The sequence below is a fragment of the Pseudophryne corroboree genome, chromosome 10 (assembly GCF_028390025.1).
Source record: "Pseudophryne corroboree isolate aPseCor3 chromosome 10, aPseCor3.hap2, whole genome shotgun sequence".
Taxonomy (NCBI): Eukaryota; Metazoa; Chordata; class Amphibia; order Anura; family Myobatrachidae; genus Pseudophryne; species Pseudophryne corroboree.
Genome location: NC_086453.1, coordinates 40,080,713 through 40,152,801, shown reverse-complemented (window position 1 = coordinate 40,152,801; position 72,089 = coordinate 40,080,713). Strand labels below are relative to the sequence as shown.

Below are 72,089 nucleotides of genomic sequence, written 5' to 3'. Positions count from 1 at the left end.
TGCATGTGCAGATGAGACCCCGACCATTTGTCCAGGAGATCCAGTTGGAAGGGTCGAGCATGGAATCTTCCGTACTGTAGAGCCTCATATGAGGCCACCATCTTCCCCAGAAGGCGGATGCACTGATGAACCAACACCCGGGCAGGCTTCAAGACATCCCGGACTATAGACTGTATCACCAACGCTTTCTCCCTTGGAAGAAACACCCTCTGCACTTCCGTGTCAAGGACCATCCCCAGGAAAGACAATCTCCTTGTCGGCTCCAAATGTGATTTCGGAAGGTTCAGGATCCAACCGTGATTCCTGAGCAGTTGAGTCGTAAGAGTAATCGACTGTAACAACCTCTCCCTGGATACTGCCTTTATCAGCAGATCGTCCTGGTATGGAATTATGTTTACTCCCTGCCTGTGGAGGAGAACCATCACCTCCGCCATCACCTTGGTTAACACCCTCGGCGCTGAGGAGAGGCCGAATGGCAGAGCCTGAAACTGATAGTGACTGTCTAACAGTGCAAATCTGAGATAAGCCTGGTGCGGCGACCAAATTGGAATGTGGAGGTATGCATCCTTGATATCCAGGGATACCAGAAACTCCCCCTCCTCCAGACCTGAGATCACCGCTCTCAGAGATTCCATTTTGAATTTGAACTCCCTCAGATAGGGGTTTAACGATTTCAAATTCAAAATTGGTCTGACCGAACCATCCGGTTTTGGTACCCGAATAGAAAACCTTGTTGTGCATATGAGGTGGAACTGGGACAATGACCTGTGACCCTGCTAATTTTTGGATGGCTTCCTGTAGGATAGCCCTGTCTGGCAGCAAAGCTGGCAAGCCTGATTTGAAGAATCGGTGAGGCGGGAGCTCATGAAATTCCAGCCTGTACCCCTGGGACACAATATCTTGCACCCAGGGGTCCAGGCCCGACGTCACCCAAACGTGACTGAACCTTCTGAGCCTCGCCCCCACCGGTCCTTCCTCCAGGCCGTGCGGTCCACCATCATGCTGAGGATTTTAATATACCAGAAGCAGGCTTCTGGTCCTGGGAGCCTGCAGCAGCAGGTTTTTTGGATTTTGCCCGCCTTCCTCTAAAGAAGGTGTTATGCGGCTTTTTTGTTCTTGATTTAGGAGTCCGGAAGGACTGTGACATAGCTGAAGAAAAGGGTTTCTTTGTGGCAGGCGCAGCTTAAGGAAGAAAAGGTGACTTACCGGCCGTTGCTGTGGAGATCCACGCATCTAGCGCTTCCCCAAATAGGGCCTGACCTGTGTAGGGTAGGTTCTCCACGCCTTTCCTGGATGCCGTGTCAGCAGACCATTGGCGCAGCCAGAGTCCTCTACGAGCTGAGACCGACATGGAAGATATCCCAGCAGCCATCGAACCCATGTCCTTCATGGATTCCACTGTAAATCCCGCAGAATCCTGTATGTTATGTAAGAACAATTCAACGTCACATTTATCCATTGTATCCGATTCCCCAAGTAACGTGCCAGACCACTTTACTATAGCTTTAAAAATCCATGCACAGGCAATAGTAGGCCGTAATATCACCCCTGAAGCCGTGTATATGGATTTGAGCGTAGTGTCAATTTTGCGATCAGCCGGTTCTTTCAACACAGCAGATCCCGGGACAGGTAAAACCACCTTTTTTGACAGTCTGGATACTGATGCGTCAACTATGGGTGGGGTTTCCCATTTCTTTCTATCCTCCTGAGGGAAGGGACCAGAACTTTTCTTGGGATCTGGAATTATTTCTCTGGGTTTTCCCAGGATTTTTCGAATATAGCATTTAATTCTTTAGATGCTGGAAAGGTTAGCGAGGCTTTCTTAGTATCGGTGAAGTAAGCCTCCTCAACCTGCTCAGGTATTGTGTCAACAACAATATTTAACACATCTCTAATGGCTTCAATCATTAACTGCACCCCTTTTGCAAGAGATGCCGCCCCCCTCAGCACTTCCCCATCACCGCCTACCGTGTCAGAGTCAGTGTCTTTGTCGTCTTGCATAATCTGGGCAAGAGCACGTTTTTGAGTGTGAGTGCCAGGGGGCCCTGAAGGTGCCGACCCGGACCAAACAGCCATAGAGGTCTGTAAAACCTGAGTTGCATTTTCAGTTTGTGCTACTCTAGTAGAAATCTGAGATATCATACTCTTGATAGAGGTTAACCACTCCGGTTCTCTTAATGGAATCTGTGCTAAACCAGAGCAATCCTGCTTACATGGAATGGGATCATCCTGAGATGAAATATCTTCCACAGCATATGACACAGAATCCCTAGGCATGGCTTATGTGAGACAGCAAGCATCCCCACACACACAAGGAAATGGCAGACAGAGTTTCCCCACTAAGAATGCCAAGGGAGACACAGAGTTTGGAGCCAACCCACACACAGCACCTTGGGAGATAAGGACACCCCTTACCAGCGCTAACTGTGTACCTTAATAGGTTACACAGTCTAAATCACAGCCTCCCCCCCTCCTCTACAACCCCCTGGTACCGTAACAAGGCAGCTGGAGTCGATGTGGAGGGACAGCTCTCCCCTGTCAGCGTCTGCATGCAGGAAAGATGGCGCTGAACGCTGCTGGGTCTCTCTGAGGAGAAGCTCCACCCCCTTCCATGACGCTGGCTCCCGCTCATATTTATATTTTTATACTGGCCTGAGGTGAATTGCTGGCTGTGATCCAGGGTCCCCGACAGGCTGTGTGACCAGTTTAGGGTGTAGGCGCTGGCTCAGGGCGCCCCTCACACCATGTACCGCTGAGCCCCGGAGCGCAGTTAGTACTGCGCTCCCTACCCTGTTGCCGCCATCTCCACACCGGCTACCTGCTTGTCAGGGGGCTAACTTGCCACCAACGTCTTCTGGCTCTGTAAGGGGGTTGATGGCATGCTGCTGGAGTGAGCGATCCCCTGTGGCGGCGATCGATCTGTCCCCTCAGGAGCTCAGTGTCCTGTCAGCGGAGATAGTAGCTCGCACCCCTCAGGGCAGACACTACTCCCCCCCCTTAGTCCCACGAAGCAGGGAGGCTGTTGCCAGCAGCCTCCCTGTGCCTAAACTCTATTCAAAAAAATAAAACTAAATAAACTCCTATGGAGCTCCCCTAGCTGTGACTGGCTCCTCAGGGCACATTTTCTAAAACTGAGTCTGGTAGGAGGGGCATAGAGGGAGGAGCCAGCCCACACTCTCAAACTCTTAAAGTGCCAATGGCTCCTGGTGGACACGTCTATACCCCATGGTACTAATGTGGACCCCAGCATCCTCTAGGACGTAAGAGAAAAATGGTTTCCACACAGTGCACTACTGTTTATTTGAGAGGTGAGAATGTTAGTCAGCATAAGCCTCGGGTTCCAGCCATCACATCAACAATGATATTCCCACGACTGACACTAACTAGACACCATTGTCACCTCTCTAGTCACCAGCCAACTAACTCGGAGTTGGTCCCCGTGTCCCCAAAACAAACCAACTACTTATGCCTCCTCCCAAGTATTGATTAGCTGTGCTAAAGCGAGGGGCAGCAGGTTCTTAAATATGTTTAGGGATCACTACTTGTCTCAATTAGTTGAGGACCCAACTAGGGGTAAAACTAACATGGATCTAGTAATTACTAATAATGTGGACATTATATCAAACACTAAAGTTGGGGAGACTTTGGGTAACAGTGATCACTATATGATCACATTCGACATCAGTTTCAGGAAACATAGCTACAGGGGCTCCACCAAAACTTTTAACTTTAGAAAGGCTAATTTCAGTATGCTTAGATGTGCACTTAACGACATAGAGTGGGAGGTTCTGTTTAATAAAAAGAACACTTCGGAAATGTGGGATGTTTTAAAAGGGTTGCTGGATAGCAATATTCATAATTTTATTCCCATGGACAGGAAACGCAGGAGTATTAAACTCAAACCGATGTGGCTTAACAAGAAGGTTAAGGCAGAAATGGATAAAAAAAAGTGGGCTTTCATAGCATTTAAATCTAATGGAAAGGAGGAGTCTTTCAAGTATTACAAGGAGTGTAATAAGAAATGCAAAAAAGCAATAAGAGCAGCTAAAATGGAAAATGAAAAGCAAATCGCTATAGAGAGTAAAACCAATCCTAAAAAGTTTTTTTAAATACATAAATGGTAAAAGGTTAAAAAAGGAGAATATAGGTCCATTAAAAGATGAATTAGGAGAATTGATAAATGATGACGAAATAAAAGCGGAAATACTGAACAAATTCTTTTCATCAGTATTCACCAGTGAAGAACTGATGGTGGGAGTAGAGCACAACAATTGTGACAGTAATGATTCATGGTTAGATACTTGTTTAAGCGAAGAAGCAGTCCGGTAGAGACTAAGCAAAATTAAGATTAATAAATCACCTGGTACCGATGGACTTCACCCGAGGGTTCTTATGGAGCTTAGTTCACAACTAGCACGACCCCTATACTTGATTTTCAAAAGTTCAATTAGATCAGGCATGGTACCGAAGGATTGGCGTATAGCTGAGGTAGTGCCATTATTTAAAAAGGGATCCAAAAATCTTCCGGGAAACTACAGACCAGTTAGTTTAACATCTATAGTGGGGAAAATATTGGAAGGAATTCTAAGGGACGTCATACAGGAGTATCTAAAGTCCGCTAGGATTATTAGCAAGACCCAGCATTGGTTTGTGAGGGACAGGTCATGTCAGACTAACTTAATTAGCTTCTACGAGGAAGTGAGCAATAATCTTGATCAAGGAAAAGCAGTGGATGTGGTCTTCCTAGATTTTGCAAAAGCCTTTGATACAGTTCCTCACAGGAGACTGATGATCAAATTAAAGGAGATTGGCCTAGGAAAAACTATTTGCACATGGATAAGCAGCTGGTTGGATAGCGGGGTACAGCGAGTAGTGGTCAACGGGAAGTCCTCAACCTGGTCCCCATTAGTCAGCGGAATACCACAAGGGTCCGTACTCGGACCACTACTGTTCAACATATTTATCAATTACCTAGAAATAGGCCTGGAAAGCACAGTGTCAATCTTTGCAGATGATACTAAACTGTGTAAGGTTATTAATTCAGAATTGGATGTGGAGTCCTTGCAGAATGATCTATCTAAACTTGAACTCTGGGCGTCTAAATGGAAAATGAGGTTCAATACAAATGCAAGGTTATGCATTTTGGGACTAAAAACAAACTTGCATCCTACATATTAAATGGGGAACACCTAGGGGAAACAGAGTTGGAAAAAGATTTGGGGGTATTCATTGATAATAGGCTTAATAACCGTACACAATGTAAAAACGCAGTAAAGAAGGCAAGTAAGGTGCTAGCGTGCATAAAAAAAGGGAATTGAGACAAGGGACTCGGATGTAATCATGCCGCTGTATAAGGCATTGGTACGTCCACACCTGGAATATTGTGTTCAGTTTTGGGCAACATTGTATAAAAAAGACATCGGTGAACTCGAAAGTGTTCAAAGGCGTGCTACTAAATTGATTAAAGGCCTAGAAGGACTGGACTATAAGGAAAGACTTACTAGGCTGAATATGTATACACTAGAAAAGAGGCGCCTAAGAGGAGATATTATTAATATCTTCAAATATGTAAAGGGACATCGCAAAGAGTTATCAGAGGAATTATTTATTAAAATAACACAGTTTAGGACACGTGGGCACTCGCTGCGACTGGAGGAGAGAAGTTCCGAACACAACGGAGGAAAGGGTTCTTCACTGTTAGGGCAATCAGGATGTGGAATTCCCTGCCAGGGAAGGTGGTAATGGCGGACTCTGTAAACAGGATTTTGATACCTACTGGTAAATCCTTTTCTCCTAGTCCGTAGAGGATGCTGGGGTCCACTTCATGACCATGGGGTATAGACGGTTCCGCAGGAGCCATGGGCACTCTTAAGACTTTTCAATGGGTGTGAACTGGCTCCTCCCTCTATGCCCCTCCTCCAGACCTCAGTTATAGGAACTGTGCCCAGGGAGACGGACATTTCGAGGAAAGGATTTACTTTAATACTAGTGGTGAGATTCATACCAGCTCACACCGCAACCATGCCGCACAACATGGCATTCAACATAACACACGCCAACAGGCATGAACTAATTGCAGCAACATGCTAAACTAAGATAACACAACTTGTGTAATACTAATAACTAAACTGCAGGTAAAGTACGCACTGGGACGGGCTCCCAGCATACTCTACGGACTAGGAGAAAAGGATTTACCGGTAGGTATCAAAATTCTGTTTTCTCATACGTCCTAGAGGATGCTGGGGTCCACTTCATGACCATGGGGTTTATACCAAAGCTCCAGTACGGGCGGGAGAGTGCGGATGACCCTGCAGCACCGATTGACCGAACTTGAGGTCTTCATCGGCCAAGGTGTCAAACTTGTAGAATTTTGCAAATCTGTTTGACCCCGACCAAGTAGCTGCTCGGCAAAGTTGCAATGCCGAGACCCCCCGAGCAGCCGCCCAGGATGAGCCCACCTTTCTAGTGGAATGGGTCTTCACCGACGTTGGTAACGGCAATCCAGCCGTAGTATGAGCGTGCTGAATCGTACTTCTGATCCAACGCGCAAGTCTGCTTGGAAGCAGGACATCCAATTTTATTGGGAGCATACAGGACAAACAACGACTCTGTTTTCCGTATACGAGCTGTTCTAGCGACATAAATTTTCAAAGCCCTAACTACATCTAGAGACTTTGACTCTGTGAACGTGTCAGTAACTACTGGCACCACAATAGGCTGGTTTATGTGGAAAGAAGAAACCACCTTTGGAAGAAAATGTTGACGAGTTCGCAACTCTGCCCTATCTTCATGGAAGTTTAGGTAAGGGCTCTTGCGAGACAAGGCCTCCAATTCAGACACCCGCCGTGCGGATGCCAATGCCAAAAGCATCACCACTTTCCAAGTGAGAAACTTCAACTCTATCTCTTGTAGAGGCTCAAACCAGTCCGATTGGAGGAACTGCAACACCACATTAAGGTCCCATGGTGCCACCGGAGGCACGAATGGAGGCTGGATGTGCAGAACCCCTTTCACGAAGGTCTGAACCTCTGGAAGAGAGGCCAATTGTTTCTGGAAGAACACCGACAAGGCCGAAATCTGGACCTTGATTGATCCCAATCTGAGGCCCGCCTCCACCCAAGCCTGTAGAAAATGGAGAAAACGTCCCAAGTGAAACTCTTCCGTAGGAGCCTTCTTGGATTCACACCAAGATACATACTTTCTCCAAATATGGTGGCAATGTTTCGACGTTACTCCCTTCCTGGCCTGAATAAGAGTGGGGATGACTTCCTTGGGAATACCCTTTCGGGCTAGGATCGGCGCTCAACAGCCATGCCGTCAAACGTAGCCGCGGTAAGTCTTGATACACGCACGGCCCCTGCTGTAGCAGGACCTCGCGAAGAGGAAGAGGCCGAGGATTTTCTATGAGCAACTCCTGAAGATCTGGGTACCAAGCCCTCCTTGGCCAGTCTGGGGCAATGAAGATTGCTTGAACTCTTGTTCTTCTTATGATCCTGAGCACTTTTGGGATCAGCGGAAGTGGAGAGAAGACATACACTGACGGGAAAACCCACTGGGCATCCACCGCTATCGCTTGAGGGTCTCTCGACCTGGAACAGTATCTCTGAAGCTTCTTGTTGAGACGAGATGCCATCATGTCTACTTGAGGAACTCCCCAAAGTCTTGTCACCTCTGTGAAGACTTCTTGGTGGAGGCCCCACTCTCCTGGATGGAGATCGTGTCTGCTGAGGAAGTCTGCTTCCCAGTTGTCTACTCCCGGAATGAATATTGCCGACAGAGCTTTAAGATGTCTTTCTGTCCAGAGGAGGATCTTCGTCACCTCTGCCATTGCCTCACTGCTTTTCATTCCGCCCTGCCTGTTTATGTACACGACTGCTGTTACATTGTCCGACTGGATCTGCACGGGATGATCTTGAAGAAGATGTACCGCTTGTTGAAGGCCGTTGTAAATGGCTCTCAGTTCCAGCACGTTTATGTGAAGGCAGGCTTCCTGACTTGACCATCATCCTTGGAAGCTTTCTCATTGCGTGACAGCTCCTCAGCCACGGAGACTTGCATCCGTGGTTACCAGGAGCAAGTCCTGAATCCCGAACCTGCGTCCCTCTAGTAGGTGAGAGCTGTGTAGCCACCGCAGGATTGAAATCCTGGTTTTTGTCGACAGGATTATCTTTCGGTGCATGTGTAGGTGGGAACCCGACCACTTGTCCAACAGGTCCCACTGGAACACTCTGGCATGGAACCTGCCAAACTGTATGGCCTCGTAGGCCGCCACCATCTTCCCCAACAACCAAATGCACTGATGGATCGACACCCTGGATGGTTTCAATATCTGTTTTACCAGATTCTGTATTTCCAGAGCCTTTTCCACCGGAAGAAATACTCTCTGAACTTCTGTGTCCAGGATCATCCCGAGAAAAGACAACCTTGTCGTCGGTTCCAACTGTGACTTTGGATTATTTATGATCCAACCGTGTTGCTGGAGTATCGACAGGGAGAGTGTGATGTTTTGTAACAACTGCTCCCTGGATCTCGCCTTTATCAGGAGATTGTCCAGATAAGTAATTATATTGACTCCTTTCTGACACAGGAGAACCATCATCTCCGCCATCACCTTGGTGAATACCCTCGGCGCTGTGGAGAGACCAAAAGGTAACATCTGGAATTGGTAGTGGCAATCCTGAACCGCGAATCTCAGATAGGCCTGGTGAGGAGGGTAAATGGGAACATGCAGGTAAGCATCCTTTATGTCTACAGACACCATGTAGTCCCCCTCCTCCAGACTGGAAATCACTGCTCTCAGTGATTCCATTTTGAACTTGAAACGTTTCAAGTAGAAATTCAGATTTTTCAGGTTTAGGATCAGTCTGACCGAGCCGTCCGGCTTCGAAACTACAAAAGGCTTGAATAAAACCCCTCCCCTTGTTGTGACACAGGTACCAGGACTATGACCTGATCCTGACATAATTTTTGGATTGCCGCTGTTACTGCTTCTCTGTCTGGAGGAGAAGCTGGCAAGATCCATTTGAAAAATCGGCATGGGGGAACGTCTTGAAACTCCAGCTTGTATCCCTGGGATACGATTTGCAACACCCAGGGATCCAGGCCAGACAGAATCCAACCTTGGCTGAACAGTTTGAGACGTGCCACCACCCGAGCGGCCTCCCGCAAGGGAGCACCAGCGTCATGCTGAAGATTTGGCAGAAGTAGACTACTGCTCCTGGGAACGTGAAGCCGCTGTGGACTTCTTTCCCATTCCCCTACCAGCAAAGAAGGGGGAACCTCTCGCTTTTTTGTATTTATTGGGCCGAAAGGACTGCATGTGTGGGTGATAGGTCTTTTTTGCCGGTGCAGGCGCAGAGGGCAAAAATGCCGCTGAGACTAACGCATCCAGTCCATCGCCAAATAAGGCCTCACCTTTATATGGGAGAGCCTCCATGTTTCTTTTGGAATCTCCATCCGCGTTCCACTGGCGAATCCACAATGCCCGCCGAGCCGATACTGCCATGGTAGCGGCTTGTGAACTCAAGAGTCCAATATCTTTCATTGCTTCTAGCATGTATGCGGCAGCGTCTTTGATATTCCCTAACTTAAGGAGTATCTCATCTTTATCAATCGTGTCAATTTCTGATGACACACTTTCCGACCATTTTTCAATAGCGCGACTCACCCACGCGCAGGCAATAGTGGGCCTGAGCAGCGTACCATTGGCAACATAAATGGATTTCAATGTAGTTTTCATCTTTCAGTCTGCCGGCTCTTTTAACGAAGCCGTACCAGGTGCAGGGAGAATTACCTTCTTTGTCAACCTGGACAGTGCACTGACTAACACAGGGGGTGACTCCCATTTTTTCCTGTCCTCTGCTGGGAAAGGGTAAGCTATTTGAATCCTCTTTGGAATACGAAATTTCTTTTCAGGATTCACCCACATCCCTTCAAAGAGAGTATTTAGCTCGTGGGAAGGAGGGAACGTGACTTTGGGTTTCTTTTCTTTATAGAAATAGTACAGGAGTGGCTTCCGTGACTTCCAAAACTTCCCTTATAGCTATAATCATATATTGTATATTTTTTGCCAATTTATGATCTATTTCTCTGGAGTCACTGTCGTCGACACAAGAATCAGTGTCCATGTCGGTATCAGTATTCACACTATTTGCAAATGGTCTCTTATGTGACCCAGAGGGGTCGCCTGCAGATGGAAGAACAGAGCCCTGAAAAATCACATCTTCCACAGTATTCTCCAGCACTCAGCATGAGATTCAGACTTATCTAATCTCCTATTGATATGATGCATACTATCACGTATTTCTTTCACCCATGCAGGCTCTTGGTGTGTCGGCAGCGCCACCACTTTACAACTCTGTGTCTCTAAAATGGCTTCCTCCGGGGAGGAACTCCCTGCCTCAGACATGTCACACACGTGTACAACACCCACACAGACACACTGAGACTTATAGGGGACAGACCCGCAGTAAAATCTGTCAGAGGGACATAGTTTAGGAGCAGCCAGTTCACAACCCCAGCGCCAGTATCTAATGCCTGTGAACACAGAATGCCCAGACAAGCACCGCTTTTTACACAGTAATTCACACTTGTAATGCACCAAAAATGCTTTGTGCCCGCCCTTATTTTCACCCTGATACTTGTAGTCAGAAGTGGAGGAAAGGACCAGCGTTGTCTCTGTAGCCTGAGGAGAGAGGAAATGGCGCTGAGCAGTGTGCTGGCTGCCTGAGGAAGAAGCTCCGCCCCCGCAATGGCACGTTTTTCACTCAGTAATCTTTTATAATATGTCAAAGTCAGAAAAATATCCCTATACACGCTGCCATATTTGCACCTCACGCTGGTCCGCGCTGCGCATGCGTGCGCTTTCCCGTGATAGCGCATACCCGCTGATGCGTGCACCCGCTCGCATCGGTATGCGTATTTACGGTAAAGAGTATGTAGTCGTAGCGTGCGACCCAATCGTTACATATTTTCACAATTAATGTAGTTTGTAGACCATGATCCCTTTGATAGATTCTGAAAGTTTGGTTAATATGGAATGTCCCTGAACGGAGGAATCCCTCTTTGTATTGTGCTAAGGGTCTAACAGGAATCATACAGCAGTGTTTGGTACCCATCGGAAGAGTATTTAAATAGCAATATTCCGGTGTTGGTTTGGAGCGTATTAATCGCTCGTACGGATAGTTATGGACATAAGAAGTTTATGTCCATTTCTATTATTTACTCATACTCAGGTATGCGGCGGGAAAACTAGTTTCCCACCCACCTGAGCCGTTTAAATCGTCACAGCCCACCTGTATGAATCACCCTATGACCTTTTGTTATAATGTGAAGCCGAATTCCTGCGTCCAATGGACAATGAGGTTGTAGGGACCATTAGATTGCATTGTGTGAGTAGCATAAAAGACGGGCCTGTGGCATCCAGTTTTGACTTCTCATCAAACAGTTCTCATTGCTGATAATCGGGAAGCTGGATGTCCAGAGGCGCATGCGATCATACCCTTTGTGCGTAAGTTTTTCTCCGTAATCATATTGTCTTACTGTGAGACAATCTCTCTCTCTCTCCGTCTCTCTCTCTCTCTCTCTCCCTTCTCTTTCTCTCGTATCTCCCATTGACTAATATTGTATTGTATTAGATCAGCATAGTATTGTATTGTATTTCTTGTATAGTTATTCGGTTAGGAAATCTCTGTTATATTGTAGTGTATCATTTGTACTGTGATTCTTTTTGCAAGTATAATAGTTATAATACAGATAATAGGCTTTGGACCCTAAACCAGTATCTGTGTATTTCCTATAGTTTTAAGTGTTCACTTGAGCGTCGGTGACGCTCAAGCAGCTTTGTAGTTAGTCAGGTTACACAAGGTTGCACTTACACCCTGTATTCACATTAAGGTATTCTGTGTATTTCATTGATAAAAGGTTTAGACATAAAGGTATAGCGTTGTGAGCGTCTGCGCCGCTGGTGATCTCCTCGTGGTCTCGAGCGTCCGCTACGCCATAGCGAATCATTACTCTAGTCATCACCAATAACTTGCTGTCCTGTGATCACTGGGCCGTGAGCGAACGTGACGCTTGAGCGTCTCGCCTACGGCTAAGCGATCGTTACGCAACTAGCGTACCCTTACGGTACTTCTTAAGTAAACAGCGTACTGTGTTCTTAGACTTCAATAAGGGTTGTTTATACGACAAAGGAATTTAACATTGTCAAATATTTGTACTGGCAGGGGTAGGGCTGTGCCAAAGGCATCTTATGCCCCCCTTTTGCCAGTTTATAGGTATTTTTGCTGCACAGGGCACCCCGCAGCGCCTGTGTATGGGCAGCAATGGCGCGCTGCGCTTCCGCCAGCTGCGCTGTACCTCAGCCTTCACTTTTCTTGATAGATCTTTCTTCTTCTACTCACCTGTCTTCTGGCTCAGCGAGGGGGGTGACGGCGTGCTGTGGGAGTGAGCATCTAGACACGGCTAGCGCTCAGTACCCTTCAGCAGCTAATGGTGTCCTGTCAGCCAGAAGCAGAGCCATGAAACTCTTCAGGAAGTTGGTTCCTACTTCTGCCCCCTCAGTCCCACGAAGCAGGGAGTCTGTTGCCAGCAGTTCTCCCTGAAAATGAAAAACCTAACATAAGTCTTTTCAGAGAAACTCAGTAGAGCTCCTCAGAGTGCATCCAGTCTCCCTAGGCACATTTCTAAACCTGAGGTCTGGAGGAGGGGCATAGAGGGATGAACCAGTTCACACCCATTGAAAAGTCTTATGAGTGCCCATGGCTCCTGCGGAACCGTCTATACCCCATGGTCATGAAGTGGACCCCAGCATCCTCTAGGGCATATGAGAAATTGGATTTAAAAAAGGAATGGATACATTTCTGAATGAAAAAGCTATCCAAGGTTATAATACTTAAAATATCAACGTGGTTAATCCGGAGGTAACATGAGTTATAGTAGCTAACTAGTCATAAAACATTATTTAGCAAGTATGTAGAATCATCACAACTTATAACAGGTTGAACAGGATGGGCAATTTGCCTCTATTCAACCTCAAATACTATGTTACTATGTGGTCCACCTGTGACGCTGTGTTGTGTGGGCAGAAAAATGTGGAGGATTAACCCTGTCTGCAGCATAAGCCTGCAGACTCTCAGAGAAAGCCTTATAGGCCCTACACACTGGCCGATTTGTTTGAAAGATATGAACGATCTCATTCATAAATGAACGAGAACTCGTTCATATATTTCAGTGTGGAGGCTCCAGCGATGAACGATGCGCGGCACCACGCTCGTTCATCGCTGGTCCCCCGTCGGCTGTGCATGCAGTCCAATATGGACGATCTCGTCCATATTTTCCTGCACTTCAATGGAGCCGCGTGACAGGGGGAGTGAAGAAACTTCACTCCCCCCGTCACTGCTCCCCCGCCGCCGGGTCGCCCGTCGGGCACCTCGGTGGCGGATCGGCATGTCTGTAGGTCCCTTTAGTCTCTCCCATAACAGCCTGTGGCAAACAACTACCCTTTTTTGCCACAACATACATACATACATACTGTATTTCATTTAAATTCAGGGAATGTTAGACACTGAAGAAGGTTGAGTCGGTCTAGAACGCACCCACTGCTCCAGTTAGTCTCAGAGGTTCTCAGTGGGGTTAAGATCTGGGCTGGCTAGCATAACCGAGTTACATTTTCTGTATACCAGTCCAGCATCGTCCTGGAAACATGACATCATGCAGTGTACGGTGATCCCCTTTTCAAACTCGGTTAGCTCCTTCCAGCAAGCCATGTGCCCGTCTACCCGTTTTATTCCTTCACAAACACGTGTCTGCTGCAGGAGCAAACCATTTCACTTACACAATGGGGGAGGGCAGGGGCGTCCAATCACTTTTGTCTACACAGTGTGTGTGTGTGTATGTATATATATATATATATAGAGAGCAGTGTTTTTCAACCACTGTGCCCCGTGGCACACTAGTGTGCCCTGAGCAGTCTCCGAGTGTGCCGCCATAGAGGCAGAGCCAGGCCCGTCAGTGTTTTGCCGCTACTGAGGCCTTGCAACGATCAATACTGGTGGGTTTAGTGGTTCTAATTTTGGGCCTGGGCAGTGTTGGGCTCTTCTGGCTTTCTCAGATGTGGCTCAGGCATTACCTATGGAGAAGCTGCGACATGACATCCTAGGACAGACAACTGCACCATGCATCGCCATTATACAGGTTGAGTATCCCATATCCAAATATTCAGAAATACGGACTTTTTTGAATGAGAGTGAGATAGTGAAACCTTTGTTTTTGATGACTCAATGTACACAAACTTTGTTTAATACACAAAGTTATTAAAAATATTGTATTAAATGACCTTCATACTGTGTGTATAAGGGCCCTCATTCCGAGTCGTTCGCTCGGTATTTTTCATCGCATCGCAGTGAAATTCCGCTTAGTGCGCATGCGCAATATTCGCACTGCGACTGCGCCAAGTATCTTTGCTATGAAGATAGTATTTTTACTCACGGCTTTTTCATCGCTCCGGCGATCGTAATGTGATTGACAGGAAATGGGTGTTACTGGGCGGAAACACGGCGTTTTATGGGCGTGTGGCTGAAAACGCTACCGTTTCCGGAAAAAACGCAGGAGTGGCCGGAGAAACGGGGGAGTGGTTGGGCGAACGCTGGGTGTGTTTGTGACGTCAAACCAGGAACGACAAGCACTGAACTGATCGCACAGGCAGAGTAAGTCTGGAGCTACTCTAAAACTGCTAAGTAGTTTGTGCTCGCAATATTGCGAATACATCGGTCGCAATTTTAAGATGCTAAGATACACTCCCAGTAGGCGGCGGCTTAGCGTGTGTAACTCTGCTAAATTCGCCTTGCGACCGATCAACTCGGAATGAGGGCCAAGGTGTATATGAAACATAAATGAATTGTGTGAATGTAGACACACTTTGTTTAATGCACAAAGTTATAAAAAATATTGGCTAAAATGACCTTCAGGCTGTGTGTATAAGGTGTATATGTAACATAAATGCATTCTGTGCTCAGATTTAGGTCCCATCACCATGATATCTCATTATGGTATGCAATTATTCCAAAATACGGAAAAATCCCATATCCAAAATACCTCTGGTCCCAAGCATTTTGGATAAGGGATACTCAACCTGTATCTGAGTGTGCCTTGGCAATATTTAAATCTTGTTCAGTGTGCCGCGAGTTGTAAAAGGTTGAAAATCTCTGATATAGAGAGAGAATATACAGTATAAAACCAAATATAACTGTATACACATATCAACAATACTGTGCATATAGCAATTTTACGACATCAGGCAACATTATTTTATTGGTTTGCAGAGATCTTCCATATGTCATTTGATTTTACAGTTTTCTGTTGTGTTTCAGCAAAGATTCCATATCATACAGACAGACATATTTAAGTAGCTTTTAGATGAAACACAGGGCCTGATTGAGAGTTGGATGCAGCGGAACGATTATTGGCCGGCTGTGCATGCGTTTTAAGTCAAACCGCACATGTGACGCAATAGTCTTGCAATGGCTGCAGCGACATTAGAGTACTGATCTGAATCAGGGCCACAGAACAGCTCTGTGGATATAGTAATACCCAATGTAAAAAGCAGAGCAGAGCTGTGTCGTACCCAAGGGATAGCTGATGGAAGCTGAAGGTACACACAAATATAAAGTCATCTATCATTGGACAACCCGTTTATTTCACAAAATGTCATCTCTCCAGCTACTGGAAATGGTTTTATCTGGGTAATCAGTTAATTTGCTCTTTTGAGGACAACCAGAAGATCGGGAGTTGCAAACTTACCGTAAAGATGCGATTAGTGCAAATATGCAGTAACTGAAACGTGCAAAACTCTAGAACAGCAAAGAAATACCCAGCAGCCTCTCACAAACGGGCTCTTTAATAACATTGGTGCAATCTGCACAAAGGTGGTATAGCACAAAAATACACAAGGTGTATAACTGAGTTGGAGGGGCTTCGATGGGGGGGTTGCTGAGGTCACATCACGATGGCTCAGACTGGTACAGTGATCCGGACGTCATAGCAGAAACGGGGTGTTTGCACAGCAGAAGACGTTATTCCCAGTGTCTTACTCTAAACCCATTTATACAGAGGATGTGTTGGTTGTGTCATATGGTTGCTACATTATCCAAATTACTCAGTGGCAAGCCTGATTGGCCGTATCCACCCCACTGCAGTCAACACGATGGGGGCTGGGAGATCAAGACTTCAATTTTCTGAGATATTTTCTTTCAGTGTATTATTCCCTATGTTTTCCTTCCTGCCACACTTTTAGCGCGGCCCGGACACTCTCCGGCACTCGTGCATTCGATAGGCGCACATGTAAAATATCCCTGTAAGGAGGAGACGAGATATGATGAGTGATTTTGGAAGATGATTTGAAGGAGCACTGAAAGAACATTCCAAGAAATGCACCAGCTACAGTATAACACAGAGCAATCAGCGGAGATAGATCATTTGGGGACCCATTGCTTGTGGACTCTACCGGAATATCTGGGAGAATTACAGACGAGTCCACGAACAATGTGGCTTTAGTCGCGCCGAACAGTCCCTCTCTGCGCCCCAGGTCCCTGGCAACTCAGTCCGCTGAGCGTCTTCTGCGGTCAAAATGTGCATCTTATTCGCACAAACAAAACGACTGGAAGCGACTGAACCTACATTGCTAGACTGATCAAAGGGCCTAATTCAGACCTGTTCGCTCACTACGTTTTTTTTCCAGTCCTGCACTCGCATAGTCGCCGCCCATAGGGGAGTGTATTTTCGCTTTGCAAGTGTGGGAACGCATGTGTAGCAGAGCTGTACAAACAGATCTTGTGCAGTTTCTGAGTTGCCCAGGAATTACTCAGCCGCTGCGATCACATCAGCCTATCCGGGACCGGAATTGACATCGGGAACCCTCCCTGAAAACGATTGAATACGCCTGCGTTTTTCTAACCACTCCCAGAAAACGTTCAATTGACACCCACAAACTCCTTCTTCCTGTAAATCTCCTTGCGAACACTAACCTGCTGAAAGTTGGTCAGGAACACAGCGCAATTTACGATGACATGAAATGCGTTATCACCTCCTCATTACTGAGGAGAGTGGGGCCAGATGACTCGGTCTCCCCCACATCTCCTCCCCCCCCCCCCCCTTCCGGAAGCGAGGTTGGGGTAGTAGACATGTATAGCAGAACACTCTGTAATTACTGTACATCAGTTTCACAGTATAAACAGCCAATGCAGCCCAGGGGTCATTTCTTTGCATTTCCGAAAATTCGACAAAGTGGAAATATTCACACGTTTTGTTACATTATTGTGGACAAATCCGTGACGCGGGCGACTCATGAGACCTGGGGAAAAATCATTCTAATAATTATACTGTTACCTGCAAAGAAAGTCATCAGCAGGGCCACCCAGCCCAGGATATAGGACCAGGAAAATCGCCAGTCGCCAAAACGCTTGCCCATAAAATTTACCGTTACGCCAGTATAGATTGCCATAGCAAGCAGCACAAACAAAGCTGTGGATGAGCAGAAGAGATGATTACAGATATAATGGGATACAATGACAGTGGAATATATGAGTATAAGCGGGTATTTTGCACTTGTAAATGATCAACTCTGACCCCCAATCAAACTATATCACATGACTGTGATGTCATCATTGGATATTGGGGGTAATTCAGAGTTGATCGCAGCAGCAAATTTGTTAGCAGTTGGGCAAAACCATGTGCACTACAGGTGGGGCAGATGTAACATGTGCAGAGAGAGTTAGAGTTGGGTGGGTTATTTTGTTTCTGTGCAGGGTAAATACTGTCTTATTTTTACACTACAATTTAGATTGCAGATTGAACACACCCCACCCAAATCTAACTTTCTCTGCACGTTACATCTGCCCCCCTCCTGCAGTGCACATGGTTTTGCCAAGCTGCTAACAAATTTGCTGCTGCGACCAACTCTGAATTAGGCCCATTATCAGAGGGCAAAAGTGGATTGATCAAACAGAAAAACATTGATATGTAGTGTGTCCTGCTGTCATTTGCCATGGTAACAATGACTGGGACCGCCATGATAAATGACACCCTGGTATAGAGGGGGCGTGGCCACATGATGGTGCGGGATATTGCAACGCCTCTTTGGCAGAACCAGTCCACGTTACTTTGTGCCCCCTCTCTTAGTAGAAGTTGGCAGGCACAATAAATCAAAGTAATCAGAAGGTTAAAACCGTGGCGGTAAAGCAAGCTGGTAATATAAAGCAGGCATGTCCAAACTGCGGCCCTCTAGCTGTTGAGAAACTACACATCCCAGCATGCCCTGATACAGCTTTAGCATTCTCTGACAGCAAAACTGTGTCAGGGCATGCTGGGATATGTAGTTTCACAACAGCTGGAGGGCTGCAGTTTGGACATGCCTGATATATAGAGACTGAGGTGAATAACTATGATAAAAAAGGACACCCCAAAAACAGATTGTTATTTATATTTATTCCTGCTGCTGACCCTGCGGGGATCTGCCACGGAGTATGAAGAGTAAATCACTGATAGACAGTCCCTCAGTCCTGCACAGATTACGCGTTCCCGTGTTCCCTACTTCAGTGTGATGTAAGACAGAGAAGCTCCACCCTCTGCGCAGAAGTCTACATACGGTATGCAGTCGCTGAGCCGGTAATCCCGCTTCTATTGTCATGTGATAGCATGCACTGTGACTGGATGTACAGCTAATTTGCCCTGTCAAGCAGGATCGTGAGGCTAACCGCGGCGACTGGGGGGGGGGGAAGAAATTCTGCACGCAGTGGGCGGAGTCATTATGCTCGACACCCTCCCTTGGTAATAGTGCAGCTCCATGCCAGAAAATGACTTCATTTTTTCACACATCCTCTAAGAGAGTTTGGTATGTTAGCTAGACAGTACAGTGCCGACATGCTTGTCATGTCGACATGTTCATGGTGTCAACAGTGAATATGCTACAATGTTGACATGCCGGTTTTCTTCTCCTGCTGTCCCTTAAGACAATCCTAATGCTAACCCTAACAAAAACCCTAACCCTCCTGGAAATGCCGACATGTCTTAAGTCGGCATTTTGTCAAAATTGACATTTTGCAGGTTTCTGCATAAATTATGTCGCCATTCTAACAACACAGACATCATCAATGACAATCTTGTGCATGTTGACATGATAACCACCGATATAATATGATTAGTTGCTATGGTCAACATCACCAGTTCTAAAAAAACCTCTCACCTTAGTAAATGTACCCCATATAGTCCCAACACATACGCACTCTCACCATTAATATAAGACATAAGCAAAAATAGTGAAGTGCTTTTTGTGAGCAAAATGGAAGTTTAAATAAGGCCTTGGAGCGATCATCCAGTGAGAGCGGGGCCTTACTGCCGACACACGCAATTCTCGTTACAGATGGCGTGACAGTGTGTATATGTCTAGTACTTACTGGAGATGAAGAACATGATTCCTGCAGCAAAGGATCTGTTGAATCTCTGGAAAGTGGAGAAGTGAGCGAAGGACAGGATCCCAGCGATGATCCCAGCGAAGCAGGAGAGGGTAGAGAGTATCATGAAGGCCCGCGTGGCGTTCCAATAGGCTGCAAGAGGGCAGAGTGTCAGCAGGATGGGGGCAGATTACAGACGTGCCGACGCCGGGCAGAGGAACCATACGCAGCAGAAAGCAGCAAGTTCACTACAAATACATTCTCTACAATGTGCAAAGGGGGTCATTCCGAGTTGTTTGCTCGCTAGCTGATTTTAGCATCATTGCACACGCTAGGCCGCCGCCCTCTGGGAGTGAATCTTAGCTTAGCAGAATTGCGAATAGAAAATTCTTAGCAGTTTCTGAGTAGCTCGAGACTAACTCCTACACTGCGATCAGCTCAGCCCGTTTCGTTCCTGGTTTGACGTCACACACACGCCCAGCGTTCGGCCAGCCACTCCCCCGTTTCTCCAGACACTCCCGCGTTTTATCCTGGCACGCCTGTGTTATTCCGCACACTCCCTGAAAACGGTCAGTTTCCGCCCAGAATCACCCACTTCCTGTCAATCACACTCCGATCACTTCAACGATGGAAATTCTTCATTCTGCCGTGACTAAATCTACTAAGTTTTGAGCTAAAATACTTAGCGCATGCGCACTGCGTACCATGCGCATTTTCGCCTTAATCGCTCCGTTGCGAAAATTGGCAATGAGCGAACAACTCGGAATGACCTCCTATATACACTAACATGTGAGCAAACATGACATACCTGAAACATCCACTGCCTAAAGATACCGACATTCAAAATGCCGACATGGACATGTCAGCGGGGGTCATTATGTCAACACTGTGAATGTCGACGGTCCATGTCACTATTAGGCTTATGGTCAGTAGCGTTCACCCCTAGGTCAATGTAGGGATAGCCATCGACCATCGATGATTTAATCATTGATACTCTATGGCCGATGTTGAATACTTTAGCCATCGATGAGGGAGAACCAGATGGTTTCCAACCACCGATGGTAAAGATCAACAAGATTTTTTTTTTACTCTATACAATGTGTCGGGACACGGAGAGGCATCACTACTTACCAAATATGCGCGCAGATTTATGGGACCCATTTACTAAGCCTTGGAGAGAGATAAAGTGAACGGAGATAAAGTACCAGCCAATCGGCTCCTGTCATTTTTCAAACACAGCCTGTAACATGGCTGATTGGCTGGTACTTAATCTCTCTCCACTTTATTTCTCCTCCAGGGCTTAGTAAATAGACCCATATGAAACATATGTATCATGCCTTGTTTATTTGTATATTTTTGCTCCTCTTCTGTTTACATTTTGTATAGCTCAATAAATATATATATTTCCTTTGGATGGATACTGTGTGTGTGGATTATTTTTACACCTGTTATTATGAAGATCAAATGAAGATTCCCCTTTCCTGCAAATAAAATCTATATAACACCAAGAGCATTGCAACTAGGGGCCAAACTACAGTGCTATGGGGCCCCAATAGCTGAGGGGGCCCGCCTTCTGGGATTCACACCAAACTCACTGTTTTTGTTATACAGTATCTGTGAATTCGACCCCTATAGTTCCAAAGGGGGAGAGAGGGATGAGAGAAAGGGGAAGGGGTGTCTCTTAAATAAATGTATGCAGAGTTCAATTGATGTTATTTGATTAAAAGGACTGAGAGACACGCATCGAGTTACTCACCACACCATGCCATAAAACGTAGTATAATGCAGCCAGTTATATATTTATATGTTTAATGTTTGTTTTTTTTTTAAATTATGTGATTCTTATGGCCCAATCATTGGGACGGGACTACATACCGATGCTCTCAGTCTGCATGTAGCATTTCCCAGTCACGCAGTACCTCCAGAGGCCTTGGTGTGCGAAGGCCCCGGATAGCCGGTACTGCATCCAGTAGTCGGTTGCCGTGGAGACTACTAGCAGTATATTGCCAACGCAGGCGCAGAAGAGGCCTCCACCCATAAAACTGTACATCCTGACAGTGAGGCCGAGCGGGAGCTGATGTCTGGGGAAGAAGCAGAACACATCAGAGACATGCATAACGGGGGCAAATCATCATTATGCCATCATATTACCCTGAAGCACAATGCACATGCTATTTTCTTTAATGGTCTTGTTGGGTCGCCCAACGCCATCAGCCGCTCTCATCTTCTTTCTTCTGTAGTCATTTACTTCACTTCAGTTGAAACTTTAATATGATCTTTATCCATTTCTTCCTTAGTTTGCATTTTAGATGATTACTGCACTGTATGCAACTGCACATATAAGACATGCCACTTACAGGTAGAGTGGAATGTATTGAAGTGAAGGCAATATATGGTCAAGCATCCTGTCAAACAAATCTGTTTGACAGCTCAGGATATTTGCGTTAATGGTAAATACAGTTGGTACCATGCTGAGTAATTTGCTGCAATAAACACTACTCCATCTGTAGCCACAGTAGTACTGTCCCAAAGGGCCTAAGGATTACTTGCCGGTCGGCCCCTGAGGATTTGTCTGTCCGAGTACCATCGACAGCGGCGCCACGTTTTTTTAATCGCTGCAATCACAGCTGGCATCAGATGCACACCCTGGGCATGACACGTTTTCCGGGCGTATCCAGACTGTTTTTGAGGCAGCTGCATGACGTCACATGCAGCAGCTCCGATCAAAAAAATAGCGGCCGATCGCCTGCCAGCGCAACCAGGCGGTCAACTTTAAATCAATGCATCCGCAATTAAATTGCGGACGCATCGTGGGGTGGCGCCGCACACATGCTGGACGGCCTTGCCCTGTGCTGGGTGGCTCCCCAGCATGTGAGGAGATGGACGCAGGTCTTGCTACAGGACGCAACATCTACGTCCATCTCTGAACAACCTCCTCAGACTGTTCCCCAGCAAATGACAGGCGGCTTCAGCATGCGCTGCAAACCCATTGCGCGTGGGTGACCTGCGATTCTTCTGCAATTGCAATGTGCTGGGATGCGATCGCAGGCTGATTTAATGACGACTGGCATTCAGAAGCATATACAATGTCGATATAACTGTTGACATTTTGGTGTTGACTTAGTGACTGCATGAAATTTTTATGATTGCAATATGCTTTACCCAACCATGGGGGTAATTCCAAGTTGATCGCAGCAGGAATTTTGTTAGTAGTTGGGCAAAACCATGTGCAGTGCAAGGGAGGCAGATTTAACATGTGCAGAGAGAGTTAAGGGCCCTACTCACTGGCCGCCCCGCCGCCGAGCTGCCCGACGGCGGATACGGCCGACGAGCGACCCGGCGGCGGGGGGGCAGTGACGGGGGGAGTGAAGTTTCTTCACTCCCCCCGTCACGCGGCTGCATTGAAGTGCAGGCAAATATGGACGAGATCGGCCATATTGGCCTGCATGCACAGCCGACGGGAGACCAGCGATGAACGAGCGCGGGGCCGCGCATCGTTCATTGCAGGAGTCTCCACACTGAAAGATATGAACGAGTTCTCATTCATTTATGAACGAGATCGTTCATATCTTTCAAAAAATCGGCCAGTGTGTAGGGCCCTTTAGATTTGGGTGTGGTGTGTTCAATCTGCAATCTAAATTGCAGTGTAAAAATAAAGCAGCCAGTATTTACCCTGCACAGAAACAAAATAACCCACCCAAATCTAACTCTCTCTGCACATGTTATATCTGCCCCCCCTGCAGTGCACATGGGCCCTCATTCCGAGTTGTTCGCTCGGTAAAAATCTTCGCATCGCAGCGATTTTCCGCTTAATGCGCAATGTCCGCACTGCGACTGCGCCAAGTAAATTTGCTATGCACTTAGTAATTTTACTCACGGCTTTTTCATCGTTCTGGCGATCGTAATGTGATTGACAGGAAATGGGTGTTACTGGGCGGAAACAGGCCGTTTTATGGGCGTGTGGGAAAAAACGCTACCGTTTCCGGAAAAAACGCAGGAGTGGCCGGAGAAACGGAGGAGTGTCTGGGCGAACGCTGGGAGTGTTTGTGACGTCAAACCAGGAACGACAAGCACTGAACTGATCGCAGATGCCGAGTAAGTCTGGAGCTACTCAGAAACTGCTACGAGGTGTGTAATCGCAATATTGCGAATACTTCGTTCGCAATTTTAAGATGCTAAGATTCACTCCCAGTAGGCGGCGGCTTAGCGTGAGCAACTCTGCTAAAATCGCCTTGCGAGCGAACAACTCGGAATGACCTCCATGGTTTTGCCCAACTGCTAAAAAAGTTCCTGCTGCGATCAACTTGGAATTACCCCCCGTGTATTTACTGTTCATCTTGCATTACTGATGTCCGATTGGCCAAGCTACCACAATAAGGCCAGATTTGGCTACTAAACACTGGACCCGTCACTCGGTTGGGTCTGGGACTCAGGGTCGACACCAGTTAGGTCAACACCTGAAAAAGGTCGACATGGAAAATAGGTCAACATGGAAAAAGGTCGACGTGAGTTTTTTTGGTGTCGTTTTCTCCGTAATGTGACCGGGAACCCCAATTAGTGCACCGTGTCCCCTCGCATGGCTCGCGGGGTAGGTGCCTCGCTCCGCTACGCTCAGCACAGGTTACCGTTCCCAATTGTAGTCCACGTGGATCGTAAAGTATGAAAAAGTTCAAAAATTTGAAAAATGCATGTCGACCCTTTGTCCGTGTCGACCTATTTCAGGTGTCAACCTGGAGTCCGGATACCCTCTCGGCTGCTGTGAGCCCCTTAATGCTTCAGCTACACTAAGCCCTGAAGGCTGTTGTCAAGGATACTACACTGCAACATCGTATTATACATAATATATATACATATATATATATATATATATACATAAAGTTTCACGGTCTTTCATATCTAAGCCCCATAATGCTGCTTGATCTGCTGGGGACGGGGGGGGGGGGGGGGGGTATTTTTGGTGCATCTATGTATAGATGGGGAGCCAGTATATCTGCATGCATCAGATGGTCAGGGTATTGGGGTTATTTCATATACACTTTAGGTATCAACATTTTATTTTGTAATTCCTATTCCCTTTTGTTCACAGCCTTCATGACACCAGGTGACACACTGGAGAACCCCCAATTTAAAGCGATAACTACTGTCATTTCTGGGATACTATAGATTGCAAGCTTGTTAGGAACACCCTCTTATCTCTTTGTCTGCCTGTAATAATACTGAGTTTTATTACTGTACATATGAAATAAGAGGGAGAGTTATTTTTAGTAAGTGCCCAAATAAACCTTGCAGGTGCTAAATAGGAAATATAACAAAGTGGCACTACAGGGCACATATTGTACAGATGCGGGCGCATACACTGATGCTTACGTCACAGCAAATAGCCCCTCTCAGTGTTCCAGGTTCTGGGTGACTCAGACGCGCTGAGCATGTCTCACTTATAATGTGCGTCTTATTCGCATACATAAAACTGGGAGCGACAAAACTACATTCATAGATTGCCCTGAGTTTTTGCAGCTGAGTCTGAATCTGTATAAGAAGTGCTGTGACGCAGCAATCGCGGCTTTTCCCTCGCGCGCAGTTCCATTGTAATTCAACTGCAACTTTGCACGTGTTTAAAACTAATTCCTACCCAATCAGTGTCTCTAGTGCACTGCAAGTGCTTTCTTAAGGTCTGTGATAAGAAGATGCACAAATTAAAGAAAACTATGGTACGCTATACCTCAGTGTCTCCTCTAGAGGTTTTTGCAGCATATAGCGTCCAATCGTCCAGTATACGAGGACGTATCTGTACGATGCTTCATAAGGTTTGCATTTTGTCCAAATCAAAAAGATCGGCCTCATCGCTTTTTAAAATGAACTAAGTAAATCACTTAAACACAATTAGTGATCACTTTACGTGTTTTGCTAAGTTCATTTCTTTGCTGGATAACAGACCCCCCCTCCTAAAAAATAATAGTTTGAACATTTCCAAAAATGTGCTACAAGAGGTGAAATAAACTTCTGCAACTTGAGAACTTCGCAGCTTGGGTCACGTCTGGTGTAATTTCCGAGCGCTGTAAAACCCCAGCCTTCCGCAGCAAAATAGAATATTTGAAGGCAGGTGACCGGAAAGCGTCGAGCCACCGCGCCCTAAACAGCCCCTTACCTGTGTGAGGTGTCCTGAGACGAGGTGAGCAGAAAGAGGTCTCGCTCCGACGCTGAGCAACACAGAAAAGAATCAGACTAGGCTGCTGTCCAAAAAATGCCCCATGACGCTCGTAGTCACTCTGGATGGTTTCTGTTGACGCAGGTAAAATCCTTTTAACCAGGGATACCTCCCTGCCGAACTGACAGAAAGGGGTCAACAGCTCTCCCGTGCTGGGCTGGTCGGGCACCCTGATAAAGGTATGTGCTTAGCTGGCACTCTTGACCCGGTGAATGGATGTGATGAGGGCGACAGTTTTTTCCAGAGAACCCGGCCTCTCAGAACAATGACGGGCGATGTTAACCCCTCTGCGGCCAGCAGACACTTTTGTGTCAGGGGCGGCACATGACCAGCCAGGAGCTCCCTGGGATTGAACTTCATGTGTCACACAAAGCAGGAGGGCAATAGGGCAACGTGCGAGTTTATGCTATAAAACAGCCACGGCTTATCCCAAATCACTCCCACCCTACGGCTGGGGGCTCACTCTGTGTCATATACATTACAGCAGTGCACACAATATGTATATACATATATATGCTGTATATTATTGCTGGGCAAATCCCTTCTAAACTACTGCTGGTGGCTGACATTCACAGATTATCACAGGACCCAACACACACACACACATATACATAATATAAATATAGGATAACTACCTATATCTCACATGTAAATATATCATATCTACTAATCTACAGTATATTTTATACTGTATGTATATCTAGTTATCTAATAGAAATATATTTCTATCAAATATAAACATATACCTACAATATATATCTAATAAAAATATATTCTAAATATCTATCTAATGTTTATTTCCTATTTGTTAACTATATATGTTATAATAAGAATTTACTTACCGATAATTCTATTTCTCATAGTCCGTAGTGGATGCTGGGGACTCCGTAAGGACCATGGGGAATAGCGGCTCCGCAGGAGACTGGGCACATCTAAAGAAAGCTTTAGGACTATCTGGTGTGCACTGGCTCCTCCCCCTATGACCCTCCTCCAAGCCTCAGTTAGGATACTGTGCCCGGACGAGCGTACACAATAAGGAAGGATTTTGAATCCCGGGTAAGACTCATACCAGCCACACCAATCACACCGTATAACCTGTGATCTGAACCCAGTTAACAGCATGATAATAGAGGAGCCTCTGAAAGATGGCTCACAACAATAATAACCCGATTTTTGTAACAATAACTATGTACAAGTATTGCAGACAATCCGCACTTGGGATGGGCGCCCAGCATCCACTACGGACTATGAGAAATAGAATTATCGGTAAGTAAATTCTTATTTTCTCTAACGTCCTAAGTGGATGCTGGGGACTCCGTAAGGACCATGGGGATTATACCAAAGCTCCCAAACGGGCGGGAGAGTGCGGATGACTCTGCAGCACCAAATGAGAGAACTCCAGGTCCTCCTCAGCCAGGATATCAATTTTGTAGAATTTTACAAACGTATTTGCTCCTGACCAAGTAGCTGCTCGGCAAAGTTGTAAAGCCGAGACCCCTCGGGCAGCCGCCCAAGATGAGCCCACCTTCCTTGTGGAGTGGGCATTTACAGATTTTTGGCTGTGGCAGGCCTGCCACAGAATGTGCAAGCTGAATTGTACTACAAATCCAACGAGCAATAGTCTGCTTAGAAGCAGGAGCACCCAGCTTGTTGGGTGCATACAGGATAAACAGCGAGTCAGATTTCCTGACTCCAGCCGTCCTGGAAACATATATTTTCAGGGCACTGACAACGTCTAGCAACTTGGAGGCCTCCAAGTCCCTAGTAGCCGCAGGCACCACAAATAGGCTGGTTCAGGTGAAACGCTGAAACCACCTTGGGGAGAAACTGAGGACGAGTCCTCAATTCCGCCCTGTCCGAATGGAAAATCAGATAAGGGCTTTTTCAGGATAAAGCCGCCAATTCTGACACGCGCCTGGCCCAGGCCAGGGCCAACAGCATGACCACTTTTCATGTGAGATATTTTAACTCCACAGATTTAAGTGGTTCAAACCAATGTGACTTTTGGAACCCAAAACTACATTGAGATCCCAAAGTGCCACTGGAGGCACAAAAGGAGGCTGTATATGCAGTACCCCTTTTACAAACGTCTGAACTTCAGGGACTGAAGCTAGTTCTTTTTGGAAGAAAATTGACAGGGCCGAAATTTGAACCTTAATGGACCCCAATTTCAGGCCCATAGACACTCCTGTTTGCAGGAAATGTAGGAATCGACCCAGTTGAATTTCCTCCGTCGGGCCTTACTGGCCTCGCACCACGCAACATATTTTCGCCAATTGCGGTGATAATGTTTTTGCGGTTACATCCTTCCTGGCTTTGATCAGGATAGGGATGACTTCATCCGGAATGCCTTTTTTCCTTCAGGATCCGGCGTTCAACCGCCATGCCGTCAAACGCAGCAGCGGTAAGTCTTGGAACAGACAGGGTCCTTGCTGGAGCAGGTCCCTTCTTAGAGGTAGAGGCCACGGATCCTCCGTGAGCATCTCTTGAAGTTCCGGTTACCAAGTCCTTCTTGGCCAATCCGGAACCACGAATATAGTGCTTACTCCTCTCCATCTTATCAATCTCAGTACCTTGGGTATGAGAGGCAGAGGAGGGAACACATACCCTGACTGGTACACCCACGGTGTTACCAGAGCGTCTACAGCTTATTGCCTGAGGGTCCCTGGACCTGGCGCAATACCTGTCGAGTTTTTAATCATGTGGAAGACTTCTGGGTGAAGTCCCCACTCTCCCGGGTGGAGGTCGTGCTGAGGAAGTCTGCTTCCCAGTTGTCCACTCCCGGAATGAATACTGCTGACAGTGCTATCACATGATTTTCCGCCCAGCGAAAAATCCTTGCAGCTTCTGTCATTGCCCTCCTGCTTCTTGTGCCACCCTGTCTGTTTACGTGGGTGACTGCCGTGATGTTGTCCGACTGGATCAACACCGGCTGACCTTGAAGCAGAGGTCTTGCTAAGCTTAGAGCATTGTAAATGTCCCTTAGCTTCAGGATATTTATGTGAAGTGATGTCTCCAGGCTTGACCATAAGCCCTGGATATTCCTTCCCTGTGTGACTGCTCCCCAGCCTCGCAGGCTGGCATCCATGGTCACCAGGACCCAGTCCTGAATGCCTAATCTGCGGCCCTCTAGAAGATGAGCACTCTGCAACCACCACAGGAGGGACACCCTTGTCCTTGGTGACAGGGTTATCCGCTGATGCATCTGAAGATGCGACCCGGACCATTTGTCCAGCAGGTCCCACTGGAAAGTTCTTGCGTGGAATCTGCCGAATGGGATTGCTTCGTAGGAAGCCACCATTTTACCCAGAACCCTTGTGCATTGATGCACTGAGACTTGGCTCGGTTTTAGGAGGTTCCTGACTAGCTCGGATAACTCCCTGGCTTTCTCCTCCGGGAGAAACACCTTTTTCTGGACTGTGTCCAGGATCATCCCTAGGAACAGAAGACACGTCGTCGGAACCAGGTGCGATTTTGGAATATTGAGAATCCAATCGTGCTGCCGCAACACTACCTGAGATAGTGCTACACCGACCTCCAACTGTTCCCTGGATCTTACCCTTATCAGGGAATTGTCCAAGTAAGGGATAACTAAAATTCACTTCCTTCGAAGGAATATCATCATTTCGGCCATTACCTTGGTAAAGACCCGGGGTGCCGTGGACCATCCATACGGCAGCGTCTGAACTGATAGTGACAGTTCTGTACCATAAACCTGAGGTACCCTTGGTGAGAAGGGTAAATTTTGACATGAAGGTAAGCATCCTTGATGTCCCGAGATATCATGTAGTCCCCTTCTTCCAGGTTCGCAATCACTGCTCTGAGTGACTCAATCTTGAATTTGAACCTCTGTATGTAAGTGTTCAAAGATTTTAGATTTAGAATCGGTCTCACCGAGCCGTCCGGCTTCGGTACCACAACAGTGTGGAATAATACCCCGTTCCCTGTTGCAGGAGGGGTATCTTGATTATCACCTGCTGGGAATACAGCTTGTGAATGGCTTCCAAAACTGTCTCCCTGTCAGAAGGAGACATCGGTAAAGCCGACTTTAGGAAACGGCGAGGGGGAGACGTCTCGAATTCTAATTTGTACCCCTGAGATATCACCTGAAGGATCCAGGGGTCTACTTGCGAGTGAGCCCACTGCGCGCTGAAATTCATTGAGACGGGCCCCCCACCGTGCCTGATTCTGCTTGTAAAGCCCCAGCGTATACTGAGGGCTTGGCAGAGGCGGGAGAGGGTTTCTGTTCCTGGGAACTGGCTGATTTCTGCAGCCTTTTTCCTCTCCCTCTGTCACGGGGCAGAAATGAGGAACCTTTTGCCCGCTTGTCCACGAAAAGACTGCGCCTGATAATACGGCGTCTTCTCATGTTGAGAGGCGACCTGGGGTACAAACGTGGAATTCCCAGCTGTTGCCGTGGCCACCAGGTCTGAAAGACCGACCCCAAATAACTCCTCCCCTTAATAAAGCAATACTTCCAAATGCCGTTTGGAATACGCATCACCTGACCACTGACGTGTCCATAACCCTCTACTGGTAGAAATGGACAACGCACTTAGACTTGATGCCAGTCGGCAAATATTCCGCTGTGCATCACGCATATATAGAAATGCATCTTTTAAATGCTCTATAGGCAAAAATATACTGTCCCTATCTAGGGTATCAATATTTTCAGTCAGGGAATCCGACCACGCCAACCCAGCACTGCACATCCAGGCTGAGGCGATTGCTGGTCGCAGTATAACACCAGTATGTGTGTAAATACCTTTTAGGATACCCTCCTGCTTTCTATCAGCAGGATCCTTAAGGGCGGCCATCTCAGGCGAAGGTAGAGCCCTTACAAGCGTGTGAGCGCTTTATCCACCCTAGGGGGTGTTTCCCAACGCACCCTAACCTCTGGCGGGAAAGGATATAATGCCAATAACATTTTAGAAATTATCAGTTGTTATCGGGGGAAACCCACGCATCATCACACACCTCATTTAATTTCTCAGATTCAGGAAAACTACAGGTAGTTTTTCCTCACCGAACATAATACCCCTTTTTTGGTGGTACTCGTATTATCAGAAATGTGTAAAACATTTTTCATTGCCTCAATCATGTAACGTGTGGCCCTACTGGAAGTCACATTTGTCTCTTCACCGTCGACACTGGAGTCAGTATCCGTGTCGGCGTCTATATCTGCCATCTGAGGTAACGGGCGCTTTAGAGCCCCTGACGGCCTATGAGACGTCTGGACAGGCACAAGCTGAGTAGCCGGCTGTCTCATGTCAACCACTGTCTTTTATACAGAGCTGACACTGTCACGTAATTCCTTCCAACAGTTCATCCACTCAGGTGTCGACCCCCTAGGGGGTGACATCACTATTACAGGCAATCTGCTCCGTCTCCACATCATTTTTCTCCTCATACATGTCGACACAAAAGTACCGACATACAGCACACACACAGGGAATGCTCTGATAGAGGACAGGACCCCACTAGCCCTTTGGGGAGACAGAGGGAGAGTTTGCCAGCACACACCAGAGCGCTATATATATACAGGGATAACCTTATATAAGTGTTTTTCCCCTTATAGCTGCTGTATAGTTAATACTGCGCCTAATTAGTGCCCCCCTCTCTTTTTTAACCCTTTCTGTAGTGTAGTGACTGCAGGGGAGAGCCAGGGGAGCTTCCCTCCAACGGAGCTGTGAGGCAAAATGGCGCCAGTGTGCTGAGGAGATAGGCTCCGCCCCTTTTTCGCGGACTTTTCTCCTGCTTTTTTATGGATTCTGGCAGGGGTTAAAATTCATCCATATAGCCCTGGGGGCTATATGTGATGTATTTTCGCCAGCCAAGGTGTTTTTATTGCGTCTCAGGGCGCCCCAGCGCCCTGCACCCTCAGTGACCGAAGTGTGAAGTGTGCTGAGAGCAATGGCGCACAGCTGCAGTGCTGTGCGCTACCTTGTTGAAGACAGGACGTCTTCTGCCGCCGATTTTCCGGACCTCTTCTGCCTTCTGGCTCTGTAAGGGGGCCGGCGGCGCGGCTCTGGGACCCATCCAAGCTGGGCCTGTGATCGTCCCTCTGGAGCTAATGTCCAGTAGCCTAAGAAGCCCAATCCACTCTGCACGCAGGTGAGTTCGCTTCTTCTCCCCTTAGTCCCTCGATGCAGTGAGCCTGTTGCCAGCAGGTCTCACTGAAAATAAAAAACCTAAACTAAAACTTTCACTAAGAAGCTCAGGAGAGCCCCTAGTGTGCACCCTTCTCGTTCGGGCACAGAGATCTAACTGAGGCTTGGAGGAGGGTCATAGGGGGAGGAGCCAGTGCACACCAGATAGTCCTAAAGCTTTCTTTAGATGTGCCCAGTCTCCTGCGGAGCCGCTATTCCCCATGGTCCTTACGGAGTCCCCAGCATCCACTTAGGACGTTAGAGAAAAAATAAGAATTTACTCACTGGTAATTCTGTTTCTCGTAGTCCGTAGTGGATGCTGGGAACTCCGTAAGGACCATGGGGAATAGCGGGCTCCGAAGGAGGCTGGGCACTCTAGAAAGATCTTAGACTACCTGGTGTGCACTGGCTCCTCCCACTATGACCCTCCTCCAAGCCTCAGTTAGGTACTGTGCCCGGACGAGCGTACACAATAAGGAAGGATTTTGAATCCCGGGTAAGACTCATACCAGCCACACCAATCACACCGAACAACTCGTGATATGAAACACAGTTAACAGTATGAAACGATAGAGTCTCTCAACAGATGGCTCAACAATAACCCGATTTAGTTAACAATAACTATGTACAAGTATTGCAGATAGACCGCACTTGGGATGGGCGCCCAGCATCCACTACGGACTACGAGAAACAGAATTACCAGTGAGTAAATTCTTATTTTCTCTAACGTCCTAGTGGATGCTGGGAACTCCGTAAGGACCATGGGGATTATACCAAAGCTCCCAAACGGGCGGGAGAGTGCGGATGACTCTGCAGCACCGAATGAGAGAACTCCAGGTCCTCCTCAGCCAGGGTATCAAATTTATAGAATTTTGCAAACGTGTTTGCCCCTGACCAAGTAGCTGCTCGGCAAAGTTGTAAAGCCGAGACCCCTCGGGCAGCCGCCCAAGATGAGCCCACCTTCCTTGTGGAATGGGCATTGACAGATTTTGGCTGTGGCAGGCCTGCCACAGTATGTGCAAGCTGAATTGTACTACAAATCCAACGAGCAATAGTCTGCTTAGAAGCAGAAGCACCCAGCTTGTTGGGTGCATATAGGATAAACAGCGAGTCAGATTTTCTGACTCCAGCCGTCCTGGAAACATATATTTTCAGGGCCCTGACAACGTCTAGCAACTTGGAGTCCTCCAAATCCTTAGTAGCCGCAGGCACCACAATAGGCTGGTTCAGGTGAAACGCTGACACCACCTTAGGGAGAAACTGGGGACGAGTCCTCAATTCTGCCCTATCCATATGAAAAATCAGATAAGGGCTTTTACATGATAAAGCCGCCAATTCTGACACTCGCCTGGCTGATGCCAGGGCCAATAACATGACCACTTTCCACGTGAGATATTTCAGATCCACGGTTTTTAGTGGCTCAAACCAATGTGATTTCAAGAAATTCAACATCACGTTGAGATCCCAAGGTGCCACAGGAGGCACAAATGGGGGCTGAATATGCAGCACTCCTTTCACAAATGTCTGAACTTCAGGTACTGAAGCTAGTTCCTTTTGAAAGAAAATCGACAGAGCCGAGATCTGTACTTTAATGGAGCCTAGTTTTAGGCCCATATTCACTCCTGCTTGCAGGAAATGCAGAAATCGACCCAGTTGAAATTCCTCTGTTGGGGCCTTTTTGGCCTCGCACCATGCAACATATTTCCGCCATATGCGGTGATAATGTTTTGCCGTAACATCTTTCCTGGCTTTAATAAGCGTAGGAATGACTTCCTCCGGAATGCCCTTTTCCTTCAGGATCCGGCGTTCAACCGCCATGCCGTCAAACGCAGCCGCGGTAAGTCTTGGAACAGACAGGGGCCCTGCTGTAGCAGGTCCTGTCTGAGCGGCAGGGACCAAGGGTCCTCTGAGATCATCTCTTGAAGTTCCGGGTACCACGCTCTTCTTGGCCAATCCGGAACCACGAGAATTGTGTTTACTCCTCGCTTTCTTATTATTCTCAGTACCTTTGGTATGAGAGGTAGAGGAGGGAACACATACACTGACCGGTACACCCACGGTGTCACTAGGGCGTCCACCGCTATCGCCTGAGGGTCTCTTGACCTGGCGCAATACTTCTCTAGTTTTTTGTTTATGCGGGACGCCATCATGTCCACCTGTGGACGACCCCATTGATTTACAATCATTTGGAAGACTTCTGGATGAAGTCCCCACTCTCCCGGGTGGAGGTCGTGCCTGCTGAGAAAGTCTGCTTCCCAGTTGTCCACTCCCGGGATGAACACTGCTGACAGTGCTAGTACATGATTCTCCGCCCATCGGAGAATTTTTGTGGCTTCTGCCATCGCCGTCCTGCTTCTTGTGCCGCCCTGTCGATTCACATGGGCGACTGCCGTGATGTTGTCTGACTGGATCAGCACCGGCTGGTGTAGGAGCAGGGATTTTGCTTGACTTAGGGCATTGTAAATGGCCCTTAGTTCCAGAATATTTATGTGAAGGGCAGTCTCCTGACTTGACCATAGTCCTTGGAAATTTCTTCCCTTTGTGACTGCCCCCCAGCCTCGTAGGCTGGCATCCGTGGTCACCAGGACCCAGTCCTGTATGCCGAATCTGCGGCCCTCCAGAAGATGAGCACTGTGCAGCCACCACAGAAGAGACACCCTGGTTCGTGGAGACAGGATTATTAAACGATGCATCTGAAGATGCGATCCGGACCACTTGTCCAACAGGTCCCACTGAAAGATTCTGGCATGGAACCTGCCGAATGGAATTGCTTCGTAAGAAGCTACCATCTTTCCCAGGACCCGCGTGCAGTGATGCACCGATACCTGTTTTGGTTTTAGGAGGTCTCTGACTAGAGAAGACAACTCCCTGGCTTTCTCCTCCGGGAGAAACACTTTTTTCTGGGCCGTGTCCAGAATCATTCCCAGGAACATTAGACGTGTCGTGGGGACCAGCTGTGACTTTGGGATATTCAGAATCCAACCGTGCTGGCTCAGCACTTCCTGAGATAGTGCTACTCCCACTAACAACTGTTCCTTGGATCGTGCCTTTATTAGGAGATCGTCCAAGTATGGGATAATTAAAACTCCCTTTTTTCGAAGGAGTATCATCATTTCCGCCATAACCTTGGTAAATACCCTCGGTGCCGTGGAGAGTCCAAACGGCAGCGTCTGGAATTGGTAATGGCAATCCTGTACCACAAATCTGAGGTACTCCTGGTGAGAATTGTAAATGGGGACATGCAGGTAAGCATCCTTGATGTCCAGGGATACCATGTAATCCCCCTCGTCCAGGCTTGCAATAACCGCCCTGAGCGATTCCATCTTGAACTTGAATTTTTTTATGTATGTGTTCAAGGACTTCAAATTTAAAATGGGTCTCACCGAACCGTCCGGTTTCGGTACCACAAATAGTGTGGAATAGTAACCCTGGCCTTGTTGAAGTAGGGGTACCTTGATTATCACCTGCTGGGAATACAGCTTGTGAATTGCCGCTAGCACTGCCTCCCTGTCTGAGGGAGCAATCGGCAAGGCGGATTTGAGGAAACGGCGGGGTGGAATCGCCTCGAATTCCAGCCTGTATCCCTGAGATACTATTTGAAGGATCCAGGGATCCACCTGTGAGCGAACCCACTGATCGCTGAAATTCCTGAGGCGGGCCCCCACCGTACCTGGCTCCGCCTGTGAAGCCCCACCGTCATGCGGCGGACTTGGAAGAGGAAGCGGGGGAGGACTTTTGTTCCTGGGAACCTGCTGTTTGCTGCAGCCTTTTTCCCCTGCCTCTGCCTCTTGACAGAAAAGACCCTCCTTTTCCCCGCTTGTTTTTCTGGGATCGAAAGGACTGAACCTGATAAAATGGCGCCTTCTTAGGCTGTGAGGGGACATGGGGTAAAAATGCTGACTTCCCAGACGTTGCTGTGGAAACTAGGTCGGAGAGACCATCCCCAAATAATTCCTCCCCTTTATAAGGCAAAACTTCCATGTGCCTTTTGGAATCTGCATCTCCAGTCCACTGGTGAGTCCATAAGCATCTCCTAGCAGAGATAGATAGTGCCCTTACTTTAGATGCCAGCCGGCAGATTTCCCTCTGTGCATCTCTCATGTATAAGACTGAGTCTTTGATATGGTCAATTGTTAACAGGATCGTGTCTCTGTCTAGTGTGTCAATATTTTCTGACAGGTTATCTGACCATGCAGCGGCAGCACTGCACATCCAAGCTGACGCAATCGCTGGTCTGAGTATAATGCCTGAGTGTGTATATACAGACTTCAGGATCGCCTCCTGCCTTCTATCAGCAGGTTCCTTAAGGGCGGCCGTATCCTGGGACGGTAGTGCCACCTTTTTTGACAAACGTGTGAGCGCTTTATCCACCCTCGGGGGTGTTTCCCAACGTAACCTATCCTCTGGCGGGAAAGGGAACGCCATTAGTAATTTCTTAGGAATCACCAATTTCTTATCAGGGGAAGCCCACGCTTCTTCACACACTTCATTTAATTCATCTGACGGGGGAAAAACTACAGGTAGTTTTTTCTCCCCAAACATAATACCCTTTTTTGTGGTACCTGGATGTAAATCAGAAATATTTAACACCTCTTTCATTGCCTCAATCATGCAGCGAATGGCCTTAACGGGCATTAAATTTGACTCATCGTCGTCGACACTGGCGTCAGTATCCGTGTCGACATCTACTTGTGCCACCTGAGATAACGGGCGTTTTAGAGCCCCTGATGACTTTTGAGACCCTTGGACAGGCACGAGCTGAAGACTCGGCTGTCCCACAGTCGGCATGTCGTCAAATTTTTTATGTAAGGAGTCTATACGTGCACTCATTTCTTGCCATAATACCATCCACTCAGGTGTCTGCCCCGCAGGGGGTGACATCTCTGCTAAAGGCATCTGCTCCCCCTCCACATCATTATCCTCCTCAAACATGTCGACACAGCCGTACCGACACACTCCACACACACAGGGAATGCTCAAATAGAGGACAGGACCCACAAAAGCCCTTTGGGGGGACAGAGTAAGAGTATGCCAGCACACACCAGAGCGCTATATATATATACAGGGACTAACTGAGTTATGTCCCTTATAGCTGCTTATACTGTATACAGTGCCAATTTAGTGCCCCCCCCTCTCTTTTCCCTCTTACTGTACTGTAGAAATGCAGGGAAGAGCCAGGGAGCTTCCTTCCAGCCGAGCTGTGAGGGAAAAATGGCGCCAGTGTGCTGAGGAGATAGGCGCCGCCCCTTTTTCGCGGCCTATTCTCCCGCTTTTTTTGGGATTCTGGCAGGGGTATTTACCTCATATATAGCCCCAGGGGCTATATATTGAGGTATTTTAGCCAGCCAAGGTGTTTTTATTGCTGCCTCAGGGCGCCCCCCCCCCCAGCGCCCTGCACCCTCAGTGACCGGAGTGTGAAGTGTGTATGAGGAGCAATGGCGCACAGCTGCAGTGCTGTGCGCTACCTTGGTGAAGACAGGATGTCTTCATGCCGACGATTTTCCGGACCATCTTCCTGCTTCTGGCTCTGTAAGGGGGACGGCGGCGCGGCTCCGGGACCGAACATCAAGGCTGGGCCTGCGGTCGATCCCTCTGGAGCTAATGGTGTCCAGTAGCCTAAGAAGCCCAATCCGGCTGCAAGCAGGCGAGTTCGCTTCTTCTCCCCTTAGTCCCTCGCTGCAGTGAGCCTGTTGCCAGCAGGTCTCACTGAAAAAAACAAATTCTAAGACTAAAACTTTCTAAGAGCTCAGGAGAGCCCCTAGTGTGCATCAAACCTCGGTTGGGCACGAAATCTAACTGAGGCTTGGAGGAGGGTCATAGTGGGAGGAGCCAGTGCACACCAGGTAGTCTAAGATCTTTCTAGAGTGCCCAGCCTCCTTCGGAGCCCGCTATTCCCCATGGTCCTTACGGAGTTCCCAGCATCCACTAGGACGTTAGAGAAATATATATTTCTATCAAATATAAACATATACCTATATATCTAACAGAAATATCCATCCACTATTTGATATCTGTTATCTCTATATATGTATTTCTATCACACACACACACACACACACACACACACACACACACACACACACACGCTACAAATCTGATATCTATCAGATATGTAATCTTAGTGATGCAAAGTATCTGCTTTCAACATGTAGTAATAGCCCTATGTAACAATGGTCCTATGAGGCACTATCCTGTGTGGTGATGGTCCTATGAGGCACTGTCCTACAGTATGTTATAATGATCCTATGAGGCACTCTCCGATATGATAATGATCCTATGAGGTATTGTCTTATGTTATAATGATCCTATGAGGCACTGTCCTACAGTATGTTATAATGATCCTATGAGGCACTCTCCGATATAATGATCCTATGAGGTATTGTCTTATGTTATAATGATCCTATGAGGCACTGTTCTACAGTATGTTATAATGATCCTATGAGGCACTGTCCTATGTGATAATGATCCTATGAGGTATTGTCCTATGTTATAATGATCCTATGAGACAATGTCCTATGTGATAATGATCCCATGAGGCACAGTCCTATGTGGTAATGATCATATGAGGCACTGTCCTATGTGGTAATGATCCTACGAGGCATTGTGCTATGTGGTAATGTTCCTATGAGGTACTGTCCTACTGTATGTTAGAATGATCCTCTGAGACAATGTCCTATGTGATAATGATCCCATGAGGCACTGTCCTATGTGGTAATGATCTTATGAGGCACTGTCCTATGTGGTAATGATCCTATGAGGCACTGTACTATGTGGTAATGATCCTATGAGGCACTGTCCTATGTGGTAATGATCCTATGAGGCACTGTCCTACAGTATGTTATTATGATCCTATGAGGCACTCTCCAATATGATAATGATCCTATGAGGTATTGTCTTATGTTATAATGATCCTATGAGGCACTGTCCTACAGTATGTTATAATGATCCTATGAGGACTGTCCTATGTGATAATGATCCTATGAGGTATTGTCCTATGTTATAATGATCCCATGAGGCACTGTCCTATGTGGTAATGATCATATGAGGCACTGTCCTATGTGGTAATGATCCTATGAGGCATTGTCCTATGTGGTAATGATCCTATGAGGCACTGTCCTACAGTATGTTATAATGATCCTATGAGACAATGTCCTATGTGATAATGATCCCATGAGGCACTGTCCTATGTGGTAATGATCCTATGAGGCACTGTACTATGTGATAATGATCCTATGAGGCACTGTACTATGTGATAATGATCCTATGAGGCACTGTCTTATGTGGTAATGATCATATGAGGCACTGTCCTATGTGGTAAAGATCCTATGAGGCACTGTCCTACAGTATGTTATAATGATCCTATGAGGCACTCTCCAATATGATAATGATCCCATGAGGACTGTCCTATGAGGTAATGATCCAATGAGGCACTGTCCTATGAGGTAATGATTCTATGAGGCACTGTCTTATGTGATAATGATCCTTTGAGGCACTGTCCTATGTGGTAATGATCCTATGAGGCACTGTCCTACAGTATGTTATTATGATCCTATAAGGCACTCTCCGATATGATAATGATCCTATGAGGTATTGTCTTATGTTATAATGATCCTATGAGGCACTGTCCTACAGTATGTTATAATGATCCTATGAGGCACTGTCCTATGTGATAATGATCCTATGAGGTATTGTCCTTTGTTATAATGATCCTATGAGACAATGTCCTATGTGATAATGATCCCATGAGGCACTGTCCTATGTGGTAATGATCATATGAGGCACTGTCCTATGTGGTAATGATCATATGAGGCACTGTCTATGTGGTAATGATCCTATGAGGCATTGTCCTATGTGGTAATGATCCTATGAGGCACTGTCCTACAGTATGTTATAATGATCCTATGAGACAATGTCCTATGTGATAATGATCCCATGAGGCACTGTCCTATGTGGTAATGATCATATGAGGCACTGTCCTATGTGGTAATGATCCTATGAGGCACTGTCCTATGTGGTAATGATCCTATGAGGCACTATACTATGTGATAATGATCCTATGAGGCACTGTACTATGTGATAATGATCCTATGAGGCACTGTCTTATGTGGTAATGATCATATGAGGCACTGTCCTATGTGGTAAAGATCCTATGAGGCACTGTCCTACAGTATGTTATAATGATCCTATGAGGCACTCTCCAATATGATAATGATCCTATGAGGTATTGTCTTATGTTATAATGATCCTATGAGACAATGTCCTATGTGATAATGATCCCATGAGGACTGTCCTATGAGGTAATGATCCAATGAGGCACTGTCCTATGAGGTAATGATCCTATGAGGCACTGTCTTATGTGATAATGATCCTTTGAGGCACTGTCCTATGTGGTAATGATCCTATGAGGCACTGTCCTATGTGGTAATGATCTTATGAGGCACTGTTCTTTGTGGTAATAATCCTATGAGGCACTGTCCTATGTTATTGTGATCCTATGAGGCACTGTCCTAGATGGTAATGATCCTATGAGGCACCGTCCTATGTGGTAATGATAGGTCTATGTGGTAATGGTCTTGAGCAGCTACCATGTAGTTGGGGAAGAAACTTTGCAAAAAAAGGGTACAACGCTGTCATAACGTTTGGTCACACACACGCCACATTCTATCCCTCATACACAATTGTCATCTGCTCGTTAGCACCACTCACGTGACTGTGCTTTATCTCAGACTGTAAGAACGTGTTTTCCAGAGACACATGTTGTAACAGAACACGTCAGGTTTTATTACTGCGCAAAAAACATGACTCAAAAACCTATCTAACAATTTACTCAACGTTGTAGACAGGAGACATGATCAGAAGGTGGACGTGCCACCAGGAGATGAACACTGTCTTATTATACTAGACGGCACATGGTGGAGAAAATGTCAGGTTGGTAAAAGTAAGCAGACTTTCTCAATCTATTACTACACTGGGCACGATATCTCGTATATCTCAAAGGCAAACAGAGGTGTGCTTGAGAATCTCCGTTGTTACGTACAATTTTGTACACCCCAAACTTTTTTATTATATAAAAAAAAAACTTTGGAGAGTGAAACCTGTTCTGAAACAGAACAACCATACAATAAAGAGTCAGTCATTCTCGACTGCAAATAACAACTTGTGTTTGAATGGTACACAAGACTTGCAGTGCTACAACACCGAGAACGCAAGACACAAAATGCTTCAAACAAATAAGTCAGAAAACAAAGGTTTGTCTACCAGATGCTGTCCGCTTGGAGGAAATGATACAAGTCATGTTATTTTGCATATGGGAGAGATGTGCGTACAGTTATAATGTACGGCTCTTCAGAACATTGTAATGCCTATTACATTTCTTCATCCAGACATTGGTACTCAGTAATAGTGGTACTCAAGGCTCATACCCAGTGGCACTTTACTAACATTTTTAATGCTAGTACAGTGCATGGCAGACTATAAGGAGGGAGCGCTGAAATTTTGTGAAAATAATTTCAACGCGTTTCACTCTCCTAAAAGTGTACGCATAGTGCTGGTGGGTAACTGGCCTACGGTAAACCACACATTCATACACTTTAAGTATCACATGAGCCACTGAGATTACTGTCATTTAAGGACCCAGTTTTCTAAACGCAAAAGCGTTAGAAGAAAACCTTCACTATTCCAAAGTCTATAAAACATTAGTATGAAAACAAGAGTGGACCTATCTGGACCTATTAGTTGACATCAAAGGAGAGCTCAAAAACTATGGATCTCAAATGTGGCTTCCAGACATAACATCTGCAGTAAATGCTACACAGCCTTTAGGTGGCCCATATTAGAAGTGCTGGTAAGTTGTATCGTGTAACTGAGACATACAGTATGGGAGATTCAACTAAATTATAGAGGTGGGATATAATAAACATATAAAACTGTATAAAATGACTACACGTAACAACAAGCTAAAGGCTGAGAAATGACTGAACAGTCCGTGAAACAGTGGCATGTTTACTGGCTTTCTGCATTCACCTCCACCAAAATCCCTTTTGTATTATCTCCATCAACAGATATAACAAAGGAGCAGACATCCTCTCCAACGCTCCCGTTAGTGGCTTCAACAGCCTCCATGCGTTCTGTCAAAGGCACAACTGGACTTGTAGTAGAATCCTGTCCTCCAACCTCAGGCTCAGGGTCCAATGCCTCCACGTCTACTTTCTCAGAGCTGGAATACGTTTCACCCTCTTCCTTCTCTCTAGAAACTTCTAAGGCAAAGCCTCCTTTGGGCTTGTCACTCTTGTCTTTGTCGTCTACTGAGTTGAGCTCCGGCTTGAGGGTTTCCGAAGATTCACTGCTTTGTCTGGTGGGATCACTCTTAGGTGAAAACAGCGATGGTGAACTTACACTTAACAAACATTTCCCAGTGGAATCATCCAATTTAGAATTCGCAGCTTGTTCTGGATAATCGGTCTCCCAGTTCTCATCTTCAGCAGCTGCTCCATTAGACTTGTTGGTCATTTTGGCTTCCCCACCTGAGCTGAACGTCTCCTTTGAAGCTGTTGTGTTTGCCCAATTTGAGGAGTCATCCTGTCTGTTTCTCTGCTGCCAAGTGTCTCGACTATCTCCTCCACCGCCTCTACCGCCTGGCCAGCGGCCTCGTTTGAAGAAGTTGCCCCTCTCAGGGCTTTCCGAGAACCTTTTTTGACCACCAAAATCCGAGTTACGGGATCTGTCTCCAAATTGCCAATCTTTATCCTGACCTCTTGAGTTACCTTGCCGAGACTGACCTGCGAAGTCTCCTCTGCCCCTTCCGAATCCCCTCCTGAAACTTGACTGCTGTCTGCCCGACCAGTTGTCCTCATTCTGTTTATCTCCAAACCTTCCAAAACCTCGTCGCGATGGAGAGTTTTGCTGTTGGCTTTCCGAAGAGAAGGAGTTACTCATATTGGTACCAAACCTATCGTTAGGTTTCTTGGCCCATCTGTTAGCATCCGACTGAGAACTTTCATTATTGTCCTGTGCTAAGTTTGTTACATTAGAACTACAGGCCATTCCTCCAGATTGGGATGGAAAGTTGAGTAAAGGACTCTTGACCTCATTCTGTGTTGTACTAGCCATCGTTTGGCTATAGCTAGGCACCTGCTGCTGAAATGCCGGAACTCCTGGTTGGTTACCACAAGGCATATATCCTGGCTGACAAGCGGAAAACTGGTTTGGGAAAGGCAGAGAGCAATACTGGGAGTTCATGCATGCGCTGTAGCAAGGCCAACCCATCTGGGGATAAGGATATGGCGGGTAGGTTTGTGGAGGGCACGGCATTTGAGCGGGCGTTTTGCAGGCTCCTGTAATAGCATTATTCAGCAAATACGACAAGGCATCCAAACGTATTGGGACGGTGATTCCAGAGATAGATGATCGAGACTGTCCAACCACAGCTTGTAAATCTAGTGCCCCACTGGAAGAGGAAGGCTGGCCATGTCTCTCCACAGGGTGAGAAGACCTATGATGAGCAGATGGCACAATGTAGGACTTAGCTGGGGGATGTTGCATTTTTTTCTCAGGCGGTTTTGTGCCTTCTGTGGATGAAATAGTAATGACTTCCGGGTTGATAATTTCCTTGGAAACCCCAGTTTGGGATGAAGACATGTGTTCTCCATATGAAGTTCTATATGGAAAAAGAACATATCAAAGACATATTAATTAAAAACAGGGTTCCTAATTTTCTGAGGGTGCTGTTCTACAGACGCTTTTTTCTGAAGGCAGCACTATTACTTAGGAAAATATTTTACTGCTTTGCCCCCATTACGAGTAGACCAGTTTGTCACACCACGGACTGGGCCTGATTCATGTTTTTAAGTATGTAAAGCAAAAAAGCATGCAACTGGGCAAAACCATGCTGCAGGCAGGTGGGACAGATGTAACATGATTTAGATTTGGGTGGGGTGTGTTCAAACTGAAATCTAAATCGCAAGGTAAAAATAAAGCGAACATTTGTAGGCTACATGCAAAAGCAGCCAGTATTTACCCTGCACAGAAACAATATACAGTATATGTATTTGCTCTCCTTGCAAAGCAACATGGTTTGTCCCAGACACAAAGTTACTTGCATTTTTTCTTTACTTACAACCATAGCCAGATTAAGGGGGAGGGATGCAGGGCATACTGTACCCCAAGCCCCCCTGTGTCAGGGCCCCCCCGGCCAAAGCACACTGATATCATAAGCTTTCCCTCTTAATGCGAGAGCCAGAATGTGAGCAGGACAGGATGCAGTGCAGGCAGAGGAATATCATGTTTTTATGAGCTACCGACAGAGCTTTCTGACCAGAGGAGAGAGAGGAAGGTGGAGAAAGCTGTAAGTAACACAGGGATTCCAGCTCCTCCTCCTCCCCGCCTGGGTGTCTAGAGTCCTGTGTAAACTTTTATGCAACTAAACCATTTGGGTCTAGAAAAAGAGACCTACACAGAGAGCTCCTGAGTCCTGTCCCAGTGTGTAAGTAGTACAGAGGCTGCTGCTATTCTTGCATGTGACAAGATAAATTATTTTATTTTTCTATGTGTTTTTTAAGGTTGTTTAAGTTACCTTTGTTCCACTACAATAAAATTGCATAAAATAGTTGTGTTTCAATTTAGTGGATCTACTGTATAAACAGTACCCAGGTATTATTAAACTATTAGTTTAAATCTAATATACACCATTGGTTTAAATTTAATATACACAATCTATACCTCCCAACCCATTCCAGGAGGGACAAAATGCTCTCTGCCTGGACTTTCTTCTTAATATATGATTGCAAACACCTGTGGTGAAATACCTTTCTTATCAACTAAATAGTTCAACACAGGTGCCGCCAATCATATATTAAGTGGGAAGTCCAGGTAGAGAGCATTCTGTCCCTACTGGAATGGGACATGTTGGGAAGTATGCACCATCGAATATACATCCCCCACCTTACACCGGGGGCCCCTCTGTCTTAAGTGCCCCGGGCACCCCCAAGGCTAATCCGGCCCTACTTACAACCATGAATCAGGACCTGTATCAGCCGTGCCATGAGCCTGTTTCTTAAAACATGTGTCTTAATGCGTTCCTAATCTGGATAAAAAGGGAAAGGACAGAGGTCCGATACAAGTGATTCGCACCATACATCGCTAGGTTAATCTGATACTTAGGGCCTTATTCAGGTTGGATTGCTTATGCCATACAATCTGCAGTTTCCCGATGTTGTTGCAATTTCCTTGGCGTTGCTAGCCTCCCTGTGACTGCAAGTGTGAGTATTGGTCAGACTTCCTCAGACTGCAGTCGCAGATGTACAAAGCGATCGATGGCACCTTTGCAGTTACAATTCAACCTGTGTAAGGCCCTTAGGTCCTAATTCAAGGTGGAACACAAATGCATTTGCAGTTGCTGATAATCGATACACTGCGTATGCGGAAAATTTGCACGGCGCATGTCCGCCGCTATAGTTGCACATAAAAACAACCCCTCAACTAAATGTTACACAGGCGTGGCGCAGGAGTGTCTGTGGGCAGACTCTGCAAGGTTACAAATCTGGGCGTGTAACAGGGGCGTGCATTGAGAGTATGCACCTGGGTCCAGGGCGGGGCATACGCATATCTGCAGGTAGACAAGCTTAAAGTACAGGAAAAGGCAATGCAGGTATACAGGTATAGAGATACGCACACTCTGCGAGGCACTATAATAGGCAGCAGTAACATGGATGACTGACGCCATGGCTGCACAATTAGCGAATAATCGCACACAGCTGATGTTGTTTACGCCATTTTAGCTGCAGGTTTTTGACCCTTATGCATTCTGAATTTCAGGTTTATTCCTTTGTTTAGCTTTAGTTGTTAAGTGCATCATTGAAACGGGTGTAGTATGGTATGTCGGCGGCTGGGCTCCCGGTGGCCAGCATACCGGCGCCGGGATCCCGACCGCCGGGCGAGCGCAAATGAGCCTCTTGAGGGGCTCGCTAAGGGCACGGTGGCGCCACGCTATTTATTCTCCCTCCAGGGGGGTCGTGGACCCCCAAGAGGGAGAAAAGTTGTAGGTATGCCGGGTGTCGGGATTCCGGCGCCGGTATACTGTGCGCCGGGTTCCCAACAGCCGGTAAACTGAATACCACCCATTCAAACTGTTCATGCATTACAATTTAATTAGTAACATATGCACATTACCCTGTGTTTGTAGTTTAAGTTACTAGGGGGCAGATTTATTTAGCTCAGTGAAGTGTTAAAGTGGAAGGTGATAAAGCACCGGCCAATCAGATCCTAACTGACTTGTCACAGGCTGGGTTTGAAAAATGACAGTTAGGAGCTGACTGGCCGGTGCTTTATCACCTTCCACTTTAACACTTCACCGAGCTTAATAAATCTGCCCCTGGAAACACTAAGGCAGAAGTTCTCTTCATTGAATGCTAATCTGCAAAGAAAGTGCAGCAGAATTGCCTCTAACGCTAGTTTGCATAGCTTTCATGGAGACTCCTATTTTGTGTATTTGGATTTTTGGGGGTCATTCCGAGTTGATCGCTAGCTGCCATTGTTTGCTGCGTAGCGATCAGTGGAAAAAAACGGCTAATCTGAGCATGCGTATGCACCGCAATGCGCACGCACGTCGTACGGGTACGAAGTCCTTTGTGGTTTTGCACTGGTTCTAGCGACGATTCCAAACACACAGCCGATCGTAAGGAGACTGACAGAAAGAGGCCGTTTCTGGGTGTCAACTGACCGTTTTTTGGGAGTGTTTGGAAAAACGCAGGCGTGGCCGGGCGGGTATCTGACATCATTACCGTGTCATTCGTCGCAGCAATCATCGCAGCGATTAAGTAACTACAGGGCTGGTCTTGTTTTGCACAAAATGTGTTTGCAGGCGCTCTGCTGCACAGGTGTTCGCACTCCTGCAAAGCAAAATACACTCCCCCATGGGCGGCAACAATGCGTTTGCACGGCTGCTAAAAACTGCTAGCGAGCGATCAACTCGGAATGACCCCCTTTGTTTGTTAGTTTGCACTGTGGGCGTGTATTGTTTTTGTGTGCAGATTTGCGTTCAGTTTGCAATTGATTGTGGGGGTCATTCTGAGTTGATCGCTAGCTGCATTTGTTTGCAGCGATCAGCCTAAAAATCGGCAGTTCTGCGCATGCGTATGTGGCGCAATGTGCACGCGCGACGTACGGGCACAATGAACGATGTAGTTTTGCACAGGGTCTAGCGATGCATTTCAGTCGCACTGGTTGCCGCAGAATGATTGACAGGAAGAGGGCGTTTCTGGGTATCAACTGACCGTTTTCAGGGAGTGTTTGGAAAAACGCAGGCGTGGCTGGGCTAACGCTGGGCGGGTTTGTGACGTCAAAACAGGAACTGAATAGTCTGAAGTGGTCGCAAGCGCTAAGTAGGTTTTGAGCTACTCTGAAACTACACAAAAATGTTTGCAGGTGCTCTGTGATACAACCGTTCGCACTTCTGCTAAGCTGAAATACACTCCCAGTGGGCGGCGGCATAGCGTTTGCACGGCTGCTAAAATAAGAATTTACTTACCGATAATTCTATTTCTCATAGTCCGTAGTGGATGCTGGGACTCCGTCAGGACCATGGGGAATAGCGGGCTCCGCAGGAGACAGGGCACATCTAAAAAAGCTTTTAGGTCACATGGTGCGTACTGGCTCCTCCCCCTATGACCCTCCTCCAAGCCTCAGTTAGGTACTGTGCCCGGACGAGCGTACACAATAAGGAAGGATCTTGAATCCCGGGTAAGACTCATACCAGCCACACCAATCACACCGTACAACTTGTGATCTGAACCCAGTTAACAGTATGATAACACAAACGAAGTAGCCTCTGAACAGATGGCTCACAACAACAGTAATAACCCGATTTTTGTAACAATAACTATGTACAAGCATTGCAGACAATCCGCACTTGGGATGGGCGCCCAGCATCCACTACGGACTATGAGAAATAGAATTATCGGTAAGTAAATTCTTATTTTCTCTAACGTCCTAGTGGATGCTGGGACTCCGTCAGGACCATGGGGATTATACCAAAGCTCCCAAACGGGCGGGAGAGTGCGGATGACTCTGCAGCACCGAATGAGAGAACTCCAGGTCCTCTTTAGCCAGAGTATCAAATTTGTAAAATTTTACAAACGTGTTCTCCCCTGACCACGTAGCTGCTCGGCAAAGTTGTAATGCCGAGACTCCTCGGGCAGCCGCCCAGGATGAGCCCACTTTCCTTGTGGAATGGGCCTTTACAGATTTAGGCTGTGGCAGGCCTGCCACAGAATGTGCAAGTTGGATTGTACTACATATCCAACGTGCAATCGTCTGTTTAGACGCAGGAGCACCCAACTTGTTGGGTGCATACAATGTAAACAACGAGTCAGATTTTCTGACTCCAGCTGTCCTTGAAATATATATTTTTAATGCTCTGACAACGTCCAGTAACTTGGAGTCCTCCAAGTCGCTAGTAGCCGCAGGCACCACAATAGGCTGGTTCAAGTGAAATGCCGAAACCACCTTAGGGAGAAATTGAGGACGTGTCCTCAATTCTGCCCTGTCCGAATGGAATATCAGATATGGGCTTTTGTATGACAAATCTGCCAACTCCGAAACTCTCCTGGCTGAAGCCAGGGCCAACAGCATGGTTACCTTCCATGTAAGGTATTTTAAATCTACCGATTTTAAAGGCTCAAACCAATGAGATTTGAGAAAATTTAGAACCACGTTCAAATCCCACGGTGCCACTGGAGGCACTATTGGGGGTTGTATATGTAGTACACCTTTGACAAAAGTTTGTACTTCAGGCACTGACGCCAATTCCTTCTGGAAGAAAATTGATAAGGCCGAAATTTGAACTTTAATGGACCCCAATTTGAGGCCCATAGACAATCCTGCTTGCAGGAAATGTAAGAATCGACCCAATTGAAATTCTTCCGTTGGAGCCTTCTTGGCCTCACACCACGCAACATATTTTCTCCAAATGCGGTGATAATGTTGTGCGGTCACTTCTTTCCTGGCTTTAATTAAAGTAGGAATAACTTCCTCAGGAATGCCCTTCTCTTTTAGAATCCGGCGTTCAACCGCCATGCCGTCAAACGCAGCCGCGGTAAGTCTTGGAACATACAAGGTCCCTGCTGAAGCAGATCCCTTCTTAGAGGTAGAGGCCACGGATCCTCCGTGAGCATCTCTTGAAGTTCCGGATACCAAGTTCTTCTTGGCCAGTCCGGAGCTACCAGTATTGTTCTTACTCCTCTTTTCCGTATAATTCTCAGTACCTTTGGTATGAGAGGCAGAGGAGGGAACACATACACTGACTGGTACACCCACGGTGTTACCAGAGCGTCCACAGCTATTGCCTGAGGGTCTCTTGACCTGGCGCAATACCTGTCCAATTTTTTGTTGAGGCGAGACGCCATCATGTCCACCTTTGGTTTTTCCCAACGGTTCACAATCATGTGGAAAACTTCTGGATGAAGTCCCCACTCTCCCGGGTGAAGGTCGTGTCTGCTGAGGAAATCTGCTTCCCAGTTGTCCACTCCCGGGATGAACACTGCTGACAGTGCTACGACATGATTCTCCGCCCAGCGCAGAATCCTTGCAGCTTCTGCCATTGCACTCCTGCTTCTCGTGCCGCCTTGTCGGTTTACGTGGGCGACTGCCGTGATGTTGTCGGACTGGATCAACACCGGCTGACCCTGAAGCAGCGATTTTGCCAGGCTTAGAGCATTGTAGATCGCTCTTAGCTCCAGTATATTTATGTGAAGAGACGTCTCCAGGTTTGACCACACGCCCTGGAAGTTTCTTCCCTTTGTGACTGCTCCCCAACCTCGTAGGCTGGCATCCGTAGTCACCAGGACCCAGTCCTGTATGCCGTATCTGCGGCCCACTAACAGATGGGCAGTCTGCAACCACCACAGGAGAGACAACCTTGTTCTCGGTGACAGTGTTATCCGCTGATGCATGTGCAGATGCGATCCGGACCATTTGTCCAGCAGATCCCACTGAAATGTTCGTGCATGGAATCTGCCGAATGGAATCGCTTCGTACGAAGCCACCATCTTTCCCAGGACTCTTGTGCATTGATGTACTGACACAGTTCCTGGTTTTAGGAGGTTCTTGACAAGTTCGGATAACTCCCTTGCTTTCTCTTCCGGGAGAAATACCTTTTTCTGAACCGTGTCCAGAATCATGCCCAGGAACAGCAGATGTGTTGTCGGGGTCAATTGAGATTTTGGAAGATTTAGAATCCACCCGTGTTGCTGAAGCACTACTTGTGTTAGCGCTACACCGACTTCCAGCTGTTCTCTGGACTTTGCCCTTATCAGGAGATCGTCCAAGTAAGGGATAATTAATACGCCTTTTCTTCGTAGAAGAACCATCATTTCGGTCATTACCTTGGTAAAGACCCGAGGGGCCGTGGACAACCCAAACGGCAGCGTTTGAAACTGATAATGACAGTCTTGTATCACGAACCTGAGATACCCTTGGTGTGAGGGGTAAATCGGGACATGTAGATAAGCATCTTTTATGTCCAAGGACACCATGAAGTCTCCTTCTTCCAGATTCGCTATCACTGCTCTGAGTGACTCCATCTTGAACTTGAATTTCTTTATGTACAGGTTCAAGGATTTCAGATTTAGAATAGGCCTTACCGAACCGTCCGGTTTCGGTACCACAAATAGTGTGGAATAATACCCCTTTCCCTGTTGTAGGAGGGGTACCTTGACTATCACCTGCTGAGAATACAGCTTGTGAATGGCTTCCAAAACCGACGTCCTTTCTGAGGGAGACGTTGGTAAAGCAGACTTTAGGAACCGGCGAGGGGGAGACCTTTCGAACTCCAGCATGTAACCCTGAGATACTATCTGCAGGACCCACGGGTCCACTTGTGAGTGAACCCATTGATTGCTGAAAATCTTGAGTCGACCCCCCACCGTTCCTGAGTCCGCTTGTAAAGCCCCAGCGTCATGCTGATGGCTTTGTAGAAGCCGGGGCGGGCTTCTGTTCCTGGGCAGGGGCTGCTTGCTGCCCTTTCTTACCCTTTCCTCTGCCTCGCGGCAGATAAGACTGTCCTTTTGGTCGCTTTTTATAGGAGCGAAAGGACTGCGGCTGAAAAGACGGTGTCTTTTTCTGTTGGGAGGGGGTCTGAGGTAAAAAAGTGGATTTGCCGGCAGTTGCCGTGGCCACCAGGTCCGAAAGACCGACCCCAAACAATTCCTCTCCTTTATATGGCAATACTTCCATATGCCTCTTGGAATCCGCATCACCTGACCACTGTCGCGTCCATAAACTTCTTCTGGCAGATATGGACATCGCGCTTACTCTTGATGCTAGAGTACAAACATCCCTCTGAGCATCTCGCATATAAAGGAAAGCATCCTTTAATTGCTCTAGAGTCAATAAAATACTGTCCCTATCCAGGGTATCAATATTTTCAGTCAGAGAATCCAACCACACTACCCCAGCACTGCACATCCAGGCTGAGGCTATTGCCGGTCGCAGTATAACACCAGTATGTGTGTATATACTCTTCAGTGTAGTTTCCAGCCTCCTATCTGCTGGATCCTTGAGGGCGGCCGTATCAGGAGACGGCAACGCCACTTGCTTTGATAAACGTGTGAGCGCCTTATCCACCCTAGGGGGTGTTTCCCAGCCGTCCCTAACCTCTGGTGGGAAAGGGTATAATGCCAATAACTTCTTGGAAATTAGCAGTTTTCTATCGGGGTTAACCCACGCTTCATCACACACGTCATTCAATTCCTCTGATTCTGGAAAAAATACAGGTAGTTTTTTCACCCCCCACATAATACCCCTTTTTGAGGTACCAGCAGTATCAGAGATCTGCAAAGCCTCCTTCATTGCCGTGATCATATAACGTGTGGCCCTATTGGAAAATACGTTTGTTTCTTCACCGTCGACACTAGATTCATCTGTGTCGGTACCCGTGTCGACTGACTGAGGTAAAGGACGTTTTACAGCCCCTGACGGTGTCTGAGACGCCTGAACCGGTACTAACTGGTTTGCCGGGCGTCTTATTTCGTCAACTGACTTTTGTAATGTGCTGACATTATCACGTAATTCCATAACTAAAGCCATCCATTCCGGTGTCGACTCCCTAGGGGGTGACATTACCATCATCGGCAATTGCTCTGCCTCCACACCAACATCGTCCTCATACATGTCGACACACACGTACCGACACACAGCAGCCACACAGGGAATGCTCTAATCGAAGACAGGACCCCCTAGCCCTTTGGGGAGACAGAGAGAGAGTTTGCCAGCACACACCAAAAGCGCTATAAATGTATATAAACAACCCTAGAAGGTGTTGTTTACTATATATGCGCTCTTAATATATAAATATCGCCAATTTATGCCCCCCTTCTCTTTGTTACCCTGTTTCTGTAGTGCAGTGCAGGGGAGAGACCTGGGAGCCTTCCTCACCCGCGGAGCTGAGCAGGAAAATGGCGCTGAGTGCTGAGGAGAATAAGCTCCGCCCCTTTTTCGGCGGGCTTTTCCCCGGTTTTTAAGAAACTGGCCTGGGTTAAAATACATACATATAGCCTTAATGGCTATATGTGATGTATTTATTTTGCCACTAAAGGTAATTATATTGCTGCCCAGGGCGCCCCCAGCAGCGCCCTGCACCCTCCGTGACTGAGTCAGTGAGCCGTGTGACAACAATGGCGCACAGCTGCCGTGCTGTGCGCTACCTTCAAGAAGACTGAGGAGTCTTCTGCCGCCTGCTTTCCGGACCTCCGTTCTGCCGTCTCTTCAGCGTCTGTAAGGGGGATCGGCGGCGCGGCTCCGGGACGAACCCCAGGCTGACCTGTGTTCCGACTCCCTCTGGAGCTAAGTGTCCAGTAGCCTAAGACTCCAATCCATCCTGCACGCAGGTGAGTTGGAAATCTCTCCCCTAAGTCCCTCGATGCAGTGATCCTGTTGCCAGCAGGAATCACTGAGATTGAAACCTAAAAAAAAACTTTTCTAAACAGCTCTTTAGGAGAGCCACCTAGATTGCACCCTCTCGGACGGGCACAAAAACCTAACTGAGGCTTGGAGGAGGGTCATAGGGGGAGGAGCCAGTACGCACCATGTGACCTAAAAGCTTTTTTAGATGTGCCCTGTCTCCTGCGGAGCCCCAGTGATCGCGCTGAGACCAAAAAAAAGTGGGTCCCAGGGACCCCTCACTTTTAAAAATTGGGGTCCTACCTGTCCTTTTCTGGGTCCCATCGGAATGAAGGTTTTAATTAGTCTTATTAATGATTCAAATATAAGAACACAAACTTGATTTGGACACTACAAAAGGGGTGCAAGGGGGAGGATGGGGTAACGATGCTGCTGGGCTGTGTAGCATACAGGACACCCCGCACTTTAGATGTAATTAGACATTTTGGTGACCTTGTGGCAGTAAGAGAATTGGTTCTCCCGCACCGACACTGAAAACTGCGACAGTGCGCGCCGAAGTCGCGCTGGAATTTTTTAGGGTGTAGCTTCGTGGGGAAGGGGCGTGGTCACATAATAGTACCAATTCACATTATTCCACACAGTAGTGCTGCTTATACACATTGCACCAGGTAGAACCTCCTATACACACTGAGCCAAGGAGAGCACGTTATACACATTGCGCCAGGCAGAGCACGTTATACACATTGCGCCACACGTTGCACCAGGTAGAGCACGTTATACACACTGCACCAGGTAGAGCACGTTATACACATTGCGCCACACATTGCACCAGGTAGAGCACGTTATACATATTGCGCCAGGTAGGGCACGTTCTACACATTGCGCCAGGCAAAGCACGTTATGCACATTGCGCCAGGCAGAGCACATTATGCACATTGCGCCAGGCAGAGCACGTTATTCACATTGCGCCAGGCAGAGCACGTTATTCACATTGCGCCAGGCAGAGCACGTTATTCACATTGCGCCAGGTAGAGCACGTTATACACATCGCGCCAGGCAGAGCACGTTATTCACATTGCGCCAGGCAGAGCACGTTATGCACATTGCGCCAGGCAGACCACGTTATGCACATTGCGCCAGGTAGAGCACTTAACAATTATATGATTAAAAAACAGGACAACATTATTAAATAAATTTTCTATATGTAATGGGTTTATGGTGCCGCTATAATAGGAGCCCCAGACTGGATTTAGACACTACAAGTGTGTTGTGGGGGAGGGAGGGTGACAATGCTGCTGGGCTGTTATCATATCGGAAGTATGCATTCAGGATCCTGGCTGTCGGGATCCCTGCAGCGTAATACCGATGCCGGAATCCTGACAGCCGCCACAATACCAACGCTGGCATCCCGAGGAGATCAGGATCCCGGCAACGATATCCTGACAGTCAGGATCCTGAAGGGAAGTATGCACTGCCGCCACTGTTTTAGCGTGCGGGTGGGAAGGGGGGGGGGGTTAGGATATGGTGCTTGGGGAGGGTTGGGGTTAGGCTGCAAAGGGGGGGGGTATAAGTGTTAGGCACTAAGGGGGTGGGTTAGGTTTAGGCTGCGGGAAACGGAGGGTTAGTGGTGGGAGGTTAGGGTACCCTCTGCACTCGTCACTCTTGTCGGCTTTGCTGCGATCGGGATGCTGGTGTCGGTATACTAAATGCCAACATCCTGACCGATGACTTCGGACACTTGGTACAACCAATGGATTTGAGTCATCCTGCCTGTAATTTATGTGCTGACTGATCAACTTCAGTGACACTCACTGTGCTGGCTGCCTTTACAGTAACCAGCGGCAACCAGCAGTAACCAACAGCAACCAGCAGTAACCAAGAAAGGCAGCCAGAACAGTGAGTGTCACTGAAGTTGATCAGTCAGCACATAAATTACAGGCAGCATGACTCGAATCCAGTGGTTGTATCAAGGGTCCTGTATGCTGCAGAGACCAGCAGCACTGTCACCCTCTCGTCTCACCCCCACTCCATACCACAAAAATGTTGCCTTTAACACCTGCAGCCCCCATCTCCACCATCCCACCGATATGAACAGCCCCCCAGCCGCCACTGCAAGTCCAGCTCACCCTTCCGCACCGCACGCACAGTCCGCGGTCACCGGCGTTCAACTTCCCCGCAGCACAGTGTGTAGTGCGCCGCAGAGCCGTCCTTGCTCTGTCCGGCTCCCGTGAAGCTGCAGCGGGTGATCGGCAGGAAGGGGGGGGGGGGGGGGGAGTCGTCCTCACTGTCTGTCCGGCTCCCTTGAAGCTCCAGCGGGTGATCGGCGGGAAGGGGGGGGCGACCTCATTCTCTTTCTAGCTCCCTTCAAGCTGCAGCAGGTGATCGGGGGGGGGGGGGGGGGGGGGAGGAGAGAAGCCGTCCTCACTCTCTGTCCGGGGGGAAGGGGGGGGGGGGGGGGGGCGCGGCCGGCGCCGCCACAAGAGGACTTAAACAAGATGACCAGCTTCAGCAGAGCGCGTCCCCGGGGACCCACACAGTTTAGAAAAGTGAGTCCCCGGACCACAGATCAGGGTAAAATACGCGCTATAGCGCGTATTTGCGAACACTGAGCCCGCTATTCCCCATGGTCCTGACGGAGTCCCAGCATCCACTAGGACGTTAGAGAAAACTAGATAGCGAGCGAACAACTCGGAATGACCCCCTGTAACTGTGCTTTTGCTAATACATTCGCGTTCAACCTGGAATTAGGCCCTTAGTACACTATTATCACAACGTTCGGGAAAAGAACCCAGTTATATACACCTGTATATGCAAATATGTAGCCAATTTGGGGGTGTATTTACTAAAGGGCCCCACACATTTACCGATACCACTGAAAGATATGAACGATCTCGTTCATTAATGAAGGAGATATCGTTCATATCTTTCAGTGTGTATGCACCAACGATGAACGATACGCAGCTCCGCACTCGTTCATCATTGGTGCGGCGGCCAGTTGGTAAATGTGCAGGGCCCTTAAGACTTGCAAAAGTGGACAGAGATAAAGTACCTGCCAACACAGCCTGTAACATGACAGTTAGGAGCTGATTGGCTGGTACTTTATCTCTCTCCAAGGCTTAGTAAATAGATCCCTTAGTTTGGACTATATTACAGAACCAGCAAATTCATTTATTTTTAATCAATTTTAATATGAAGGAAGTTGGAGATGCAGTGGCTGAAACAATCTTAGGAGCAGTGCGCAGGAAAACATGCAGTGTCAGGATTACTGTAACTAGCCGTGATGTGCGCAGCCGAGCAATGCGGTGATCACACTGCCAGTAATTGGATTCTCCCCAATAAAATGCTGATGTCACGTAGAGCACTGTACACAGTAAGCAGCGCACAGGCAGGTAACCACTCACATACATTTATCATACACAGTATGGAGCCACAAGAGGAACAGCAACTCTGGCCAAAGGAGCTTGCAATTCATTATATGAGATCTGAAGGTAAGAGAATGGAAGGAGAGAGAGGATGAAATAGGAGATTGTTAAAGGCAAGACAGGGAACAAGATGAACATGAAGTGACTGCGCTGTTTACCCAACCCACCAGCACAAGGGTCCACTGCAGGGAGAGGAACCGACAAGTATGGTGTACTATATGCACCAGCAGGACAGGATCCATGTTGTTTTTTCCCAAATTGTGCTTTTATGATACACAGGTCCCTGTGAGTCTCTATTTTATACTTCTATAAACAGAACATGTGACAGCGCTACCAGTGACAGAGAAAGACCTTACTGCCAATAATACAGAAGGGGATGGGCTCCCTCACACTTACCCATATGTCACACATGAGCAAGCTACATACAGTATACAGGACACGTGCCTGGTAGTGTGTGCATAGCAATGTGCTGCAATGTATACAGGCTGCAGGGGCTCTGCCTGTGTGTGCATATAGAGGGACCCCATGTGCTGCAATATATAGGATGCATGGGGCTCTGCACAGGAGTCTGTGCTGTCTCTGCAGTAAGCAGCGTATAGAGGGACCCCATGTGCTGCAATGTACAGGATGCATGGGGCTCTGCGCAGGGGTCTATGTGCTGTCTCTGCAGTAAGCAGCGTATAGAGGGACCCCATGTGCTGCAATATATAGGATGCATGGGGCTCTGCACAGGAGTCTGTGCTGTCTCTGCAGTAAGCAGCGTATAGAGGGACCCCATGTGCTACAATGTACAGGATTCATGGGGCTCTGCACAGGAGTCTGTGCTGTCTCTGCAGTAAGCAGCGTATACAGGGGCCCATGTGCTGCAATGTACAGGATGCATGGGGCTCTGCGCAGGAGTCTATGTGCTGTCTCTGCAGTAAGCAGCGTATAGAGAGACCCCATGTGCTGCAATATATAGGATGCATGGGGCTCTGCGCAGGGGTCTATGTGCTGTCCCCGCAGTAAGCAGTGTAGAGACACATGTGCTGCAATGTACAGGATGCATGGGGCTCTGCGCAGGAGTCTATGTGCTGTCTCTGCAGTAAGCAGCGTATAGAGGGACCCCATGTGCTGCAATGTACAGGATGCATGGGGCTCTGCGCAGGAGTCTATGTGCTGTCTCTGCAGTAAGCAGCGTATAGAGAGACCCCATGTGCTGCAATATATAGGATGCATGGGGCTCTGCACAGGAGTCTATGTGCTGTCTCTGCAGTAAGCAGCGTATAGAGGTACCCCATGTGCTGCAATGTACAGGCTGCATGGGGCTCTGCGCAGGAGTCTGTGGTGTCTCTGCAGTAAGCAGCGTATAGAGAGACCCCATGTGCTGCAATATATAGGATGCATGGGGCTCTGCACAGGAGTCTATGTGCTGTCTCTGCAGTAAGCAGCGTATAGAGGTACCCCATGTGCTGCAATGTACAGGCTGCATGGGGCTCTGCGCAGGGGTCTATGTGCTGTCTCTGCAGTAAGCAGTATATAGAGGTGCAGTCAGACCTGTTCTCCATGGTGTCTCCGGACGCTCCTCGCTGTCACTGTGGCGGTTCCGCACCCGATCCGCTCTGTCGGCACCAGCTGCTCCCGCACCGCGTCCCGCTGCTGCGTTGCGCTCTGCTGCAGCAGGGACTTAAGATCACTCCACCCACAACCGGCCGCGCCCTGCTATAGCGCAGCGGCAGGCCACTATGTGTATATCACTCCGCGCACGGGACTAGCTGGCGCCTTCTTGGTGGTTGCGTGGTGCGCAGATCCATCAGAAGCCATCATCATCATGCATACCTCCAACTGTCCCGATTCATGTGTAACTAAGCATTAGATATATGTGTATGCACATGTTGCTGGGGCATGCTGTGTACATAAACTGTATGTTGATGCTGCACATACAGCTGCGCACACATAGCATATACAGCATTGCAGTGTGTACTAGGAGCATGTGTGTAGTATGCGGATGCATGTACAGCCGCACGCACATAGCATATAGAGCATTGCAGTGTACTAGGAGCATGTGTGTAGTGTGCGGATGCGCATACAGCCATGCACACACAGCATATACAGCATTGCAGTGTGTACTAGGAGCATGTGTGTAGTATGCGGATGCATGTACAGCTGCGCACACAGCATATAGAGCATTGCAGTGTACTAGGAGCATGTGTGTAGTGTGCGGATGCCCATACAGCCACGCACACACAGCATATACAGCATTGCAGTGTACTAGGAGCATATGTGTAGTATGCGGATGCACATACAGCTGTGCACACATAGCATATACAGCATTGCAGTGTACTAGGAGCATGTGTGTAGTATGCGGATGAACATACAGCCGCGCACACATAGCATATACAGCATTGCAGTGTAGGAGCATGTGTGTAGTATGCGGATGAACATACAGCCGCGCACACATAGCATATACAGCATTGCAGTGTAGGAGCATGTGTGTAGTATGCGGATGAACATACAGCCGCGCACACATAGCATATACAGCATTGCAGTGTAGGAGCATGTGTGTAGTATGCGGATGAACATACAGCCGCGCACACATAGCATATACAGCATTGCAGTGTAGGAGCATGTGTGTAGTATGTGGATGAACATACAGCCGCGCACACATAGCATATACAGCATTGCAGTGTAGGAGCATGTGTGTAGTATGCGGATGAACATACAGCCATGCACACACAACGTATAAAGCAATGCGTTGCACAGAATTGACTCACCCCCTTAATATATGCAACAAACACAAGTGATGGTCCCTATACATCAGTGACATATAGCTGCTGATCCCACAGCGGCCGGGTTGGGGAATAAGGAATATTAAACATGTCTAAAATCCAGATTCCCCGATCTTAACCGAAAACTGTAGGGATTGTCAAATTGGGCCTTTTTAACGATTAACTTCCTCCGTTTCAGGACGGATCGACAGTCATCTGGCCAGATGTATGGGGACCTTACCGTGGTGCATACAGAGATAGAGGTTGGCGCCACGCCTGCATTTGGAAGGAAATATGTAAGATTACAGTATGTGCTCTTTGCTGGCGCATTTACTGTATCCAAGAGGTCTATGTACTAAGCCTTGGAAAGATATAAAGTGGATGGAGATAATGGGGTCTGTGTACTAAGCCTTGGATAGCTCCTAACTCATTTTTCAGATGCAGCCTGTAACATGACCGTTAGGAGCTGATTGGCTGGTACGTTATCGCCGTCCACTTTATCTCTCTGCAAGGCTTAGTACATAGATCCCCAAATCTTCTATCGCTCATAAACGCTGCATGTAGCGCTCTCTCTTTGAGGATTGTAGAAGCTGCTGAAATTAATGTAAAGTACATTGAAACGTATATGTAAAATGTGGTTGCAATCAACTGGAAACCCGCCTCAATCAGGATTCACGAGAAGACATAGCACTGAAACAACCCTTATGTGTGTGTTAAATGATCTTCTGACGGCAAGAGACAGAGGCAACTGTTCAATATTAATCCTTCTGGATCTCTCTGCAGCATTTGATACCGTGGACCATGAGCTTCTGATTGAGCGTCTGATACATTTTTGGGGACTGGATGGCACAGTCCTAAGGCCCTCATTCCGAGTTGTTCGCTCGCAAGCTGCTTTTAGCAGCTTTGCACACGCTAAGCCGCCGCCTACTGGGAGTGAATTTTAGCATAGCAGATTTGCGAACGAAAGATTAGCAGATTTGCGAATAGACAGTTCTTAGCAGTTTCTGAGTAGCTCGAGACTTACTCTGCCACTGCGATCAGTTCAGTCAGTTTCGTTCCTGGTTTGACGTCACAAACACACCCAGCGTTCGCCCAGACACTCCCCCCGTTTCTTCAGAAACGGCAGCGTTTTTTCGCACACACCCATAAAACGGCCAGTTTCTGCCCAGAAACACCCACTTCCTGTCAATCACATTACGATCACCAGAACGAAGAAAAAACCTCGTAATGCCGTGAGTAAAATACCTAACTTAATAGCAAATTTACTTGGCGCAGTCGCACTGCGGACATTGCGCATGCGCATTAGCGACTAATCGCTCCATTGCGAAAAAAAAAATAACGAGCGATCAACTCGGAATGACCACCTAAGCTGGTTCAACTCATTTCTCACAGCCAGTTCACAGAGAGTATCGTTTGGATTATACTCATCACCACCAGTGCCTTTGCCATGTGGTGTCCCACAAGGTTCTATACTATCCCCCATGCTTTTTGCAGTATACATGCTCCCGCTGAGTGAAATAATCAGGCGCCATGGGCTATTCTACCACTGCTATGCAGATGATACACAACTGTACTTGTCCTTTGCTCTGGGCACTGATAACCCAATAGCTACCATAAATGGCTGTCTAGCTGAACTCCAGGAGTGGATGAGTGCCAGTTGGCTGCGACTGAACCCGGATAAAACAGAGGTCCTTATTGTAGGACCGCAACATCAAAGGACAAGACTGCAGCATAGCCAACCAACTGGACTTACACTCGGGGATTCAGAATTACAAACCACTGATCGTGTGCAGAATCTTGGCGTTGTCCTGGATGGTGGCTTGACACTTAAACATCAGAGATAAGCCACAATCAAATCCTCATTCTTTCACCTGAGGAACATAGCCAGAATCAAGCACTTAATTCCCTCAGATGATCTGCCAAAAGTCATCCATGCATTTGTATCATCTCGTTTAGACTACTGTAATGCCCTCTACCTTGGTCTCCCAGCAAAAGAATTGCAGCGCTTACAGCTGGTGCAAAACACAGCTGCCAGGCTGTTAACCGACCAGCCCCGTTCTAGCCACATAACATCCATTTTCTATTCCCTTCACTGGCTGTCTGTAAGATGGCGAATCATCTTCAAGATTGGCTAACTGAGTTTCAAAGCACTACATGACCAGGGCCCAAGGTACCTGAAGCAGCTACTGACCCCATACTGCCCCACTCGATTACTGCGATCTGTAGATGAAGGACTTTTAGCAGTACCTAGAATCTCCGGTAATTCATCTGGGGGTCGAGCTTTTAGTAATGCGGCTCCGACTCTATGGAACTCACTTCCCCGCACAGTGCGAGAGGCCTCAACTATAGAATCCTTCAAAAGTAGACTCAAGACTTTCTTGTTTACTCAAGCATTCCCATAATGTCCTTTTCTCTATCGTCCTAGTGGATGCTGGGGTTCCTGAAAGGACCATGGGGAATAGCGGCTCCGCAGGAGACAGGGCACAAAAAGTAAAGCTTTAGGATCAGGTGGTGTGCACTGGCTCCTCCCCCTATGACCCTCCTCCAAGCCTCAGTTAGATTTTTGTGCCCGGCCGAGAAGGGTGCAATCTAGGTGGCTCTCCTAAAGAGCTGCTTAGAAAAGTTTAGCTTAGGTTTTTTATTTTACAGTGAGTCCTGCTGGCAACAGGATCACTGCAACGAGGGACTTAGGGGAGAAGAAGTGAACTCACCTGCGTGCAGGATGGATTGGCTTCTTTGGCTACTGGACATTAGCTCCAGAGGGACGATCACAGGTACAGCCTGGATGGTCACCGGAGCCTCGCCGCAGGCCCCCTTGCAGATGCTGAAACAAGAAGAAGGTCCAGAATCGGCGGCATGAAGACTCCTCAGTCTTCTTAAGGTAGCGCACAGCACTGCAGCTGTGCGCCATTTCCTCTCAGCACACTTCACACGGCAGTCACTGAGGGTGCAGGGCGCTGGGAGGGGGGCGCCCTGGGAGGCAATGAAAACCTATTTTTGGCTAAAAATACCTCACATATAGCCTCCGGGGGCTATATGGAGATATTTAACCCCTGCCAGAATCCGTTAAGAGCGGGAGACGAGGCCGCCGAAAAAGGGGCGGGGCCTATCTCCTCAGCACACAGCGCCATTTTCCCTCACAGAAAGGCTGGAGGGAAGGCTCCCAGGCTCTCCCCTGCACTGCACTACAGAAACAGGGTTAAAACAGAGAGGGGGGGGCACTAATTTGGCGTTAGAAATATATAAAAAAGATGCTATAAGGGAAAACACTTATATAAGGTTGTCCCTATATAATTATAGCGTTTTTGGTGTGTGCTGGCAAACTCTCCCTCTGTCTCTCCAAAGGGCTAGTAGGTCCTGTCCTCTATCAGAGCATTCCCTGTGTGTGTGCTGTGTGTCGGTACGTGTGTGTCGACATGTATGAGGACGATGTTGGTGAGGAGGCGGAGCAATTGCCTGTAATGGTGATGTCACTCTCTAGGGAGTCGACACCGGAATGGATGGCTTATTTAGGGAATTACGTGATAATGTCAACACGCGCCAAGGTCGGTTGACGACATGAGACGGCCGACAAACAATTAGTACCGGTCCAGACGTCTCAAAAACACCGTCAGGGGTTTTAAAACGCCCGTTTACTTTAGTCGGTCGACACAGACACAGACAGGGACACTGAATCCAGTGTCGACGGTGAATAAACAAACGTATTCCTTATTAGGGCCACACGTTAAGGGCAATGAAGGAGGTGTTACATATTTCTGATACTACAAGTACCACAAAAGAGGGTATTATGTGGGATGTGAAAAAACTACCGTAGTTTTTCCTGAATCAGATAAATTAAATGAAGTGTGTGATGATGCGTGGGTTCCCCCCGATAGAAAATATGGGCGGTATACCCTTTCCCGCCAGAAGTTAGGGCGCGTTGGGAAACACCCCTTAGGGTGGATAAGGCGCTCACACGCTTATCAGAACAAGTGGCGGTACCGTCTATAGATAGGGCCGTCCTCAAGGAGCCAGCTGACAGGAGGCTGGAAAATATCATAAAAAGTATATACACACATACTGGTGTTATACTGCGACCAGCGATCGCCTCAGCCTGGATGTGCAGAGCTGGGGTGGCTTGGTCGGATTCCCTGACTAAAAATATTGATACCCTTGACAGGGACAGTATTTTATTGACTATAGAGCATTTAAGGATGCATTTCTATATATGCGAGATGCACAGAGGGATATTTGCACTCTGGCATCAAGAGTAAGTGCGATGTCCATATCTGCCAGAAGATGTTTATGGACACGACAGTGGTCAGGTGATGCAGATTCCAAACGGCACAAAGGTGTATTGCCGTATAAAGGAAGAGGAGTTATTTGGGGTCGGTCCATCGGACCTGGTGGCCACGGCAACTGCTGGAAAATCCACCGTTTTTACCCTAAGTCACATCTCTGCAGAAAAAGACACCGTCTTTTCAGCTTCAGTCCTTTCGTCCCTATAAGAGTCATATCTGCCCAGGGATAGAGGAAAGGGAAGAAGACTGCAGCAGGCAGCCCATTCCCAGGAACAGAAGCGTTCCACCGCTTCTGACAAGCTCTCAGCATGACGCTGAGACCGTACAGGACCCCTGGATCCTACAAGTAGTATCCCAGGGGTACAGATTGGAATGTCGAGACGTTTCCCCTGCGCAGGCTCCTGAAGTCTGCTTTACCAAGGTCTCCCTCCGACAAGGAGGCAGTATGGGAAACAATTCACGAGCTGTATTCCCAGCAGGTGATAATTAAATTACCCCTCCTACAACAAGAAAAGGGGTATTATTCCACACTATATTGTGGTACTGAAGCCAGAAGGCTAGGTGAGACCTATTCTAAATCTAAAAAAATTTGAACACTTACAAAGGTTCAAATCAAGATGGAGTCACTCAGAGCAGTGATAACGAACCGGGAAGAAGGGGACTATATGGTGTCCCGAGACATCAGGGATGCTTACCTCCATGTCCCAAATTTGCCCTTATCACTAAGGGTACCTCAGGTTCGTGGTACAGAACTGTCACTATCAGTTTCAGACGCTGCCGTTTGGATTGTCCACGGCACCCCGGGTCTTTACCAAGGTAATGGCCGAAATGATGGTTCTTCTTCGAAGAAAAGGCGTCTTAATTATCCCTTACTTGGACGATCTCCTGATAAGGGCAAAGTCCAGGGAACAGTTGGAGGTCGGAGTAGCACTATCTCGGATACTGTTACAACAGCAGGGGTGGATTCTAAATATTCCAAAATCGCAGCTGATCCCGACAACAAGTCTCCTGTGCTTAGGGATGATTCTGGACACAGTCCAGAAAAAGGTGTTTCTCCCGGAAGAGAAAGCCAGGGAGTTATCCGAGCTAGTCAGGAACCTCCTAAAATCAGTGCATCATTGCACAAGGGCCATGGTAAAAAAATGGTGACTTCCTTCGAAGCAATTCCAGTCGGCAGATTTCATGCAAGAACTTTTCAGTGGGATCTGCTGGACAAATGGTCCGGATCGCATCTTCAGATGCATCAGCGGATAACCCTATATCCAAGGACAAGGGTGTCTCTCCTGTGGTGGTTACAGAGTGCTCATCTTCTAGAGGGCCGCAGATTCGGCATTCAGTTTTGGATGTTGGTGACCACGGAGGCCAGCCCGAGAGGCTGGGGAGCAGTCACACAAGGAAAAAATTTCCAGGGAGTGTGATCAAGTCTGGAGATTTTTCTCCACATAAATATACTGGAGCTAAGGGCAATTTACAATGCTCTAAGCTTAGCAAGACCTCTGCTTCAAGGTCAGCCGGTATTGATCCAGTGGGATAAAACATCACGGCAGTCGCCCACGTAAATAGACAGGGCGGCACAAGAAGCAGGAGGGCAGTGGCAAAAACTGCAAGGACTTTTCGCTGGGCGGAAAATCATGTGATAGCACTGTCAGCAGTGTTTCATTCCGGGAATGGAAACTGGGAAGCAGACTTCCTCAGTAGGCACGACCTCCACCCGGCAGAGTGGGAACTTCATGGGGAAGTTTTCCACATGATTGTAAACCGTTGGGAATTACCAAAGGTGGACATGATGGCGTCCCGTCTGAACAAAAAACGGGACAGGTATTGCGCCAGGTTAAGAGACCCTCAGGCAATAGCTGTGGACGTTCTGGTAACACCGTGGGTGTACCAGTCGGTGTATGTGTTCCATCCTCTGCTTTTCATACCTAAGGTACTGAGAATTATAAGACGTAGAGGAGTAAGAACTATACTCATGGCTCCGGATTGGCCAAGAAGGACTTGGTACCCGGAACTTCAAGAGATGCTCACAGAGGACTTATGGCCTCTGCCGCTAAGAAGGGACTTGTTTCAGCAAGTACCATGTCTGTTCCAAGACTTACCGCGGCTGCGTTTGACGGCATGGCGGTGGAAGGCCGGATCCTAAGGGAAAAGGCATTCAGGAAGAGGTCATTCCTACCCTGGTCAAAGCCAGAAAGGAGGTGACCGCACAACATTATCACCACATGTGGCGAAAATATGTTGCGTGGTGTGAGGCCAGGAAGGCCCCACGAAGAAATTTCAACTCGGTCGATTCCTGCATTTCCTGCAAACAGGAGTGTCTATGGGCCTCAAATTGGGGTCCATTAAGGTTCAAATTTCGGCCCTGTCGATTTTTCTTCCAGAAAGAATTGGTTTCAGTTCCTGAAGTCCAGAAGTTTGTCAAGGGAGTATTGCATATACAACCCCCTTTTGTGCCTCCAGTGGCACTGTGGGATCTCAACGTAGTTCTGGGATTCCTCAAAACACATTGGTTTAAAACCAGTCAAATCTGTGGATTTGAAGCATCTCACATGAAAAGTGAACATGCTCTTGGACCTGGCCTGGACCAGGCGAGTGTCAAATTGGTGGTTTTTTTCTCAAAAAAGCCCATATCTGTTTGTCCATTCGGACAGGGCAGAGCTGCGGACTCGTCCCCAGTTCTCTCCCTAAGGTGGTGTCAGTGTTTCACCTGAACCAGCTTATTGTGGTGTCTTGCGCCTACTAGGGACTTGGAGGACTCCAAGTTGCTAGATGTGGTCAGGGCCCTGAAAATATAGGTTCCAGGACGGCTGGAGTCAGGAAAACTGACTTGCTGTTATCCTGTATGCACCCAACAAACTGGGTGCTCTTGCTTCTAAGCAGACTTTTGCTAGTTGGATGTGTAATACAATTCAGCTTGCACATTCTGTGGCAGGCCTGCCACAGCCAAAATATGTAAATGCCCATTACACAAGGAAGGTGGGCTCATCTTGGGCGGCTGCCCGAGGGGTCTCGGCTTTACAACTTTGCCGAGCGGCTATTTAGTCAGGGGCAAACACGTTTGTAAAATCCTACAAATTTGATACCCTGGCTAAGGAGGACCTGGAGTTCTCTCATTCGGTGCTGCAGAGTCATCCGCACTCTCCCGCCCGTTTGGGAGCTTTGGTATAATCCCCATGGTCCTTTCAGGAACCCCAGCATCCACTAGGACGATAGAGAAAATAAGAATTTACTTACCGATAATTCTATTTCTCGGAGTCCGTAGTGGATGCTGGGCGCCCATCCCAAGTGCGGATTATCTGCATTACTTGTACATAGTTACAAAAATCGGGTTATTATTTGTTGTGAGCCATCTTTTCAGAGGCTCCGCTGTTATCATACTGTTAACTGGGTTCAGATCACAGGTTGTACAGTGTGATTGGTGTGGCTGGTATGAGTCTTACCCGGGATTCATAAATCCTTCCTTATTGTGTACGCTCGTCCGGGCACAGTATCCTAACTGAGGCTTGGAGGAGGGTCATAGGGGGAGGAGCCAGTGCACACCACCTGATCCTAAAGCTTTACTTTTTGTGCCCTGTCTCCTGCGGAGCCGCTATTCCCCATGGTCCTTTCAGGAACCCCAGCATCCACTACGGACTCCGAGAAATAGAATTATCGGTAAGTAAATTCTTATTTTAGTATCTTCATGCTTCTGTATTTTATGAAAAGCTGTTCTGTACTTCATTATTTTCTGTACTATATTATGCTATGTATCTGTTAAGCGCCTTGAGTCCTATTCGAGAAAGAGCGTATATAAATAAAATAATAATAATAATTATTATTATTATTTTGCCATTTTAGTATACATATTTACTAACGTGTCTTAAAATGACAGTAATGAGATGTATGTATGAGATGTACTTATTGTATTTCTACACCTTATAAGTCACTTTATCTACACATTTCTCAGCGCTATGAGATCTACAGACAGTGCCAGATTCACAATAGGGCAACGGGGCCGGGCACCCAGGCGCTTAGCTACGTCACCAGGATGATATTGGAGTTCTATGTTGCATAATGTGAACTCTGGGCACTAGAGTGTGTTTAACACAGGTAAGTGCTCTCTGATTAAAATTATGCCTATCACACCAAGCATCCGGTTAGGGGGCGGGTGCATGCAAAGATGCTTACTGGCAAATACACGCATTTAGATTTGCGTTCATCAGGCCCTAAGGTATGAGCCCTTAGTTAGGTCTCTTGCATCAAGTTTCAACGCATGACTATTCCATTTGTGTCCCTGGTCTCTATGGTAATCTGTTCTATCACCACTAGAGGGATCAGTGAGCCTGATTGCATGGCGGGTGTGGTTCATAGGGTCGACCACTATTGGTCGACATTAACTAGGTCGATGGGGATGCTAGGTCGACAGGGTCTCTAGGTCGACAGGTCAAAAGTCGACATGAGTTTTTAATGTTTTTTTGGTGTAGTTTTCTCCGTAAAGCGACCGGGAACCCCAATTAGTGCACGTGTCACCCCGTCATGCTTCGGGCACGGTTACCGTTCCCAATTGTAGTCCGCGTGGATCGTTAAGTAGGAAAAAGTTCAAAAATAGGAAAAAAATGGTGAAAAACACGTCGACCTTTTGATATGTCAACCTAGATCATGTTGACCTAGAGACCCTGTCAACCTTGACACCCTGTCCACCTAGTTACTGTCGACCTAGAGACCAGATCCTATTACATGAACCTGAACTGCAAAGTTAAGGCATTCATTACACAAGCAGCGGATTGCCGCAATTTCCCATTCCCTCGACGGCCATGTCCGTAAATCGGGAATATTAAACGTGATAAAATCTCGATTCCCTGATCCCCGCTGGAAAAGGTCATGTTCGGTAAATCAGGGATTTTTAAAATGAAGAAACATCGATGGTAGCGGATCGGCCTTTACTTAGCCCAGAAACACTGTGTTCAGTTGTACATACACTTGAAGGGACAGCTTTTTTAATCAGTCCCCTCCCTCTTTCCTCACATCGGGGAATATTTATGCAAAAGTAAACCCCCAAAACAAAACTGGTGTTTCTCATAGCAACTGTGGAGATTCAAAAATCTTAAATTTTTCTACGAGGGCACACATCTGGTGTTATAGGCAACCCCCTGACCTTGGGTACTGCCCCCTTGACCTTGCGCCCCGGTCAGCGGAACCATGCTGGGTGGTTGGAATACAATCCTAATACTCTTGGGTGCTACAGAAAGTAGACAAATATGTCTACAAAGTGACAAATGGAAATAAATGTAATACTGGTGGTCATACCGAGTTGATCGCTCGCTAGCAGTTTTTAGCAGCCGTGCAAACGCTATGCCGCCTCCCACTGGGAGTGTATTTTAGCTTAGCAGAAGTGCAAACAAAAGGATCGCAGAGCGGCTACAAAATATTTTTGTACAGTTTCAGAGTAGCTCAAAACCTACTCAGCGCTTGCGATCACTTCAGACTGTTCAGTTCCTGTTTTGACATCACAAACACGCCCTGCGTTCGCCCAGCCACGCCTGCGTTTTTCCTGGCACGCCTGTGTTTTTTCGAACACTCCCTGAAAACGGCCAGTTGACACCCAGAAACGCCCTCTTCCTGTCAATCACAATCATGACAATCCTGTCATGCATGGGATAGACATAAGGATATCCTTACAAAGAAATAAGGATCAAATAAGGTTAGTGTTAAAAAATAATATAAAAAAAATAAGGGGCAGACTAGATGGGCCAAGTGGTTCTTATCTGCCGACAAATTCTATGTTTCTATGTTAATCACTCTACGGCCAGCAGTGTGACTGAAATGCTTCGCTAGACCTTGTGTGAAACTACATCGTTCTTTGTAATAGTACGACGCGCGTGAGCGCATTGCGCCGCATACGCATGCGCAGAAGTCACATTTTTTTGCCTGATCGCTGCGCAGTGAACGAAAGCAGCTAGCGAACAACTCGGAATGACCCCCACTGTTATATACAATCTTCTACTTCAATCACGTCTTCGTTCCATTGATCATTTTGCCAATTGCAGGAAAGTGTTGCAAAAAAAAAAAAAAAACACCAACAGCGGTCATTTCTCATCTACTTCTGTTTCAGTTTTGAGTTTATAGTTCGTTCTTTAATCTTTACATAACACCTCGTCGTTATCATTATCAAAGTCATAGGGTGGACAGGCCTCACCGGCCATGAAGCAAAAGCACCTAAAATTATTGGTATCATCTAATCTTTTGGGTTGCCTTTAGATCCTTTATGAAAGCGCATGGGATGTTTCCGGTTGTTCCCCTCCGAGCCAGCGTCTCAAATCATGTCTACAACAGTGGTATGTAGGGGGTTATTCAGGCTTGATTGCAGATTCTGCTAAAAACCCTTTCTTTCGCATGATGGGGGGGCTTCCTATCGCAGGGCAAGGCCGCCCAGCATGCTGAATGTCTTACCCATCGGCTACGGAGGTCGCAGCAATTTTTTCCATCAGAGCAGCTTCTTCTAACATCATGCAGCAGCTCCGAAAACGCCCCGCTCCTATTTGCCCCGCGCTGCCCCCCCGCAACGGTCTGTCATCGCCCCCGCCCGCCCTGCAAACGCCTCTACCTGTCAATCAGACAGAGGTGTCCGCAGCCATTGCAATGCAATCATCTTAGTCGGCCCCCCGCACGTGCAGGAATGGACCTGCACGTGCGCAATGCGACCTGACTAACTCGCGCTACGGCCACACCATGCAGTACAAGAGATGGCACTGAGCTGGTGTGCATGTCCAGTGGCAGCAGCTTCCCCTACCAAGTCTGCACTGTGTGTGTGGGAATCTGAGTGTTTAATCAGCACACAGGACCAGAGAGCATCTGCCAGCAAGAAGAGACAGGTCCCTCAACAGAAGATGGGAGGTTTTGCATTTAGAAAGCGCAGTTCTTCACCTACTGGTTATAGTATGTATGTATATTATTTTTCTCTGACGTCCTAGTGGATGCTGGGGACTCCGTAAGGACCATGGGGATATAGCGGCTCCGCAGGAGACAGGGCACAATAATAAAAGCTTTAGGATCAGGTGGTGTGCACTGGCTCCTCCCCCTATGACCCTCCTCCAAGCCTCAGTTAGATTTTTGTGCCCGGCCGAGAAGGGTGCAATCTAGGTGGCTCTCCTGAGCTGCTTAGAATAAAAGTTTAAGTTAGGTTTTTTTCTTTCAGTGAGACCTGCTGGCAACAGGCTCACTGCTACGAGGGACTTAGGGGAGAGAAGTAAACTCACCTGCGTGCAGGATGGATTTGCTTCTTAGGCTACTGGACACCATTAGCTCCAGAGGGAGTCGGAACACAGGTCTCACCCTGGGGTTCGTCCCGGAGCCGTGCCGCCGACCCCCCTTGCAGATGCCGAAGTTGAAGAGGTCCAGAAACAGGCGGCAGAAGACTTTCAGTCTTCATAAGGTAGCGCACAGCACTGCAGCTGTGCGCCATTGTTGTCAGCACACTTCACCAACAGTCACCAACTGTCACTGAGGGTGCAGGGCGCTGGGGGGGGCGCCCTGGGCAGCAATGTATAATACCTTTTTATGGCTAAAATACATCACATATAGCCCTTGAGGCTATATGGATGTATTTAACCCCTGCCAGATCTCACAAACTCCGGGAGAAGAGCCCGCCGAAAAGGGGCCGGGGCCTATTCTCCTCAGCACACGGCGCCATTTTCCTGCTCAGCTCTGCTGTGAGGAAGGCTCCCAGGCTCTCCCCTGCACTGCACTACAGAAACAGGGTTAAAACAGAGAGGGGGGGCACTTATTTGGCGATATGATTACATATATAAAAATGCTATAAGGGAAAACACTTGTATAAGGGGTTGTCCCTGTATAATTATAGCGTTTTTGGTGTGTGCTGGCAAACTCTCCCTCTGTCTCCCCAAAGGGCTAGTGGGGTCCTGTCCTCTATCAGAGCATTCCCTGTGTGTGTGCTGTGTGTCGGTACGTGTGTGTCGACATGTAGGAGGACGATGTTGGAGAGGAGGCGGAGCAAATTGCCTGTATTGGGGATGTCACTCTCTAGGGAGTCGACACTGGAATGGATGGCTTATTTAGGAATTACGTGATAATGTCAACACGCTGCAAGGTCGGTTGACGACATGAGACGGCCGGCAAACAAATTAGTACCTGTCCAGGCGTCTCAGACACCGTCAGGGGCTTGTAAAAACGCCCATTTACCTCAGTCGGTTGACACAGACACGGACACTGACTCCAGTGTCGACGGTGAATAAACAAACGTATTTTCCTTTAGGGCCACACGTTTCATGTTAAGGGCAATGAAGGAGGTGTTACATATTTCTGATACTACAAGTACCACAAATAAGGGTATTATGTAGGGTGTGAATAAACTACTTGTAGTTTTTCCTGAATCAGATAAATTAAATGAAGTGTGTGATGATACGTGGGTTTCCTCCGATAGAAAATTATTGGCGGTATACCCTTTCCCGCCAGAAGTTAGGGCGAGTTGGGAAACACACCTTAGGGTGGATAAGGCGCTCACACGCTTATAAAAACAAGGGGCGTTACCGTCTCCAGATACGGCAGCCCTCAAGGAGCCAGCTGATAGGAAGCTGAAAAATATCCTAAAAGTATATACACACATACTGGTGTTATACTACGACCAGCAATCGCCTCAGCCTGGATGTGCAGCGCTGAGGGGGCTTGGTCGGATTTCCTGACTGAAAATATTGATACCCTTGACAGGGACAAGATTTTATTGACTATAGATGCATTTCTATATATGCGAGATGCGCAGAGGGATATTTGCATTCTGGCATCAAGAGTAAATGTGATGTCCATATCTGCCAGACGAAGACACGACAGTGGTCAGGTGATGCAGATTCCAGACGGCACATGGAAGTATTGCCGTATAAAGGGGCGGTCCATCGGACCTGGTGGCCATGGCAACAGCTGAAAAATCCACCTTTTGTTACCCCAAGTCACATCTCA

At 47.5% G+C, this 72,089-nt stretch overlaps 1 protein-coding gene across 3 annotated transcripts; it reads right to left on the bottom strand.

Moving 5' to 3' along the window:
* Nucleotides 1-15,284: 15,284 nt before the first annotated feature.
* On the bottom strand, nt 15,285-70,492 carry LIM2 (lens intrinsic membrane protein 2). Of its 3 annotated transcripts, XM_063942314.1 has the most exons (5): nt 57,653-57,830; nt 21,324-21,529; nt 19,452-19,601; nt 17,386-17,520; nt 15,285-16,352 (listed from the first exon to the last, which is right to left on the bottom strand). In XM_063942314.1, the coding sequence occupies exons 1-5, from the start codon at nt 57,661-57,663 to the stop codon at nt 16,291-16,293; spliced, it is 564 nt and encodes a 187-aa protein (XP_063798384.1). In that variant the 5' UTR covers nt 57,664-57,830; the 3' UTR covers nt 15,285-16,290. The 3 variants fall into 3 exon arrangements, with proteins under 3 accessions (XP_063798384.1, XP_063798383.1, XP_063798382.1); XM_063942313.1 differs by lacking the exons at nt 15,285-16,352; nt 17,386-17,520; nt 19,452-19,601; nt 21,324-21,529; nt 57,653-57,830 and adding exons at nt 40,560-43,458; nt 70,376-70,492; XM_063942312.1 differs by lacking the exons at nt 15,285-16,352; nt 17,386-17,520; nt 19,452-19,601; nt 21,324-21,529 and adding an exon at nt 40,560-43,458 and having other exon boundaries at nt 57,653-57,822.
* Nucleotides 70,493-72,089: the final 1,597 nt, after the last annotated feature.